Raw genomic sequence first — 72,089 nt, forward strand, 5'->3', positions numbered from 1 at the left:
CGGAAGATGTCAGGAAAAGTTTACAGTAACAGATATGCTAAGATATGAATTTTTGTCTATACACTATTTATGCAATAAATGCAGGAAAACGTGTCTAGACTTTAAGAATGATAAGCATGTAATTTCCGACAATAAATAATAAGCAAAACTTTTAACATGCAGACACGGTCGAAGTCCAGACTTACTAATGCATCCTAACAACTATCAGTTAGACACACTCATGCAAGACCTGATTCGCTAGGACCAACGCTCTGATACCAACTGTGACGATCGCTCCAAATCCATATGGACGAACACGTCATTCATTGATTTCATTGCGAGGCATTTGACCTCTATATGATACGTTTTGTAAACATTGCATTCTTTTGAAAAGGCACACCATAAATGAATATTTAAATCAAAGGTTTTCGACATCTGATGATTTCTACATATAGACAATCACCATAAATAATAGTTTACAACAGTACTTCCGTTGACAATGCAGTCAAAATAAGATACATGGTGATGATTTGGTGAATGCAACTTTTCCTTGAAAAATATGTCATGTAAGACTCCATGCACATAGCTTGTCTAACATCTAAGCAAACAGCGGAAGACTTCTAGAAAACCTGAGAATAAACATGCTAACAAGTGTCAACACAAAGGTTGGTGAGTTCATAGTTTTAATATTTCGGATAATCTGTATATAAAGGTGGATCACAAGATTTCAGTTGTTTCATCCAGAAACGTTTATCAAAATATTCTACGAAATTGAGCACCCTGGTAAATAAACTTAACGTATATATAATTTGTACCCTTTGTATAATCATCTTAAAAATGCACGCAAACCAACGTGTACGCTTCTCAAATAGCATACGTCCGTTAAAAGGCTAGTGCTCTAGCTCGGACGGGGATGTCAAGCCCTATGGATCCATATATAACTACTCGCGCCCACCAATTCTTATAACCAGCAGTTACTAGTTACCAAAGCTAAGGGATTTTCGGTTCAAACTCGGTGTAGAATTTAGTATGTACTTGTATCCATTGCGTTTAAAATAAAGTGCATGTATTCTCAGCCCAAAAATATATATTGCAAAAGCAATTAAAAAGGGAGCAAATGAAACTCACCTTAGCAGCATATAAAGTCGTTCACCAAAATGTGATCGAAACTCGGATTACCAAATAACCGTAGATCTCAACCTAGAGAACATATGTTGGTCAATAAATGTCTATCAAGCTAGGTCAGGTCATAGTGTATCACAATCCTAATGCTCGATATCCTCATACAAAAGTTATCCAATGTTGTTTCAAAAAGTCAATTTTAACAATAGTTCAACAAACGAGACGTACCTTATATAAGGATTCATTTACTCGGCTGGTAACATTTAAAAATCCATTTTATCAATCTTGTAAACAGGTTGTTTAAATCTTAATTGCAGATTCAAAACAATTTCAATTATCGTCAATCATAATTCAGTTGATAATATCTTTTAATCCGTTCATCGAAACTATTCGATATCTAAATGAAAAGTCATTGATTTTTCGCCAGCTTTCCAAAAACATGAATATTATATACTTTTTACCAGTAATATATGTATTTAATTCGTGATTCATTATAAACTGTTTAGCGACGAAATTTAGCAAACAAGCATGTATAAATATATATACTCGAGCACTAGACATGGATACACAATTAATATATAAAAGATAAAATATGAGTGCTTACGTATCAATATTGAGATTCAATATTGTAGGAAAGTACTTAGACGCAACAGAGATGATAAACACTAGTTTGACTCACGAGCAAAACCCTCGAACAATACCCATAACCTCCTTAGTAATAACCCATATTTTCCTTAGCTCTATCCCGCTTGAAAACCCATTTTGAAAGTAACATGCTCATGACCTCGTCGTAGTATTTTATATATAATACTAATTAATAATAATACTACTAATAATATTAAGATTAATAATAATATTAATCTTAATAATAATAATAATAATAATAATAATAATAATAATAATAATAATAATAATAATAATAATAATAATAATAACAATAATAATTATAATAATAATTAAATAACATAAATACGGAGTAATATATTATCAGAAGAGGAAATGTGCACAAATGAACCAAAACGTCGAAATTTATAGACTTTGGCATGTCCCCCTTAGCCATGCGATCGCATGGAAGTTGTGAGGGGAAACCATGCGATCGCATGGTCCCTTTTTACAGGTCACATTCGTTTGTTTTTATCTTCGTCGACATATTTAAATATTACGTAAATTCGAATATTAAAATTTTAAAAAGTCGTATTTATTAAATACTTCAGGGGTATTCTATGTAACTTATAATTAATAATTTCTATCATGTCGTTTTCATGTGAATAGTAAATGAATTAATTTAAATTCAACTATTTAAGCTACACGTTGTACGTTGTGCTTTACAAATTGTACATTATTAATTTAACTTCGTTTCTTAAAAAAAATTACAAAAATTATATCATAAAAATAAAATGACTTAATACGTAAAAATTTTAATTTGAAATAGCATCGTTTAATAGTAAATTTTTAATTATTTCGTATATAAATATTATTCGCATGATTCCGTATATATCGAAAACTCTTATATTTATTAAAATATGTATATAATACATGTTATGACGTTCGTGAATCGTTGGACAAACAGGGTGGTCAACCGTTATATATAAAAAAAAAATCATTTTTAAAAGTTTTAAAACTTGTCAAAATTCATTGCTTATCATGTTGAAAATATTAAATCATATAGAGAATTGGTTTAAATAAGTCGAAATTTTTCGGGTCATCACACATACTAACAATAAAAATTAGATTTATAAATCTAGGGTTAGTGTTTATACCTCAAACGATTAATTAATCACCAATACTAGATGTAGAACGACGCGTAGAACAACTTTGATGTTCAAGACTTCTTCTAATTTTGAGTTTTGAGTGTGTGTTGTGTGTGTGGAAGTCAACGGCTTCAAGAGGAGAGGGAGAGGGAAAAATTCGACTAGGTTTAGGCAAGAATGAGAGTCTGTAATCTTTAATTGCTAATTAGAACTAATTAGGGCCTCATAAAAAGAATGTTAGTAGTCCATTAAGCCCAAACTAAGTCCAAAAAGGGGGGGGGTGATGGGTGGGTTCGGCCGTGGGGACCATGGGAGGGAGTCCATGGGCTCGTTTTGCTTACTAGTGTACAAGTAATGGTCCATTTCGAGTGTCGTTAACCATACCGTGTTACCAGAAAGTTAATCGATCGTTAAAACGCAACCCACCGGGTTTAATTCATTAAATACAAAATAAATTAATTAACTTTTTATTAAAAGTAATAATTATTAAAAATAATTATTTTATCAAAAATCAAACGTTTCGCAGTCTCGTGAGACCTCAGTTGCAGTTTTCAGATTCGTATCGTAATCTCAGTATTTCAAAACATGAAATAAGTTTTTCGACTAATATAATCATATATTAATTACGTTAGTTCATTATGAACTCAAGTATGCATTTAATTCAATTAAATACACAAATCGAAAGTAATCACTGTTAAATACTTAACGGACAGCTAACAGAGATTAATGGAAAAAGCTAGGGTATTACAGTATCCCTATCTGATACTATTGGTACTATTTTCCGGCTAGCGGCTAATATATACGAGTACAATACTACAACTGCTCAGCGGGGTAGGATATGTTACCGATTGATATTTGCCCTCGAGATAAACCCCTGCAGATCCGGATCACGGACATAGATTACGTGGGGTGGCCTTATCAATCTTCCGGGACCAAATTATGAGTTGGTCCGTCTAGCGTATTACTGCTAAGCGGTTGAGTTCTAGTAAGAGAAAGTACTATGTGAGAGAGAAAGTGTATTCTCTTTCACAGTTGCTGAATTCTGTAATTTGGTGACCCAGGGGGTCTATTTATTTGCGCAGATCCTCCGTGATGTTCGGATACATGTGTAAAATGATGATTGATTGATTTGTGAGAAGCATGCATGAACAGACTTGAGCTTGATGTTGACGTGGCATATGTTGAAATGTCCCGTTCATATTGATTATAAACGTTCCATATTAATTGATTTCGTTGTGAGGTTTTGACCTCTATATGAGACGTGTAACATCCCGCCTTTTTCCGTTTACTTTTTCGTTTAACTATTTAAAGTCCGTTATATGATTATGACATCCCTCGTTAATACGCGTTTTAAAATATCTCGTTTAGGTAATTCACGCACCCGCAACCGAACTAGAGGGACCATTGTTGCCAAGAGAGCAAAGAGGTGACTAGGTCAACTAGTCAACCCTTCACTCTCATCCATTCATTAATTCTTTTTCTTTTTCCTTTTTCTCTAACACTTTCACCAAATCTCTCAAACACCACTTCAAGGATTCATTATCCAAATCAAATCGAGCAAGCATCCATCTAAACAAATTGCATATTCGGAATCCTCTCATCTCCCTCTTCGATTCCATACCGATTTCATCAAGTTTGGGTAACTTTCTAAAATCACTAGATTTTGTGTTCTTGATGTTTTTAACTTATAAAGTTATTAATTAGTGTCTATGGCTCAAGTCTAACATGAATATATGATTTATATGTTCGATTTCGTTATTTGAAGTAACTAGTTTGAATATGAACTTTGGTGTGTTTGATTTGGTGATTTGGTTGTTTGAAAGTTGTTAAAAGTGATAAATGCATGTATTAAATGTGTTCCTAGTATCACTAGCTTCAATTTGATGTGTAGGTTGTTTTAGAAAACTTCATAAACATGATTAGTGATTTTGATGTTGTTGGTTAGGGTTTGATAGAATTTAATGTGAACATTTAATGCTTTGAATGACATGAAATGTTATTTGTAAGTGTTAGGTTGTATTGTATGCTTGATCACCTTCGAAACGGCATATCATTCATGTAAATTGGTTGCCGAATCATCAAATTTCATTTATGAACTAGAATGCATTTAATGAGGAGCCTTGAATGTGATTTTGGTTGTTGTAAAAGTAAATATGATTGTTGAAATGTGTTTAGTTGTTTTCCTTGTCAAAATACCTTTCCGATGATATAAGATACATATTTTGGTTGTTTGCGGGTCATAAATGGTGATTGTTTGAAGTTAGGTTCGTGCATAAAACTTAAAAACTGCCAGATTTCTCTGTACAGGTAATGGCGCGGCGCGCCATATACCCGCGCGGCGCGTCAAAGTGGTCTGTCCAACTTTGTCAATTTTCGAATAATGTTTGCTATGCTACGCACCTCCGATTCACATGTAACTTGTTTTAACATGCTCATATATGATTAAAAACCTCAGAAAAATAGTTCGGGACCCGACCCGAACGTGTTGACTTTTTCGTTGACTTTGACCGACCAAAGTTTGACTTTTTGTCAAACTTAACCAAATGATTATGCAACATTCCTAACTTGTTTCTATACTTATATCTTGCATGAAACTTGACAAAATGATTCACATGCTACGTAATCGAGTCGTAACGAGCCATAGGACTAATTGAACATCTTTGACCAATCGTGACTATCGTTATTGATACAACCTATTTGTTTAGGTCAAGACTAGCATTGTTCTTTGCACACGTTACTTGTTGAAGTACTTATTTACTCTTCCGCTCAAGGTGAGATCATAGTCCCACTTTTACTCTTTTGCACTTGCATTTGGGATGAGAAAACATAAACGTTTCTTTTTACTAAGTGAACACAAGTACAGGAAAACAAACATTCTACATACGAGTTTGAACAAAAATCCTCAATTCGATTATCATTAGTTACACTTTCCGGGTGTAAGCGAGAACTTATGTTATATGGCCATATGGGTTTGACAAACCCTCATTCAAACGGTTCGCTACCGTTTACGAATGAAATGTATTTTCGAGAAACAGTGTATGTTCTAACACTATTGTGATGGGGTTCTATGGAAGGAATGTTAAGCATTGATAATTGGGTGCTCGTGAAACAAACTTTTGGAATGTATTACTATTATCTCATTGTTACAAATCTTGTGGTTCACTTGTACTTATTTACCCAAACCTATGATTTCACCAACGTTTTCGTTGACAGATTTCTATGTTTTTCTCAGGTCCTTGAAAGCTACTTGATACATGCTTCCGCACTCTTTTTGATACTTGCTTGGATGTCGAGTATACATGCATAGTTGGAGCGTCTTTTGACTACTTTAAATTGTGCCGCATAGGTTTCATACGTACGTTAAACATTGTAATGTAACTAGTCTTTGAACTACATTTGTAAACTTGAAACATCCTTTTTCTTATGAAATAGATGCGACATATTTTGATCAAACGTCATGTTAAAGACTTATGACCACGCAACGGGTCCGAAGTAGTCGGCGCCGTCAAACATAATTTGGTCGGGTCGCTACAGATGGTATCAGAGCGTTGGTTATAGGGATTTAGAGTTCATTGGTGTCGACCCCGAGTCATAGGGTACATTAGTGAATCTAGACTACAACCGGCATATAGACTGAGGTAGGAACTACTTGACTATTTGTGCATTATACTCGAACTCTCCTATCATATCTAACTCTTATTCGATCTTGATATCACGTTGTTAAATTTGATTGACACGCCACCTTGACTTTATGAAGTAGTGTTAAATGCACATGTGAATCAGGGTAATATAATTTCCGGGATTATATTACGGTGGTTCACATGGACGTTCCGACATTATGACATAAAGAATTTAAGGCGGGTTAAGGAAATTTTATCTTTATCCTTATTCCATATCACGGTTGGTATTATTGAGAATACTAACCAACGATATTCTTGTGTCTTGAAGGAATAATGGCTCGTCGACGCGCTCCTCCCGAAACTCCCGAACAAGCTCTACAACGAATGATAGCCACCGCCGAGGATGCGGCCATGGCCGGTCACTCTTCCAACAACAATAACAATAACAACAATCACAACAACAACAACAACAACAATGGAGCTGGTAACTCAAACGAAGGGTGCTCCTACAAATCCTTCATGGGGTGCAAACCTCACACTTTTGATGGAACCGGGGGACCAGTCGTGCTCACCTGATGGTTTGAGCAAACGGAAGCCGTCTTTAGCATAAGCGGTTGTCGGGACCAAGACAAGGTCAAATACTCCACTCACACCTTCGCCGGTGTCGCTCTTACATGGTGGAATACTTATGTACAATCGGTGGGTACCGATGAAGCTCACGCCCTCTCTTGGGCCGACTTGAGGGAAAAGATGATTGTCAAATATTTCCCTCGTGAAGAAACCCGAAGGCTCGAACAAGAGCTAAGAACTTTAAAGGCGATCGAAAACGATCTCAAGGCTTATAATCAACGATTTTCCGAACTAGCCTTGATGTGCCCAAATCTTGTGAACCCCGAAGCTTTAAGGGTTGAACTTTACATGGATGGCCTTCCAAAGAGTATCAAACACGGAGTAATGTCATCCAAACCCACTAATCATCAAGAAGCCTTGAACATGGCCCGCAAATTGATAGAAACGGTTGACGAAATCGTAGTTCCGGCACCTAAGGCCGAGGATAAATCGAGCGGCAACAAAATAAAGTGGGAACCCTCCCAATCAAGCAACAACAACTTTGCTAAGAAGCCTTACACCTCCGACGGCAAGAAGGGTTATGCCGGGAACCTACCTCTTTGCAACAAATGCAACAAACATCACTTTGGTGAATGTGGCAAGTTAATTTGCCACCGGTGCCAAGGATTTGGTCATAAGGCCAATGAGTGTAAAAGTGTTGCCTCCATCGCTCGAAAGGGGCCCAATGCACCAAAAACGGGCACTTGTTATGAATGTGGCCAAACGGGCCATTATAGAAATGCATGCCCGAAGAGGAAAGATAACACCAATACGCGCGGCCGAGCTTTCAACATCAACACCGAGGAAGCCCGAGATGATAATGAATTGGTCACGGGTACGTTTCTTCTCAACAACACTTATGTTACTTGTTTATTCGATTCGGGTGCCGATAAGATTTTTGTATCCAAGACCTTGACTCATTCTTTTAATACTCCACCACGTCCACTAGATACCACTTATACCATTGAAGTGGCCAACGGAAAACTATTGAGTGCCGACACATATTACCGGGGGTGTACGTTAAACATTTTGGGTAATGAGTTTGAAATTGACTTGATACCCATGGAACTAGGGAGCTTCGATGTAATAATCGGTATGAATTGGCTAGCCAAAACGAAATCTCACATCCTTTGTGATCTTAACGCAATCCGAATCCCTATCGGGAATGGTGAACCTTTGATCGTCTATGGCGATAAGAGTTGCACCGGACTCAACCTCGTTTCGTGTATTAAAGTTAGAAAACTACTCCGTAAGGGTTGTTTTGCGATCCTTGCTCACGTTAAGAAAGTCGAGTCCGATAAGAAGCACATCGATGATGTGCCAATTGTTAGTGACTATTCCGATGTATTTCCCGATGAATTGCCGGGTCTTCCACCTCATCGACCGGTTGAATTCCAAATCGATCTTATTTCGGGAGCCGCACCCGTAGCACGTGAGCCATATAGACTCACTCCATCCGAAATGCAAGAATTGCAAAGTCAAATCCAAGAACTACTTGATCGTGGTTTTATCCAACCTAGCCATTCACCTTGGGGCGCTCTGATTTTGTTTGTTAAAAAGAAAGACGGATCCCTACGAATGTGCATTGACTATCGTGAACTAAAAAAATTGACGGTTAAGAATTGATATCCTCTCCCTCGCATCGATGACCTCTTTGATCAATTACAAGGGTCTTGTGTATATTCAAAAATCGATCTCCGCTCGGGTTATCATCAATTGAGGGTTAAGGGGGAAGATGTCTCCAAAACCGCTTTCCGGACTCGTTATGGTAGTTATGAATTCCTTGTCATGCCATTTGGTCTCACTAACGCATCGGCGGTGTTCATGGATCTTATGAACCGCGTGTGCAAACCGTATCTCGATAAATTCGTTATTGTGTTCATCGATGACATATTGATCTATTCTAAAAATGAAGAAGAGCACGGACAACATCTCTGACTTGTGCTTGAACTCTTGAGACAAGAACGACTTTATGCCAAATTCTCCAAGTGTGAATTTTGGTTGAAGGAAGTTCAATTTCTTGGTCATGTTGTAAGTGATCAAGGTATTAAAGTCGATCCCACGAAAATCGAAGCCATTAGTAAATGGAAGACTCCTACTACTCCTACTCACATTCGTCAATTCTTGGGTCTCGCCGGGTACTATCGTAGATTCATTGAAAACTTCTCTTTGGTTGCACATCCTCTAACCGCATTAACTCACAAGGGAAAGAAATTCATTTGGGCGACCGAGCAAGAATCCGCGTTTCAAATCTTGAAGACAAAGCTAACCACCGCTCCTATCTTGTCACTTCCTGAAGGCAATGATGATTTTGTTGTATATTGCGATGCCTCGAAACATGGTTTTGGGTGTGTATTGATGCAACGGAAGAAAGTCATTGCTTATGCCTCTCGACAACTAAAAATTCATGAACGGAATTACACGACTCATGATCTCGAACTCGGAGCCGTTGTCTTTGCACTTAAAATGTGGAGACACTATCTTTATGGAACCAAGAGTACTATCTTCACCGATCATAAAAGCCTTCAACACATCTTCGATCAAAAGCAACTAAACATGAGACAACGACGGTGGATTGAAACTTTGAACGATTACGATTGCGAGCTTCGTTACCATCCCGGGAAGGCAAATGTAGTAGCCGATGCCTTAAGTCGAAAAGAAAGAGCGGTGCCTCTTCGTGTCCGAGCCTTAAACATCACCATCCACACAAACCTTAATAGCCAAATTCGGGTAGCCCAAGATGAGGCTCTCAAGGATGAAAACCTTTCACACGAGCTCTTGAACATTCTCGTCTCTCGATTCGAAATTAGGGAGACCGGACTCCGATATTACGCCGGAAGGATTTGGGTGCCTAGTTATGGGGACCTACGAAGCCTTATTTTAGATGAAGCCCATAAGTCACGATACTCGATTCACCCCGGTGCCAATAAGATGTACCACGACCTTAAACAACTATATTGGTGGCCGAACATCAAAAGGGACGTAGCTACTTATGTTTCCAAGTGTTTGACATGTTCCAAAGTTAAAGCCGAACACCAAAGACCGTCCGGACTACTTCAACAACCCGAGATTCTGCAATGGAAGTGAGAAAGGATAACGATGGATTTTATCACCAAGCTACCAAAAACGACGGGCGATTATGATACCATTTGGGTTATTGTTGACCGTCTCACCAAATCCGCACACTTCCTTGCCATGAAAGAAACGGACAAAATGGAGAAACTTTCACAACTTTACATTAAGGAGATCGTAGCCCGACACGGTGTACCTTTATCGATTATCTCCGACCGAGATGGCCGTTTCGTTTCTATATTTTGGCGTACTTTGCAAGAAGCATTGGGAACGCGTTTAGACATGAGCACCGCATATCATCCACAAACCGATGGACAAAGCGAATGCACAATTCAAACCTTGGAAGACATGCTACGAGCTTGCGTTGTCGACTTTAGAAAAGCTTGGGATAAGCACTTGCCTCTCGCCGAATTCTCCTACAACAATAGTTATCACGCGAGCATTAACGCCGCACCATTCGAAGCATTATATGGCCGAAAATGTCGTTCTCCTCTTTGTTGGGCCGAAGTAGGCGACAAACAAATCACCGGTCCTGAACTTATTCATGAAACAAACGAGAAGATCGTTCAAATCCGAGATAGGCTTCGGACGGCCCGGAGTCGTCAAAAGAGTTAAACCGACAAACGACGCAACGACCTCGAATTTCAAGTCGGTGACCGAGTAATGTTAAAAGTTGCACCTTGGAAAGGTGTAATTCGTTTTGGGAAACGCGGAAAGCTAAATCCGCGGTATATTGGTCCTTTCGAAATCTTGGAGCGTATTGGAACCGTTGCTTATCGTTTAGATCTTCCGCCTCAATTGAACTCCGTTCATCCTACCTTCCATGTATCTAACTTGAAAAAGTGTCTTGCCGAACCCGATATCGTCATCCCTCTCGAAGAACTTACTATTGATGACAAACTTCATTTTGTGGAGGAACCGGTTGAAATTGTGGACACCTCCGTCAAGACATTGAAACAAAGCCGAATCCCGATTGTCAAGGTTCGTTGGAATGCCAAAAGAGGACCCGAGTTTACTTGGAAAAGGAAAGATCAAATGCAAAAGAAATACCCTCACTTATTCCCGATTCCGTAAACGCAAAATTTCGAGGAAGAAACAACAACTACTACGCCTACTTAAATTTCGGGACGAAATTTCTTTTAAGGAGTAGGTAATGTAACATCCCGCCTTTTTCCGTTTACTTTTTCGTTTAACTATTTAAAGTCCGTTATATGATTATGACATCCCTCGTTAATACGCGTTTTAAAATATCTCGTTTAGGTAATTCACGCACCCGCAACCGAACTAGAGGGACCATTGTTGCCAAGAGAGCAAAGAGGTGACTAGGTCAACTAGTCAACCCTTCACTCTCATCCATTGATTAATTCTTTTTCTTTTTCCTTTTTCTCTAACACTTTCACCAAATCTCTCAAACACCACTTCAAGGATTCATCATCCAAATCAAATCGAGCAAGCATCCATCTAAACAAATTGCATATTCGGAATCCTCTCATCTTCCTCTTCGATTCCATACCGATTTCATCAAGTTTGGGTAACTTTCTAAAATCACTAGATTTTGTGTTCTTGATGTTTTTAACTTATAAAGTTGTTAATTAGTGTCTATGGCTCAAGTCTAACATGAATATATGATTTATATGTTCGATTTTGTTATTTGAAGTAACTAGTTTGAATATGAACTTTGGTGTGTTTGATTTGGTGATTTGGTTGTTTGAATGTTGTTAAAAGTGATAAATGCATGTATTAAATGTGTTCCTAGTATCACTAGCTTCAATTTGATGTGTAGGTTGTTTTAGAAAACTTCATAAACATGATTAGTGATTTTGATGTTGTTGGTTAGGGTTTGATAGAATTTAATGTGAAAATTTAATGCTTTGAATGACATGAAATGTTATTTGTAAGTGTTAGGTTGTATTGTATGCTTGATCACCTTCGAAACGGCATATCATTCATGTAAATTGGTTGCCGAATCATCAAATTTCATTTATGAACTAGAATGCATTTAATGAGGAGCCTTGAATGTGATTTTGGTTGTTGTAAAAGTAAATGTGATTGTTGAAATGTGTTTAGTTGTTTTCCTTGTCAAAATACCTTTCCGATGATATAAGATACATATTTTGGTTGTTTGCGGGTCATAAATGGTGATTGTTTGAAGTTTGGTTCGTGCATAAAACTTAAAAACTGCCAGATTTCTCTGTACAGGTAATGGCGCGGCGCGCCATATACCCGCGCGGCGCGTCAAAGTGGTCTGTCCAACTTTGTCAATTTTCGAATAATGTTTGCTATGCTACGCACCTCCGATTCACATGTAACTTGTTTTAACATGCTCATATATGATTAAAAACCTCAGAAAAATAGTTCGGGACCCGACCCGAACGTGTTGACTTTTTCGTTGACTTTGACCGACCAAAGTTTGACTTTTTGTCAAACTTAACCAAATGATTATGCAACATTCCTAACTTGTTTCTATACTTATATCTTGCATGAAACTTGACAAAATGATTCACATGCTACGTACTCGAGTCGTAACGAGCCATAGGACTAATTGAACATCTTTGACCAATCGTGACTATCGTTATTGATACAACCTATTTTTTTAGGTCAAGACTAGCATTGTTCTTTGCACACGTTACTTGTTGAAGTACTTATTTACTCTTCCGCTCAAGGTGAGATCATAGTCCCACTTTTACTCTTTTGCACTTACATTTGGGATGAGAAAACATAAACGTTTCTTTTTACTAAGTGAACACAAGTACAGGAAAACAAACATTCTACATACGAGTTTGAACAAAAATCCTCAATTCGATTATCATTAGTTACACTTGCCGGGTGTAAGCGAGAACTTATGTTATATGGCCATATGGGTTTGATAAACCCTCATTCAAACGGTTCGCTACCGTTTACGAATGAAATGTATTTTCGAGAAACAGTGTATGTTCTAACACTATTGTGATGGGGTTCTATGGAAGGAATGTTAAGCATTGATAATTGGGTGCTCGTGAAACAAACTTTTGGAATGTATTACTATTATCTCATTGTTGCAAATCTTGTGGTTCACTTGTACTTATTTACCCAAACCTATGATTTCACCAACGTTTTCGTTGACAGATTTCTATGTTTTTCTCAGGTCCTTGAAAGCTACTTGATACATGCTTCCGCACTCTTTTTGATACTTGCTTGGATGTCGAGTATACATGCATAGTTGGAGCGTCTTTTGACTACTTTAAATTGTGTCGCATAGGTTTCATACGTACGTTAAACATTGTAATGTAACTAGTCTTTGAACTACATTTGTAAACTTGAAACATCCTTTTTCTTATGAAATAGATGCGACATATTTTGGTCAAACGTCATGTTAAAGACTTATGACCACGCAACGGGTCCGAAGTAGTCGGCGCCGTCAAACATAATTTGGTCGGGTCGCTACAAGACATTTTTCAAAGACTGCATTCATTTTTAAAACAACCATAACCTTTATTTTATCAATAAAGGTTTCAAAAGCATTACGTAGATTATCAAATAATGATAATCTAAAATATACTGTTTACACACGACCATTACATAATGGTTTACAATAGAAATATATTACATCGACATATGTTTCTTGAATGCAGTTTTTACATAATATTATACAAACATGGACTCCAAATCTTGTCCTTATTTGAGTATGCAATAGCGGAAGCTCTTAATATTCACCTGAGAATAAACATGCTTTAAACGTCAACAAAAATGTTGGTGAGTTATAGGTTTAACCTATATATATCAAATCATAACAATAGACCACAAGATTTCATATTTCAATATACATCCCATATATAGAGATAAAAATCATTCATATGGTGAACACTTGGTAACCGACATTAACAAGATGCATATATAAGAATATCCCCATCATTCCGGGACACCCTTCGGATATGATATAAATTTTGAAGTACTAAAGCATACGGTACTTTGGATGGGGTTTGTTAGGCCCAATAGATCTATCTTTAGGATTCGCGTCAATTAGGGTGTCTGTTCCCTAATTCTTAGATTACCAGACTTAATAAAAAGGGGCATATTCGATTTCGATAATTCAACCATAGAATGTAGTTTCACGTACTTGTGTCTATTTTGTAAATCATTTATTAAACCTGCATGTATTCTCATCCCAAAAATATTAGATTTTAAAAGTGGGACTATAACTCACTTTCACAGATTTTTACTTCGTCGGGAAGTAAGACTTGGCCACTGGTCGATTCACGAACCTATAACAAATATGTACATATATATCAAAGTATGTTCAAAATATATTTACAACACTTTTAATACATTTTGATGTTTTAAGTTTATTAAGTCAGCTGTCCTCGTTAGTAACCTACAACTAGTTGTCCAACGTTAGATGTACAGAAAAAAATTGATATATATTATCTTGAATCAATCCACGACCCAGTGTATACACGTCTCAGGCTAGATCACAACTCAAAGTATATATATTTTTGGAATCAACCTCAACCCTGTATAGCTAACTCCCACATTACTGCATATAAAGTGTCTATGGTTGTTCCAAATAATATATACACATGGGTCGATATGATATGTTAAAACATTTGCATACGTGTCTATGGTATCCCAAGATTAGATAATATATTAGAATACATGTATAATACAATATAAGTTAGCTAGGATATGATTAATATAGATTTGTTAAACATTTCCCGTAGCTAAAAAGATCAAAAATATCCAATCTTGTTTTACCCATAACTTCTTCGTTTTAAATCCGTTTTGAGTGAATCCAATTGCTATGGTTTCATATTGAACTTAAGTTTATGAATCTATACAGAAAAAGTATAAGTTTATAGTCAGAATTACAGGTTACAAGTCATTTTTGTAATGGTAGTCATTTCAGTCGAAAGAACGACGTCTAGATGACCATTTTGGAAAACATACTTCCACTTTGAGTTTAACCATGATTTTTGGATATAGTTTCATGTTCATAAGAAAAATCATTTTCCCAGAAGAACAACTTTTAAATCAAAATTTATCATAGTTTTTAATTAACTAACCCAAAACAGTCCGCGATGTTACTACAACGGCGTATATCCGGTTTTACAGTGTTTTTTCGTGTTTTTCGATTTTAAATCATTAAGTTACCATATCATATAGATATAGAACATGTGTTTAGTTGATTTTAAAAGTCAAGTTAGAAGGATTAACTTTTGTTTGCGAACAAGTTTAGAATTAACTAAACTATGTTCTAGTGATTACAAGTTTAAACCTTCGAATACGATAGCTTTATATGTATGAATCGAATGATGTTATGAACATCATTACTACCTCAAGTTTTCTGGATAAAGCTACTGGAAATGAGAAAAATGGATCTAGCTTCAAAGGATCCTTGGATGGCTTGAAAGTTCTTGAAGCAGAATCATGACACGAAAACAAGTTCAAGTAAGATTTCCACTCGAAATAAGATTGTTATAGTTATAGAAATTGAATTAAAGTTTGAATATGAGTATTACCTTGTATTTGAAAGATATATTACTGTAAATAATAAAGATTTCTTGAGGTTGGATGATCACTCTACAAGATTGGAAGTAAGCTAGCAAACTTGGAAGTATTCTTGATTTTATGAAACTAGAACTTGTAGAATTTATGAAGAACACTTAGAACTTGAAGATAGAACTTGAGAGAGATTAATTAGATGAAGAAAATTGAATAATGAAAGTTTTTGTAGGTGTTTTTGGTCGTTGGTATATGGATTAGATATAAAGGAAGTGTAATTTTGTTTTCATGTAAATAAGTCATGAATGATTACTCATATTTTTGTAATTTTATGAGATATTTCATGCTAGTTGCCAAATGATGGTTCCCACATGTGTTAGGTGACTCACATGGGCTGCTAAGAGCTGATCATTGGAGTGTATATACCAATAGTACATACATCTAAAAGCTGTGTATTGTACGAGTACGAATACGGGTGCATACGAATAGAATTGTTGATGAAACTGAACGAGGATGTAATTGGAAGCATTTTTGTTAAGTAGAAGTATTTTGATAAGTGTTTTGAAGTCTTTCAAAAGTGTATGAATACATATTAAAACACTACATGTATATACATTTTAACTGAGTCGTTAAGTCATCGTTAGTCGTTACATGTAAATGTTGATTTGAAACCTTTAAGTTAACGATCATGTTAAATGTTGTTAACCCAATGTTTATTATATCTAATAAGATGTTATATTATTACATTATCATGATATTATTATATATTAATATATCTTAGTATGATATATACATTAAAATATCGTTACAACAATAATCGTTACATATAAGTCTCGTTTCGTAATTCTTGAGTTAGTAGTCTTGTTTTTACATATGTAGTTCATTGTTAACACACTTAATGATATATTTAAATACTATTTTAATATGTTAAATATAGTGTATCCATATCTTAATATGATACATATGTATTTAGTAGACGTTATCATAACGATAATCGTTATATATATATATCATTTCGAGTTTCTTAACTTAGTATTCTCATTTCTTATGTATATCACACATTGTTAATATACTTAGTGAGATACTTACTCATCATAATCTCATGTCAACCATATATATATGTCTATATATACCACAACATGTAGTTTTTACAAATTTGTAACGTTCGTGAATCGCCGGTCAACTTGGGTGATTAATTGTCTATATGAAAGTTATTTCATTTAATCAAGTCTTAACAAGTTTGATTGCTTAACATGTTAGAAACATTTAATCATGTAAATATCAATTTCGTTTAATATATAAAAACATGGAAAAGTTCGGGTCACTACAGTACCTACCCGTTAAATAAATTTCGTCCCGAAATTTTAAGCTGTTGAAAGTGTTGACGAATCTTCTGGAAATAGATGCGGGTATTTCTTCTTCATCTGATCTTCACACTCCCAGGTGAACTCGGGTCCTCTACGAGCATTCCATCGAACCTTAACAATCGGTATCTTGTTTTGTTTAAGTCTCTTAACCTTACGATCCATTATTTCGACGGGTTCTTCAATGAATTGAAGTTTTTCATTGATTTGGATTTCGTCCAACGGAATAGTGAGATCTTCTTTAGCAAAACATTTCTTCAAATTCGAGACGTGAAAAGTGTTATGTACATTCGCAAGTTGTTGAGGTAACTCAAGTCGGTAAGCTACTGGTCCGACACGATCAATAATCTTGAATGGTCCAATATACCTTGGATTTAATTTCCCCCATTTACCAAATCGAAAAACACCTTTCCAAGGTGCAACCTTAAGCATGACCATTTCTCCAATTTCAAATTCTATGTCTTTTCTTTTAATGTCGGCGTAGCTCTTTTGTAGACTTTGGGCGGTTTTCAACCGTTGTTGAATTTGGATGATCTTCTCGGTAGTTTCTTGTATTATCTCCGGACCCGTAATCTGTCTATCCCCCACTTCACTCCAAAAAATCGGAGACCTGCACTTTCTACCATAAAGTGCTTCAAACGGCGCCATCTCAATGCTTGAATGATAGCTGTTGTTGTAGGAAAATTCTGCTAACGGTAGATATCGATCCCAACTGTTTCCGAAATCAATAACACATGCTCGTAGCATGTCTTCAAGCGTTTGTATCATTATTTCGCTCTGCCCATCAGTTTGTGGATGATAGACAGTACTCATGTCTAGACGAGTTCCTAATGCTTGCTGTAATGTCTGCCAGAATCTTGAAATAAATCTGCCATCCCTATCAGAGATAATAGAAATTGGTATTCCATGTCTGGAGATGACTTCCTTCAAATACAGTCGTGCTAACTTCTCCATCTTGTCATCTTCTCTTATTGGCAGAAAGTGTGCTGACTTGGTGAGACGATCAACTATTACCCAAATAGTATCATAACCACTTGCAGTCCTTGGCAATTTAGTAATGAAATCCATGGTAATGTTTTCCCATTTCCATTCCGGGATTTCAGGTTGTTGTAGTAGACCTGATGGTTTCTGATGTTCAGCTTTGACCTTAGAACACGTCAAACATTCTCCTACATATTTAGCAATATCGGCTTTCATACCTGGCCACCAAAAATGTTTCTTAAGATCCTTGTACATCTTTCCCGTTTCAGGATGTATTGAGTATCTGGTTTTATGAGCTTCTCTAAGTACCATTTCTCTCATATCTCCAAATTTTGGTACCCAAATTCTTTCAGCCCTATACCGGGTTCCGTCTTCCCGAATATTAAGATGCTTCTCCGATCCTTTGGGTATTTCATCCTTTAAATTTCCCTCTTTTAAAACTCCTTGTTGCGCCTCCTTTATTTGAGTAGTAAGGTTAGTGTGAATCATTATATTCATAGATTTTACTCGAATGGGTTCTCTGTCCTTTCTGCTCAAGGCGTCGACTACCACATTTTCCTTCCCCGGGTGGTAACGAATCTCAAAGTCGTAATCATTCAACAATTCAATCCACCTACGCTGCCTCATATTCAGTTGTTTCTGATTAAATATGTGTTGAAGACTTTTGTGGTCGGTATATATAATACTTTTGACCCCATATAAGTAGTGCCTCCAAGTCTTTAATGCAAAAACAACCGCGCCTAATTCCAAATCATGCGTCGTATAATTTTGCTCGTGAATCTTCAATTGTCTAAACACATAAGCAATCACCTTCGTCCATTGCATTAATACACAACCGAGACCTTGCTTTGATGCGTCACAATAAATCACAAAATCATCATTCCCTTCAGGCAATGAAAATATAGGTGCCGTAGTTAGCTTTTTCTTCAATAATTGAAACTCCTTCTCTTGTTCATCCTTCCATTCAAATTTCTTCCCTTTATGCGTTAATGCAGTCAAGGGTTTTGCTATTTTGGAGAAATCTTGGATGAATCTTCTGTAGTAACCAGCCAATCCTAAAAATTGACGTATATGCTTCGGAGTTTTTGGGGTTTCCCACTTTTCAACTGTTTCGATCTTTGTCGGGTCCACCTGGATACCTTCTTTGTTCACTATGTGACCGAGGAATTGAACTTCTTCCAACCAAAATGCACACTTTGAAAACTTAGCGTACAGTTTTTCTTTCCTCAATACTTCTAGCACTTTTCTCAAATGTTCTTCGTGCTCTTGATCATTCTTTGAGTAAATAAGTATGTCATCGACGAAAACAATGACAAACTTGTCAATATATGGCCCACACACTCGGTTCATAAGGTCCATGAACATAGCTGGTGCGTTAGTCAATCCAAATGGCATAACCATAAACTCGTAATGACCATAACACGTCCTAAAAGCAGTTTTTGGAATATCATCCTCCTTTACTCGCATTTGATGATATCCAGAACGTAAATCGATCTTCGAATAAACCGACGAGCCTTGTAGTTGATCAAATAAGTCGTCAATTCTCGGTAGTGGATAAAGGTTTTTGATGGTAAGTTTGTTCAACTTTCTGTAGTCAATATACAACCTAAATGTACCATCCTTCTTCTTGACAAACAAAACAGGAGCTCCCCATGGTGATGTGCTTGGTCGAATGAAACCACATTCTAATAGTTCTTGCAGTTGGCTTTGCAGTTCTTTCATCTCGCTGGGTGCGAGTCTATAAGGAGCACGAGCTATTGGTGCAGCTCCTGGTACAAGATCTATTTGAAATTCAACAGATCGATGTGGAGGTAGTCCTGGTAATTCTTTCGGAAATACATCAGGAAATTCTTTTGTGACGGGAACATCATTGATGCTCTTTTCTTCAGTTTGTACTTTCTCGACGTGTGCTAGAATAGCATAGCAACCTTTTCTAATTAATTTTTGTGCCTTCAAATTACTAATAAGATGTAGCTTCGTGTTGCCCTTTTCTCCGTACACCATTAAGGGTTCTCCTTCTTCTCGTACAATGCGAATTGCATTTTTATAACATACGATCTCTGCTTTCACCTTCTTCAGCCAGTCCATGCCAACTATTACATCAAAACTCCCTAACTCTACGGGTATCAAATCAATCTTAAATATTTCGCTACCCAGTTTAATTTCTCGATTCTGGCATATATAATCTGCTGAAATTAATTTACCGTTTGCTAATTCGAGTAAAAATTTACTATCCAACGGCGTCAATGGACAACTTAATTTAGCACAAAAATCTCTACTCATATAGCTTCTATCCGCACCCGAATCAAATAAAATGTAAGCAGATTTATTGTCAATAAGAAACGTACCCGTAACAAGCTCCAGGTCTTCCTGTGCCTCTGCCGCATTAATATTGAAAACTCTTCCACGGCCTTGTCCATTCGTGTTCTCCTGGTTCGGGCAATTTCTAATAATGTGGCCTGGTTTTCCACATTTATAACAAACTACATTGGCATAACTTGCTCCGACACTACTTGCTCCGCCATTACTCGTTCTGACACCATTTGTTCCTTTCGTTCTGTTAACCCCTGATCCGTAGACCTCACACTTCACCGCGCTATGACCATTTCTTTTACACTTGTTGCAAAATTTGGTGCAGAACCCCGAGTGATACTTTTCACACCTTTGGCATAGCTGCTTCTGATTGTTGTTGTTGTTGCGGTTGTTATTGTTGTTGGGATGATTGTTGTAGTTGTTGTTGTTGTTGTTGTTGTTGTTGTTGTTATTGTTGTTGTTGTTGGGCCGTTTGTTGTAGTTGCGATTGATGTTGCGATTGTTGGGATAGTTGTTGTTGTTTTGGTGACTCTTATCACCGTTTTCCTCCCACTTTCTTTTGACTAACTTTACGTTGGCCTCTTCAGCCGCCTGTTCTTTAATTCTTCCCTCAATTTGGTCACTAGTTTATGAGCCATTCTACATGCCTTTTGTATGGAGGCAGGCTCGTGTGAACTTATATCTTCTTGGATTCTCTCTGGTAACCCTTTCACAAACGCGTCGATCTTCTCTTCCTCATCTTCGAACGCTCTCGGACACAATAGGCACAATTCTGTGAATCGTATTTCGTACGAAGTAATATCGAATCCCTGTGTTCGTAACCCTCTAAGTTCTGACTTGAGCTTATTAACCTCGGTTCTGGGACGGTACTTCTCGTTCATCAAGTGCTTGAATGCTGACCATGGTAGCGCGTAAGCAGTATCTTGTCCCACTTGCTCTAGATAGGTATTCCACCATGTTAACGTACTACCTGTGAAGGTATGCATAGCGTACTTCACTTTGTCTCCTTCAGCACACTTACTTATGGCAAACATCGATTCAACTTTCTCGGTCCACCGTTTCAATCCGATTGGTCCTTCGGTCCCATCAAATTCTGAAGGTTTGCAGGTAGTGAATTCCTTGTAGGAGCATCCTACATGATTTCTTGCGCCGTTAGCTGTATTGCTAGATTCAGAGTTATTGTTGGTATGTAGCGCGGCCTGTACTACGGCTATGTTTGAAGCAAGAAAGGCACAAAATTCCTCTTCGCTCATATTCAAGGTGTGTCGAGTAGTCGGTGCCATTTCCTTCAAAATAGTCAAATGAAACAATTTAATCATACAGAATATTAAGAGTAGTCAATAGTATCTCGTAGCATAATATGAACTCATTTATAAAAGCTTTTTCTTCATATTAGCGTTTTATAAGTTTAAATTCGGGTACTACCTACCCGTTAAGTTCATACTTAGTAGCTAATATACAATTCAACTACTACAATTCCATATGAAAAACTGATTTTAATAATATATCACATACAAATATTCTTCAAACTTACAACTTCGCTATATTACATATAACATGAAATATAGTACACTATGATACAGGACAGTTTTGAAGATAAATCTAGTTAATACGCAAGTTGTTCAACAAAGGAAATAAAGATACGTAATTCATAAGTCCAGAAACAAGTCATGCATTCTGGTTTTACTAAGACGACTTCCCATCCTTGGTCTTGTGAAAAATAACCGTTATGACCATTAGTTAGGCAGCATGTTGTAATGTCGTCAAAAGGACGAGGGTTTCGTAATGACCAACAGTCTCGTAATAACCTAAAAACCTCATTTTTTACCCCAATTACCGACTCCGTCACTTGTGGGAACGTTTTGTTTAATAGTTGTAGCCCGATGTTCTTGTTCTCACTTTGGTGAGAAGCGAACATTACTAACCCGTAAGCATAACATGCTTCTTTATGTTACATGTAGCCGCTTTTTCTAAATCATGAAGTCCTATATTCGGATATATTGAGTCAAAATAATTTCTTAACCCATTGCGTAAAATAGCATTTGGGTTCCCCGCAATATATGCGTCAAAGTAAACACATCGTAACTTATGGATTTCCCAATGTGATATCCCCCATCTTTCGAACGAAAGCCTTTTATAAACCAAGGCATTCTTGGAACGTTCTTCGAATGTCTTACAAACTGATCTCGCCTTAAATAGTTGTGCCGAGGAATTCTGACCGACTCTAGACAAGATTTCATTAATCATGTCTCTGGGTAGGTCTCTTAAAATATTGGGTTGTCTATCCATTTTGTGTTTTTATACTGTAAAATAGACAAGAGTTAGATTCATAAAAAAAATACTTATTAATACAAGCAATTTTTTACATATATCATAAAGCATAAGCACACTATATTACATATATTACACCAGACGAATACAACTATCTTATTTCGACTCGCTCGTTTCTTCTTCTTCGGTTTTGGTTCGTTTTGCCAAGTTTCTAGGGATATATGATGTTCCCCTAATACGAGCCGTCGTTTTCCACATTGGTTTAGAAAAACCTGGTGGTTTAGAGGTTCCCGGGTTTTTGTCACAACTTAAGAAATACGGGTGTTGACGATACATATAAAGTTCATCGAGTTTGGAATCAAATTTCTCTATTTTTATGCCCTTTCCCTTATTGTTCTCTTTTGCCTTATTAAATTGTGTTGGGGTAATTTCTATAACATCATCGAAATCCTTGTCGGGATCCGATTTATCGGAGAATTGGTAATCCTCCCAATACTTTACTTCCTTGGCGGAAACACCATTGACCATAATTAACTTTGGTCGGTTGGTTGAGGATTTTCTTCTACTTAACCGTTTTATTATTTCCCCCACTGGTTCTATTTCTTCTTCCGGTTCCGATTCTTCTTCCGGTTTTGATTCTTCTTCCGGTTCCTCTTCGGGAACTTGTGAATCAGTCCACGAATCATTCCAATTTACATTTGACTCTTCATTATTATTAGGTGAGTCAATGGGACTTGTTCTAGAGGTAGACATCTATCACATAATATCAAACACGTTAAGAGATTAATATATCACATAATATTCACATGTTAAAAATATATAGTTTCCAACAAAAATGTTAAGCAATCATTTTTAAAGAAAACACGGTCGAAGTCTAGACTCACTAATGCATCCTAACAAACTCGATAAGACACACTAATGCAAATTTTCTGGTTCTCTAAGACCAACGCTCGGATACCAGCTGAAATGTCCCGTTCATATTGATTATAAACGTTCCATATTAATTGATTTCGTTGCGAGGTTTTGACCTCTATATGAGACGTTTTTCAAAGACTACATTCATTTTTAAAACAACCATAACCTTTATTTTATCAATAAAGGTTTCAAAAGCATTACGTAGATTATCAAATAATGATAATCTAAAATATATTGTTTACACACGACCATTACATAATGGTTTACAATAGAAATATATTACATCGACATATGTTTCTTGAATGCAGTTTTTACATAATATCATACAAACATGGACTCCAAATCTTGTCCTTATTTTAGTATGCAACAGCGGAAGCTCTTAATATTCACCTGAGAATAAACATGCTTTAAACGTCAACAAAAATGTTGGTGAGTTATAGGTTTAACCTATATATATATCAAATCGTAACAATAGACTACAAGATTTCATATTTCAATATACATCCCATACATAGAGATAAAAATCATTCATATGGTGAACACCTGGTAACCGACATTAACAAGATGCATATATAAGAATATCTCCATCATTCCGGGACACCCTTCGGATATGATATAAATTTCTAAGTACTAAAGCATCCGGTACTTTGGATGGGGTTTGTTAGGCCCAATAGATTTATCTTTAGGATTCGCGTCAATTAGGGTGTCTGTTCCCTAATTCTTAGATTACCAGACTTAATAAAAAGGGGCATATTCGATTTCGATAATTCAACCATAGAATGTAGTTTCACGTACTTGTTTCTATTTTGTAAATCATTTATAAAACCTGCATGTATTCTCATCCCAAAAATATTAGATTTTAAAAGTGGGACTATAACTCACTTTCACAGATTTTTACTTTGTCGGGAAGTAAGACTTGGCCACTGGTCGATTCACGAACCTATAACAAATATGTACATATATATCAAAGTATGTTCAAAATATATTTACAACACTTTTAATACATTTTGATGTTTTAAGTTTATTAAGTCAGCTGTCCTCGTTAGTAACCTACAACTAGTTGTCCAACGTTAGATGTACAGAAAAAAAATTGATATATATTATCTTGAATCAATCCACGACCCAGTGTATACACGTCACAGGCTAGATCACAACTCAAAGTATATATATATTTTTGAAATCAACCTCAACCCTGTATAGCTAACTCCCACATTACTGCATATAGAGTGTCTATGGTTGTTCCAAATAATATATACACATGGGTCGATATGATATGTCAAAATATTTGCATACGTGTCTATGGTATCCCAAGATTACATAATATATTAGAATACATGTATAATACAATATAAGTTAGCTAGGATATGATTAATATAGATTTGTTAAACATTTCCCGTAGCTAAAAAGATCAAAAATATCCAATCTTGTTTTACCCATAACTTCTTCGTTTTAAATCCGTTTTGAGTGAATCCAATTGCTATGGTTTCATATTGAACTTAAGTTTATGAATATATACAGAAAAAGTATAAGTTTATAGTCGGAATTATAGGTTACAAGTCATTTTTGTAAAGATAGTCATTTCAGTCGAAAGAACGACGTCTAGATGACCATTTTGGAAAACATACTTCCACTTTGAGTTTAACCATGATTTTTGGATATAGTTTCATGTTCATAAGAAAAATCATTTTCCCAGAAGAACAACTTTTAAATCAAAATTTATCATAGTTTTTAATTAACTAACCCAAAACAGCCCGCGGTGTTACTACAACGGCGTATATCTGGTTTTACGATGTTTTTCGTGTTTTCCGATTTTAAACCATTAAGTTAGCATATCATATAGATATAGAACATGTGTTTAGTTGATTTTAAAAGTCAAGTTAGAAGGATTAACTTTTGTTTGCGAACAAGTTTAGAATTAACTAAACTATGTTCTAGTGATTACAAGTTTAAACCTTCGAATAAGATAGCTTTATATGTATGAATCGAATGATGTTATGAACATCATTACTACCTCAAGTTTTCTGGATAAAGCTACTGGAAATGATAAAAATGGATCTAGCTTCAAAGGATCCTTGGATGGCTTGAAAGTTCTTGAAGCAGAATCATGACACGAAAACAAGTTCAAGTAAGATTTCCACTCGAAATAAGATTGTTATAGTTATAGAAATTGAATCAAAGTTTGAATATGAGTATTACCTTGTATTAGAAAGATATCTTACTGTAAATAATAAAGATTTCTTGAGGTTGGATGATCATTCTACAAGATTGGAAGTAAGCTAGCAAACTTGGAAGTATTCTTGATTTTATGAAACTAGAACTTGTAGAATTTATGAAGAACACTTAGAACTTGAAGATAGAACTTGAGAGAGATTAATTAGATGAAGAAAATTGAATAATGAAAGTGTTTGTAGGTGTTTTTGGTCGTTGGTATATGAATTAGATATAAAGGAAGTGTAATTTTGTTTTCATGTAAATAAGTCATGAATGATTACTCATATTTTTGTAATTTTATGAGATATTTCATGCTAGTTGCCAAATGATGGTTCCCACATGTGTTAGGTGACTCACATGGGCTGCTAAGAGCTGATCATTGGAGTGTATATACCAATAGTACATACATCTAAAAGCTGTGTATTGTACGAGTACGAATACGGGTGCATACGAATAGAATTGTTGATGAAACTGAACGAGGATGTAATTGGAAGCATTTTTGTTAAGTAGAAGTATTTTGATAAGTGTTTTGAAGTCTTTCAAAAGTGTATGAATACATATTAAAACACTACATGTATATACATTTTAACTGAGTCGTTAAGTCATCGTTAGTCGTTACATGTAAATGTTGATTTGAAACCTTTAAGTTAACGATCATGTTAAATGTTGTTAACCCAATGTTTATTATATCTAATAAGATGTTATATTATTACATTATCATGATATTATTATATATTAATATATCTTAGTATGATATATACATTAAAATATCGTTACAACAATAATCGTTACATATAAGTCTCGTTTCGTAATTCTTGAGTTAGTAGTCTTGTTTTTACATATGTAGTTCATTGTTAACACACTTAATGATATATTTAAATATCATTTTATCATGTTAAATGTAGTGTATCCATATCTTAATATGATACATATGTATTTAGTAGACGTTATCATAACGATAATCGTTATATATATATATATATCATTTCGAGTTTCTTAACTTAGTATTCTCATTTCTTATGTATATCACACATTGTTAATATACTTAGTGAGATACTTACTCATCATAATCTCATGTCAACCATATATATATGTCTATATATACCACAACATGTAGTTTTTACAAATTTGTAACGTTCGTGAATCGCCGGTCAACTTGGGTGATTAATTGTCTATATGAAACTTATTTCATTTAATCAAGTCTTAACAAGTTTGATTGCTTAACATGTTGGAAACATTTAATCATGTAAATATCAATTTCATTTAATATATAAAAACATGGAAAAGTTCGGGTCACTACATATGTGCTGCTCACACTCTTATATAAGGGCTTGAGCATAGGAGCTACCCTTAGGGCTTACGCATGACACTGGGATGCCCGGTGTATCGAAAAACACTGAACAATTATATAATAAAAAATGTTGATTCTGTTATATTTATGCATTCTGAGTGTTTCTTTCATATGAAAATGATGTTTTTACGCGTGTAGCTCCTAGGATACACCATCAAGTCTTCTAATTTGATGTATTTATTTTGTAAAAATAAGCTCATTAAACTATAAAAGAAAATGAGTGCTTTTTACCTCAAGAACATGTATTCGCTATAGCCGTATGTTCTCTGAAGTGATGTGATCCCAAATGATTACTTTTGGCGGTTTATAAAGCTTCTAAAATCAACCTTAACAAGGCCTAACTTTGATTGGCTAACTTTTACCTAACTCGAATGGGTGGTATACATTTACTTGGTTTTTTTTACTCACCGGATAAATAAATGACTTTAATGTCATTTAATAATTTTTGTTAACAATAGCGTTAAACTTAAAACCCTTTGTACTATTAGGTAACTGTTATCGTAAAGTTAATAATTATACTGTCATATACAATTGTTATAACTGTAACGACATTGCTTGTCAAAATATTTCCGACATAACGCTATTAAGGGAGTTTAGTAACTTTCAAATTATGAGTTCGAGACTGGTCGTAAATAAAGAAGATGTGTGTTTGTTGTTGATAAAAATCCATATTTTTCTAGGACTATATTTCTTTATTTTATTGGGGACTTATGTTATGTATATAGAGAAACAAAATGGAATGGGCTTCTTATACACTATATCTTTGTTTACTCTATTTTATTTTATTATTCTTTTACTTAAAAAAAAAAAAAATATATATATATACCAAGTAGTATAAAATAGCATGGGTAATTCATCAATCGATGCTCACAAATATAAGGGAAGCGAAACTCGAATACTAACAAACAAACCAAACCTAATCAATAGCCGAGCACACCAAACAAAACCAAAAAACTTAACTCAAAGATCTAACACAAAGACAAACACAACAACAAACAAAATACATGAAGACTAACTACGACCCCTCACAACCCCAAAACAAAACGTACAACTGAAACAAAAAGATACACCAAAGGAAATACCTAACGAAACCGAACTGATCAAAGGTCTTCTATATTAAACATCTTCAATTCTGCCCCATGAATATTCTTAGCTTTCTTCGATTTGGATTTAGTCTTTGATTTAATCAACTTGCCTTCAACCTTAAAGGAATCCAAATTTTTCATAACTTCATCAAAAAATCGAAAGAAATACCCGCGCGTTTCTTTCCACCTCCACTATTACGCTCTTTGAGAAAACCATTGTCCAATAAAAAACTGGCTTTCGAACCACCAACCGACGCATCCTCCTCGTCATCGTCTACATCAAGATCGCGCAACCCAAACAACACACTATCTTTTTAAAAAAAAATAAACTCCCAGTGATAAATAAAAGAAATTCCACGGATAGTCTCTGTGATTTGTACCATATTACACGGTTAACCAAAGTATCAGTTTTGAGTGTGGATAGTTCCGGTGGTTTTCAAGTGGAGCAAGGATAGTCCAGTTCATTAACACTGTTATTTTTTTCGTTAAAACTAAATCATGTGCCAAGCACGTGAGGGTATTTATGTCATTGTATGTATATATATTCTTCATTAACACACTTTTATTTAATTTATTTTTCTTCCTAGATTTGAGACAAGACAACACCCGAATGAAAAATCAAACACCATTCACAAACCAATACCATAAAAACCCTTAAACTAAATCAAAAAATCCAAATTACAAATCAAAATTAAACACAAACCCAGTAGCACACCCAAAGTTTTCGGTACTACTCTGGTTAACCCGATTATCCCTAAGTTGCAAATTCGATAAACTAGTACAAATACTTAAATCAGGTATAGTACTAGTAAATGCATTAGCGTGTAACCAAACTTGACTAACTTGAGTCATTGAAGAAATAACGTTTAACTTACCAGAAATTCCTTGTCCTTCCAACTGATTGTTCAACCGCAGGTTTCTGAACCTGGGACCCACCAAAAGTTTCCGGTAATGCTCCAATAAGGTTATTATATGCTAATGACATGTTATTATACCCAAATAAAGTGAGACTTGATAAAATCGGAATGTCACCGGAGATTGAATTGCGTTGTACGGCTAGGGTTTTGATATCGTAGGGTTCAATTATGTTGTACGGAGATTGATTTGCGTTGTACGACTTGGGTTTTGATGGCTTAGGGTTCAATTGCGTTGTACGGAGATTTAATTGCGTTGTAACGACAGGTTATTATACCCACTTACTGTAATCAGTTCTGGTCTATGATATGGCTTAGGGTTCAAGTTTTCGGCGAGTTTTGACATCATGACACCGTCGTCTCCGACGGCGAATGTGCTGAGAAGAATGAAGGTTAGACATAGGAGACGAAGGTGGCGGTGGTACGCCATTGCGGAAGTGGCGGTGTTGAGACAAAGAGGTGGTTTGTTTGTGTGTTTTGAATGTGTAATAAGTGTGTGTAATTGTAATAACATGTTATGTGTTTTAGAGAAGATATGTATAAACAACCACATTTGCGATTTGCAGCTGTAAAGGGTTATGAATTTAGGGTTATGATTTGGGATTATGAATATAGTTTTGGTGAAAAAAGTTGAAGATGGAAGTAAGTAAGAGAAATACATAAAGGGAGTGTTTGGGAGAATTATCGAAAATACCCTCACATGCTTCACACATGACAAGCTTTTAACAGAATTAATTAACAGTGTTAGTGAATTAGACTATCCTTGCTCCACTTGAAACCTAAGAGACTATCCACACTCAAGACTAATACTTTGGTTAACCATGCAATATGGTACAAATCACATTGACTATCCGCGCAATTATCTTTAAATAAACCGCGCAATTTTCTCTAAATAAAATTCAAATCTCTCTCTCCTATGTGGATATAAATGTAATTTAATTATTAATATTTATTTATATTTATATCTAATATTTATTATTTATACTCATGTTTCTATTATTATATCATTATTTATATTTATATTTATATTTTATTATATTTATTTATGGAAATATATTTATAGATAACAAAACAAGTTTGTATATGATCTACTAGTATAAAAAACCAGAGAACACACAACAGTCTTCCCTCAAAACCTCATTCATCCCCTCTCAAAATCCTTATATATTTATAATTTTTTTTTTTGCAACATATACGTGAAGAATTAATTAATATGGATGTTGAATACCAGGAGGTTTGTTTTCTCATTCTCATATACATTCTTCTTCATTTGATTTGTTTCTCCATTCAAATCAAACGTTCATTCTAGGGTCTTCAGAATTTGGCACAAAAATCAAATCTTTAGCAATTAGTTCCAAAACTTTGCAACTAAAAATAAAAAAACTGAAATTTAGTAATGGGTCCAATAATTTTTCATTAATGAAAGGTGGGTAGTAGTTTAATAAGTAACTTTACAGAACAAAGTCAAATGTTTCATCACTACCTTCATATATATTCTTTTTCAAGACTTATTTTAACAAAATCATAAAATTGATGGGTTTTTACTGATTTTCATCAAAGTTTGAAGCTTGATTAACAGGTCTTAAAATTGAAATTAAAGGATGAATCTTTAATTAGTTATGGGTTTGAGTGGAATTTCAGGAGTACATCAGGAATTCAAGAGGAGTTCAGCTTTTTACATGCAAATGGCTACCTTCTTCTCCACCCAAAGCTCTTGTTTTCCTCTGTCATGGTTTTCTCTCTCTCTCTCTCTCTCTCTCTCTCTCTCTCTCTCTCACTCTCTCTCTATCTATCTATCTATCTATCTCTATCTCTCTCTCTCTATATATATATATATATATATATATATATTTGGACAGCGAATAGGATCACCCGATGGAGACTAAACGACTCGTTGCGATCATCTCCCGTTTCGACTATGCCGATGCAGCGATAATAACCCCGCCCCCATCCCTGCCCGGGAGAAAACCTTGAAACCGATCCAAGGGCACGGTCAAGTAAAACTCCCCTCCTCTTTACCCCCAAACGATATGGGAAAGGTGCCATGAGTGAATATTTCATGGCAGTGATTAAATTGTGTTTTAAATATGTAGCCAATGTGGGTCGAACTCCTGACCTCCCCTAAAGGAGGCAGGCCACCAAACGCCGGACAACATCACAACTTCACATATATTAAACAAAGTTTATACTTCTATTACATTTTTACTTTTAATTAGTTTTCAGTTCACATCTAGACTTGATTAAAGTGATACTGAAATTCGTTTCGTTAAAGAAATTGCAAAAGTGTATACCGTAAAAATTTATGTAATAAAGTTTTCAGGTCATACTAACTTTCTTTTATTATGAAAACTTAAAAAAGGTATTCAAAATCAATAGTTCAATACTATTTTGCTTGTGAATACATGGATATTAAAAATTAAAAATAAAAAAGATATATTAAATGCCCACGTTAACTTTAAGATGATAATGACATGCATTCACATTACAAAATGCAAGTATACTTGATAACTTTAGCAAAAGTAAAAGATTAACTAGATAGTTATAATTAAGCTTGCTTTTGCAGGTTATGGTATGGAATGCAGCGACTTCATGAAAGGTAATTGAACTTTTTTTATTTCTTTAATTTTTTTCTTGGTAGTTTGTAAGGTCGTCACAACAATTTAAAGATCTTAGGCGAAAACAAAAATGAGTTCGTTAAAATTTTGTACTACGTATAAATAAAGAATACTTCAATTTATCTATTTATTTACTTACATTGTATTTAACTAGTAAAAACAAGGTATTTTAACTTTAATTGATAATTTTTTATTTGATTTAATTAAATATATGGAGAAAAATATTTACATATTCAAAATTTTGGATCATTCTAAATTTTTGAACCCTAAGCGATTGCTTATCTTGCCTATACTCGAAGACACCTCTAATTTATATTTTGCATCACTTTAGGTGTTCTTTATATAATACAAGTACTCCGTATGTATTAAGGTTTTTTCCCTTTTCTCGTGAACATGTCAAATACAGGTGAACTTTACAATTAATGCTTTTTAAATCACTATGAAAAAAAAAAAAAAAAAATCCAAAACCATAACCATCAAATATCAACCACTTGCAACGTGTCCGAGATCTTTTTTATTTTTTTTAGTTTGACGTAATTCATATTATTATAGTTATATACTCCTAACCTAAGAAAATTACTCCGTACTTATGAGTTATGAGTAATGTTTTATACGTTTAAAAGTTTAAACCTAAATTTGTAGTAGTTAGTAATAAGACTATTTTAGAAAACAATATTTTATTTTATTCAGAAATTAAATCACAATCCAGATGGCCCTCTTTTTCCTAATATTTTTTGTTTTTTTTTGTTTTTTTTGTTAATACTTTTTGTGAATAAACTTATCCTTGATCATTTATTAGACAACACACAGTTATTAATTTGAGATGCCGTGTTTAAGCAAACGATATGATTTTAATTAGTTGCTTTTTTTCCCTCTATTTTATTGGTTTGAAATCAAAGGTCAATTTACATCGAATGATATATGTTTTATCGTTGGAACCATTTAGTTCTTATTTACATAAACTAGTTAATATCAATAATTAATATTAATAATTTAATAATTATCTACTGAAAATTACGTAGTAGTATAATTCAATATTAATCAATCAATATTAATCAATATTTAGTAATAAATAATACGTAGTAATAGTTAAGAGAGAGAAAATAATTAATTAAAAGATAGAGACATAATTAATAATTAAGGTTTAATTGTAATTCTAAGCAATATACAGTTTAAATTTGTGATTTGAATTCAAATCAATAGTTTAGAATAGAATGAGACAAATATGATATTATCACGCAAGTCAACGGTGAAATTATGATCAAATTAACTATTTAAACAATTGAGATTAAATACGTTTATCTAGTTATCATTTTCTTTTTATATATACTTAGATTTGTAGATACATTAGATTGTTGTATTAAGAATTTAAGACTCTTTTTAATGGTGATGGGGTGATGGGGGTTTTTGTGGGGTATAGTGCTGTTGTCACAAAGGCAGTGTTGTAAAAGTCGGCCGATTTGACCGACGCGTCGGCCGATGCGTCGTTTTTTTGGGTTCTCCGTCCCTTTTTTTGAAAACGACTCAAAAGACTGTCAAAGCTAAAAGTTCGGTCAAAGTTGGTCAAAAACGGTCAAAATCAGTCAAATTTGCGTCAAGATGTGATATGTTTTAAAATTAGGGTTTGTTTTCATTTTTTGGGCCGCTCTTTTCTCTGTATCCTTACTGATTATGTACTCGGTAACATTAATTGAGCGTGAAGTTTGATTGTATTTAAATTCAAGTTCTTATTTAAGAAATTTATGGTACAGAATCAACTATTTTATACATATATAAATATATATTCCAGAAATTATTAATAAAGTCAACGTTGATCAACGACCGATGCGTCCCCGACTCGCGACTTTTACAACCTTGGACAAAGGTGATGGGAGTGATGGAGTTTGTAATGGTAGGCGTGATGGGGGTGTGATGAGGGTTATTGGTCCCACAATTTTATTTTATTTTTCATTTTTTGTTTGAGTTTATTATTTTAATTTGTATATTTAAACATAAATATAAGTAATAAAATTTTATAAAAACACACGTAAATTATTGAAATCAAACGGATACAATTTATAAAAGTCCTAAAAAAATAAAAATTACGATAATTAAAAATTCCTAATACAATTACCTTATTAATTTCCTAAAAATTAAAACACACATTAATAAAAAAAAGATAACAATTACTACTCGTCGCTGTCGCTTGAAACTTCGATATAGTCTATGTATTTTTTTGTCATCTTTTTCTTGAACCTCAAAGCTTTCTGCCTCTTAATCGGGTCCTTAATGTCATCAACGTTCAAGTTCCATAATTTCGCGACACAATCTATCGCCGATCGACGGCGTTCCTCCTCAACGATAGCCTGCAAACAAGTCTGTCGATCTTCCATTTCCACCTCCTTTCTTGCTTCTCACTTTTCAGACAACTCATCGAATCTCGAAGAGGCCGTACCTCGTGAAGAGTTTGTACCACGTGATGAAGTAGCCGCAGCAGACGAAACGGATTTTCTCGCAGCCTTTGATCGATCTCTTCCGATTGGACGTATAATAGCATCGTCGCCAAATAGCTGACCGAGGTTGTTTAAACGATCTTCTCCGAGAATAATTGTTTGGTTTTCGGCCACTTCATCATAATCATCATCATCATCATCATCGATTCCGAGTTGTACTACATTTTTTGTTGCTTTTTTCTTACCACTGATCAATCCATAATTAATGAGTTACTTAATTAAGGATTGAGTGCAATGAGATTAAGATGGAGGATGGAATGTTTGATGATTATTTTGGGCCCTGATGATCGTCTTTCACTTTTCAATCAAGTGATCAACCACTCCGACCCGGTCTTGATTGCTAATTAGCGTGATTCACCTTAACTCGATGTAAATCTTCCTTGGGCAAAGTTACAAGTGAAAATTACAAAGGTCTGGGCAAATGGCAGAGAATCAACAACCTATAAATGAGAGGCCAAGCTCCCAGTATTCGAAATATTCGCGGTCTGCGGATTGCTTAACTATCCGCGAAAACTTAGCGAAGTGATCCGCAGTCTTTTACCAGCGCGGAAATTGGTCCGCTATCTTTACTTTCAGCGAATGATCCAAGCCTTTTGAATATACTTCGCGTAACTTCTATTTTTAGTCTTTATTAAACAAAATATACATATACAATGATATGTATATGATCAAGTCCCCCCAGTTTATTATGATACATCTTGCGGAGTAAATGTGTCATGATAAACTCTAAAAATTCGCAGTTATCTTGACCATTATTCGCATTAAAACTTTTTCGCCTTGCCTTTATTACCGTTACAACAAATAAAGTTACCGTTTTTATCCGTTGGCGAAAATATTAGCGTTTAAATTATCACAACGGATACTTAACACAATTGATTAGCACCTTTATTTCCACTATATATATATATATATATATATATATATATATATATATATATATATATATATATATATATATATATATATATATATATATATATATATATATATATATATATATATATATATATATATATATCGGCATCTATAACTACTAATTTCCCACCCGTTACTCTGAAATACCTCGCAATTTAATCACATATTCATTCCGCCTTTGCAACTTTTTTCTTTCTCGTAATTCCTTTTCATTCAAAAATGAAGATGAACGAAGTTAACAGCAAAGTTAACCCGAAAACACTAATTACGAAGCTACTAACAAGCCCAGAGTCTAAATCGACAGCGTCATCTGGAATAGAAAAGCAATCTATTCCAGTCGTCGATTTGACTTCCAAATCTCCTCTCGCCAAACCAAGTTCCATCAAACGACCATACCAGACGCCACCACCATCGCAGAGTAAAAAGCCAAAACAACACGACACCACCCTTTATGATAATCCGATCGTATCAGATTATGAAGGGGATCGACAAATGGGTAAGTTATGAGCATTATTTCATAAATACGACATTCGCTGTGTTTATCTTTCCGCAGTTAATAATTTTTAAAAAATTGCTTTGCTTTGCAGGCGGTTCAGCCTTTGACCCAGTTTATCCCAGTCCAAACACTGTTGAGCAAATAACTGAGTTGTTCCGCACTCCACCCGACTCTTACGGGGTGAGAGTTGACGGTTTATCGGGATACACGTATGCTTCTTCTTCTGCGACACTAGATCATCGCCAACAGATGAAGATGGCAATCCCAAACGAGCTTCGCCGAGAGTTCTCGAAGCTTTCTGCACTTGATGCACATAACAGTTTTGTGCAGAATTTCTACATGTCCTTCAATTCTGCATATGACATGATCTGCGCCAAGAACAATTCTTCAATGTTCTTGAGGCTGAAAAAGCGAAGTATCATACTGAGAAGGCCAAAGCTGCAGACAGCGAAAAGCGCTGTGTTGACCTCTCTTATGAACTTACCGCATTTGACGATTTGAAACAACTAGTTTCCGCTGCAGCTGAAAAAGAAAACAACCTTCAAACATCTGTTAAATCACTAACAGAGGATGTTACAAAGCTGGCCGCAGAGCGAGACAACGCTCTAACTGCTAAAGCTTCTGCGGAGCTTGAGTTTACAAAACTTCGCCAACATTTACCAGAGTTGGCGAGAAAAATTCTCAACTCGCAACCTATTTCCACTCAATTTTCCACTTATGCGGCTGCGCTACAACTGCGCGAAAGAGTGGAATTCATGGATCAAATCGCTGCCTATTGCTCCCTACCAGAGCCACTACCATCTGCAATAGACGACCGTTTATGTTCCTTAGCAGATGCTCGAGATGCGTTTGCTACTGCAAAAGAGAACATAGCGGATATTCCAATTCCAAAAATTACGGCGATAAGCGAGCAGGATGATGCTACTGCAGATGACATCATCGCGCTTGATTTATCTACGTAATGATTGTATTGTAAAAATTAGCATGCAGCTATCTCTGCGTTGTTATTAATAAAATTTTCGCCTTTTCGCATATATTTGCAAGTACTTTTATTTATATAGCGCTTTTATCAATAATATTCATAACACGGACTTGTCCTTTGCAATTTTCAATTTTTATTATCGTGCACATAATAAGTATGTACTTTTGCGAAACAATCTGTATGCGTGTATATTTGTACGTTATGAATCTTCTAAGTCCGTCAAAACGATCCTTAGGTAATCAATTAGCATCGCGAAGCATCTAAGTATGGCAAAATCAAATACTTAGGATTTTAAATTCCTTTCGCAATAATTATTTTCTGCGTAAGTGGGCAATTTCATCACTTCGCCACTTATCCTTCGCGAAACATACCAAGAATATGAAACAGAAAAAAAACTATAGAGTATTTCATAAACTTTGAGTATTTCGCAAACAAACGTTTCGCATATTCTTACAAGTGTCTACCTTTTTTATACTCTTACAAGTGTGATCAAGACTTGCAAAAATTTAAAAATAAGAACACATAGAAAAATATTAAGTATAGGCCTTGCATCTTATTTCGCGCTTTATACGCATTATTGTATTGGCCTTCACATTATTTTCGCAATGTTATGCATAATATCGCTTTAATAAAGCAGCATGCCACGCATTAGGTAAAGTTCGCCCTTCGATATCTGCGAGCTTATATGAACCTGCTACATTGATTGCTACAACTTGATAAGGACCCTCCCAATTAGGTCCTAATTTGCCAAGTTTTTCTGCTCTACTTGCATAATTATTTCTCAACACTCATTCGCCCACATCAGAAGACAAAGCACACACTCTTTTGTTGTAATACTTGGCGATTTGTTGTTTATTATTTTCCTCTCTGATAGCGGCCATTAACCTTCGCTCTTCGATGAAATTCAAATTTTCGGCCAATGCATCATCGTTTGCTTCTTCCCCAAAGTTAGCGACTCTATGCGTTGGCACAAGAATTTCAGCGGGTATTACTGCCTCAGAGCCATACACCAAACTAAAGGGTGTTTCTCCCGTGCTCTTCTTGAAAGTAGTGCGATGTGCTCACAATACATTGGGCAATTCATCGACCCAACCAGTTTGCTTCTCGCATAACCTCTTTTTAATACCGCTTACAATGTCACGGTTGGTTACTTCACATAAGCCATTAGCCTGTGGATGCGCCACTGATGTAAACTTTTGAATTATATTTAAATCAGTGCACCATGTTTTAAAAGGATCTTTCGCTATTTGAGCACCATTATCGCTAACCAATTCGCGTGGAATACCAAATCTGTAAACAATATACTCCCATACAAAATTACGCACTTGCACTCCAGTGATAGTGCGAACCGCCTTAGCTTCAACCCATTTTGTGAAATAGTCAATTGCCACAATTAGGAATTTGACATTGCCAGGACCTGCGGGAAATGGTCCTACAATATCAATAGCCCACTTGTGAAATGGCCATGGCGAATTAATAGGGATCATGTCGTGCCTTGGCATCCGATTCTGCGGAGCATGCCTTTGACAACTTTTACAATGCTTAACAATCTTTGCAACATCGCGGTATAAGGATGGCCAAAAATAACCCATCCGCATAATTTTTGCCGCAATAGTTTTATAGCCTGAATGCAATGCGCAAGTACCGTTATGCACTTCATCAATTATCATTTCTGCTTCAATTAAGCCCACACATCGCATCATTGGACCACAATATGATTTACGATACAAAATGTCATTTTGAATGATGTACATTGGTGCTCGCTCTCTGACTAAATGAGCTTCGCGCTTATCATTGCGGATATATTGCAAGATTGGTTCCATCCAATTTGGCAGTTCTTCTACAACGGACGCCACCATTAATTCGCTATCTATTGATTTGCTTGGCAATTCCTCGACCCAAACTTGTTTTTGAAAGTGCGAAAACGTTAAAGCGGCCAACTTGCTCAAAGCATCCGCCTTCTTATTTTGGCTTCTTGGCACTTGTGCGAGTTCAAAATGCTCGAACCGCACTGCCAATTCTTTCAGCAACTGCAAATATTTCTGCACTGAGGAATCATGTGCCTCAAAAGAGCCATTAAACTGATTTGCTACTAACTGCGAATATGTAAATGCTCGCAACTTGGTGATGTCCATTTTCCGCGCAATATTTAAACCAGCAAGCAACGCTTCATATTCCGCTTCATTATTTGTCACATCAAAATTAAAACGTAACGCGTACGTATGCTCTTCACCACTTGGGCTTGCTAACACCAAACCCGCACCAGCGCCTTCTGAACATGAAGCTCCATCAGTAAATAAATCCCATGTTTCGCCAGTTACTGACTTTAATTCTGCTCGCTCATTAATCACCTCCAACTCCCCAGTCATTTCGGCGGGATAATCCGCTAAAACTTGGCCCTTTACAGCATTCCGCGGAAGGTAAGAAACTTGATAAGCGCCTAACTCTACTGCCCACAACGCGAGTCTACCAGATATCTCTGGTTTTGTTAAGACTTGCTTGACCGGCATGTTAGTTAACACGTGCACTGGGTGCCCTTGAAAATATCTTCTTAACCTTCGCGATGTTAATATGAGTGCATACACGAATTTTTCAATCGGCGCATAGTTTATTTCACTTCCCGTAAGAGCTTTACTGACAAAATACACATGTTTTTGTATTTTATCCCTATCCGCAAGTAGAACTGAGCCAAAAGCTTCATTTGCTACCGATATGTAAACGTAAAGAGTTTCGCCATCAATTGGCGCTGTTAACGTAGGCAAAGTTTTTAATAACTTCTTCATTTCCTGAAACGCGATTTCAGCTTCGCTTGTCCAAACAAAGCTTTTTGTTTCAAGCAACCTTTTAAAGTTTTGAAAAACGGTAATTGCCTTTCTGCGGCTTTAGACAAGAAACGCGTTAATGCGGCTAATTTTTCTGTCAAACTTTGCACTTCCTTGACCGTCTTTGGCGCCGTCATATTTTCAATAGCCGCAATTTTCTTTGGATTAGATTGAATACCTTGCTCAGTAACAAGGTATCCCAAAAACTTTCCTTCAGTTTCGCCAAAGCTACACTTTAGCGAGATAGTTATCCTTAGGGCACGCCTTATTTAAATCCTTAAAATCAATACACATTCTCCACGAGCCATCAGCCTTTTTTTTTTTTTTTTTTTTTATTACCAAAACTGGATTCGCAATCCATGACTGATATTGAACTTCGCGTAAAATTCCAGCGTTTACCAATTTTGTTACCTCTTCACACATCCACTTAGCGCGATTTGGAGCCATGCCTCTACGCTTCTGTACTACAGGTTTTAAAGCAGGATTGACATTAAGTCTGTGTTCCGCAATATGACGCTGAACACCAGTCATATCATTTTCACACCAAGCGAAAACATCCATGTATTGAACAAGTAACTGCACAATTTGTTTCTTGGTATCCGCACTAACATTGCATCCCACTTTAATTTTTTGATCGGGATATGTAGGATTAACCACTACCATGTTGTCTGCGGCATCAGCGGTTTCTTAAACTGCACCTTTTACATTAACAGCCGCGCAAATGGGCATGATGCTTGCTGAACTTATTGTCGCAACACCTTTATGCGTTGCGAATTTGATCATGCTATGAATGGTAGATGGAACAATTCGGAGTTTACCCAAGGCAACTCTGCCTAACAACATGTTATAGCGAGATGAAGTCCGCATAACATAGAAATCTAGCCGCGCTCGCCGCACTAAACTATCATCATTTTCATCAAAAAGCTCAACATCTAAAGGCAATACGCCCATAGGTAATGAAGATTTTCCCGCAAAACCAGTCAGCGAGGCTGCGGTTGATTGTAAATTTGCTCTAATACTCTCTAGCAGTTGAACAAAACATTGCTCATAAACAATGTCAACACTGCTGCCATTATCAACATGAACTTTCATGATTGTAATTCCAGTTTCCGCGACTTTGCACGATACTACAATCGGCATTTCGGAGAAATCATCGCTTTGCATTTTTGGAAAACTTATCGGCGCAGATTGCCAATTTTGATACATTTTTGCTGACTTTCGCCTTCTTCCCTTTTTTTGGGTATTTGCTTGCATAGCGGCAACAATGCCGTGATCATTTCCCTTATCGGTCATTGCTTCAACTGAACAAGTAATTAACCACAAATTATGAATGTATGCACCTGTGAATCATCAAATTAACACACGATCAGAATTAAACAAGCCAATTAATTGTTTGATAGCACAAAACAAAAAACTTCAAGTTTAATTTTAAAACGTGTCCTACGGATGGCGCCAATTGATCAATCCATAATTAATGAGTTACTTAATTAAGGATTGAGCGCAATGAGATTAAGATGGAGGATGGAATGTTTGATGATTATTTTGGGCCCTGATGATCGTCTTTCACTTTTCAATCAAGTGATCAACTACCCCGGCCCGATCTTGATTGCTAATTAGCGTGATTCACCTTAACTCGATGTAAATCTTCCTTGGGCAAAGTCACAAGTGAAAATTAGAAAGGTCTGGACAAATGGCAGAGAATCAACAACCTATAAATGAGAGGCCAAGCTCCCTATTTATAGTATTCGAAATATTCGCGGTCTGCGGATTGCTTAACTATCCGCGAAAACTTAGCGAAGTGACCCGCAGTCTTTTACCAGCGCGGAAATTGGTCCGCTATCTTTACTTTCAGCGAATGATCCAAGCCTTTTGAATATACTTCACGTAACTTCTATTTTTAGCCTTTATTAAACAAAATATACATATACAATGCTATGTGTATGATCAACCACTACCACTAATCGAAGGTGGAGAATACCACTTCGGCCTTTTCTTCAAAAATTCCCAAACATCCTTGTAAGCCCACGGCTCCGATGCCTGATTAACATATCTTTGCACCGATACGTTATATATGTCTTCCTCGTTGCGACCGCTACGCCTTGGGTTACGTTCTTCTTCATTATATATGTCCGTGAAATCTTTGCACGCCTTATCCAAATGACGCCATTTCCCACTTAATTGATCATCATTTCGACAATAACCAAAATCGTTATTGTTGTACTTATTTCGAACTCTAACCCAAAATGCGTCATGTTTTTTAGAGTTACCATGAACTCCGTCTTCCGAGCAATCAATCCAACACGTACCCAACCAAATTTCTTCTTGTGGAGTCCACAATTTTTTAATTTGTGGTTCTTTTGGAACGCCTTTTCCCTTTCGTTTATGACTAGGTCGAACGCGTACTTTTGGTTGGCTCGGCTCACCACGAATTTCTGCTACTTCTTCGGTATTTAAAGGAGTAAATGTCGGTTGTGATTGTTGCCATGATTGAGTATTTGGGAGTTGAAAAGGTATAACACCGGGTCGTGCAAAATTAGAAAATTGTTGATACGGGTTTGGAAATTGTTGTTGTTGATATGGATTTGGATATTGTTGTTGCTGTGGAATTTGTTGTTGTAATTGTTGTTGTAGAAATTGAGAAAATAGTAGCGGATTATTAAATTCATGTTGAAGATTTTGTGACGGGACGTTGCCAAATGGCCGATTACCCAGAACATTCTGAGGAGAATTTGAGCTCGATCCGGGCATATTAGGTGACCCGAAATTGTAGATGTTACCGGAACCGAACTCATTTTGATCGGGGTTTCGAGACATGGTTTTGAATTGGTAAATATAAATTATAAGAGTGTATAAAAATGAGAGAAATGAGTGTGTTTTGTGGTATAAAAATGGAATGAAATGAGGTGTATTTATAGAGTATATATAAATTATTTACATAAATTATTTAATTTTATTATTATTACCGTTTGAAAACGGCTATAAACACAAAAATCGAACCCCACAACTCGACCATTACTCCCCTCCTCCAATCAAATTCGTTTGAGGTCTGTTTCACGCCAGGTGATCGAGTCATCGCGCCGGAGGAAAATTGCCACCATCACGCCCCACTACGGCGCGATGGTGGCACGATGGGGTGATTTTTCATGCCACCACGCCGGGTTATTTGTAGTCTAAGGAGTACTATGTAATGCATTCATTAATTTTTGAAGTAAACTCATTATGTTCTCATTAATTTTGAAATCGGTGATAATATATCCATGACTTTATATTCATTAGATTATATTATCACCTATTTCAAAATTAATGAGAACATAATGAGTTTACTTCAAAAATTAGTGAATGCATTAAATAGTACTCCTTAATACAACAAACTAATGTATCTACAAATCTAAGTATATATAAAAAGAAAATGATAACTAGATAAACGTATTTAATCTCAATTGTTTAAATAGTTAATTTTATCATAATTTCAACGTATTTAATCTCAATTGTTTAAATAGTTAATTTGATCATAATTTAAGATGCTACTAATATTACAACATTTAAAGGACCTCACTTTTTAATTAGAAAGTTAATTAATTGCATCTTCATTAAGTTAAAGAAGAATAAATGGAGTTATGTATGGGTGGTTAAAGTAGGTGATCAAACAAGTATGTACAGACTAAAGAGTAATTGCTAGAGGTAGAAAATTATGTAAGAATAGCCCCACATATATTATTACACTTTTAGTGTGGTTACCAAACTCATCTATAATGTTTTCACCCACCAGGCCACCACATTATATTTTGTTCAATATTCTTGACTATGTAAACAAGTTCACTAGTAGTTGAATGTGTGTAAACTACTCATCTTCAATTTTATATCACAACAACAATAATTAATACTAACTCCATAACCTAGGTTGCTCCGAAACAATTCAATCGACTACGATGTTGAAAAAAGACATGAAACCTCGATTACATTAGGGTTTTGCCGGTCAATCAAAGCAGAATATAAATTAGGAACGGAGAACAAGAGATGATGGAATACAATTTATCGTTGTCTTAGTGTTTGTCTCTAGATCCGATATCGATTGGTGATCGAAAAATTGATAAGTCGATTGAGTTGCAAAGGGTTATGGTCACTCGAAGGCTTTAATACCTGTGGCGGTAGCTGAAGTTTTTTTTTTTTTTGAAAAGGGTAGCTGAAGATTTAAAGCGGTTGAGATCGAGCGTTGTGGATACACGTACAACTGCAAGATGATCAATTTTCGAATAAAGAAACAACTCATCCGATTTTAAAGTTAAGGTAACGATTTTGATGTTTAGACATCCATGCAAGATGATCATCTCAAATCACTACCACCTGTGTTTTTTATCCCGTTTTTTGGCGATTGCATATTTCATCTAAGGTTCGTTGTTTTTTATTTTTATTTTTTTCCCCGTTTCTTCATTGTTGTCGTTAATCGGTAGTAGATCTGGTGTCTTATTTATGTGGCGAGATTTTAAAAACTTGCGGGCTAGCAAAATGGTTTCCTTTTGTTGCACACAAACTGTTTGTTAAAATGCCTCAATGATCTCTAAACCTTTCATCTTCTCCGGCATCTAAATCTGTCTCCACCTTCATCCGATCAAACTGTAATCGATCTCTCTTTAATCTTGAATCATGTTTCCAATCCCCACTTCCCCTTTCACTCCATGTCACACCAGATCCAATCGTCCTCCTAGCACCTTCAGATACATTAACCTAAATAAATCCAAACACAAACAACCGCCTCCAAACCCTACGAATATACCTGCTAACGAAAGTGAAGAAGGAGTTTGGGTCCAGGTGGAAAGAAAACACAAATCGTCGCCTAACAAACAGCAATTTCGTGATCTCATCAAAAAATATGGTAATCCAGGTTTTAGATCTTCATCTCCTATTTTTAACAAACCTGCTTTTCATCACAATGGGCCTGCCACTTTTCCAAATAATATCCCCCTTCATCATTCGATTCACACGACCCATAACCCTACTATTTCCATAATGTTCTTTAATTTTCCTGAACATTGGAGATTCAATGATCTCCTGTTCTTTTTTAAGAGGTATGGGGAGGTAGCAGACCTATATATCCCTATCACGAAAACCTTGAGGAATGGAAAACGTTATGGCTTTGTACGTTATGCAAATGTTCTTGACATAGATTTCCTTCTCAAACGCCTCAACTCAATCAATCTCAATGGAAATTGGCTGAGAGCCTATCGTGCCCATGAAAGAAACCGTAGCCAAGATGGTAATAAACACCAAGAAAATACTCAGAAAAGATCTGTTCCTGTTACCAGACCCACCTCTACCCATACCCAACCCAAACCCACTTATGTGCCTAAAACCTCTACAAATGCACCTGCAACCGATAAAACTAATAGTGAAAACGTCCTTCCCAACAATGTACACTCTAATCCCACCTCTGAATCTTTACCTTGGAACAAACCGCGAACAATCACCCTGGAACCTGTTGAAGCCAACAAAAAAATCCTTCAGAATGCCATTATTGGTGAAATTATAGACATCGACCTCATTGAGGATTTTCCATCTTTATGTACCGCCGAAGGACTATCTAAGTTTAATATCAAATACCTCGGTGGCCTCGAAATTTGCCTAACCTTCGAAGATGGCATGACCGTTGACAATGTATTGAATGATGAAAATCATATTCTCAGAAGTTGGCTCAAGAATATACGTAGAGGTAATGGTAAATGTTTTAAAACAGCAAGGCTTTCTTGGTTGACTATCAAAGGCGTCCCCATCACCTGTTGGTCGGAAAAGAATTTTAGGAAAATTGCAGGTTGGTTCGGGTCTATTCACGATGTCCATAATTGTGATTTTAACGGTAATCAAAACCTTATAACCGGTAAGGTACTCGTCAAATTATGGGGCGATGCACTAATCAACACCACTGTCGAAGCTAAGGTTGATGATGGTAGCACCTACTACGTACAGGTAATTGAAGACGTGAAAGGTATTGTGGAAATTGAAATGGAGGAAAGTGATCCAAATTATAATACGTCTGATACCTCTAGCAATCATGATGATGAAATTGACTCCAATGATAATCTTTCTGCAAAAGTCGATGAAGAAGTTGAGGATTGGCCACCGGAACCTACCAACCCCGCCTATGATTTGGATAGTCCAAAAGTTTTTGCCTCATCAGCTAGCTTTAATGACGACATTAATTGCAATGGGTCTAGTAACGATGGCCTTGACAACCCACAAGTCCATGACGATTCACATTCTGTAAACGAAAACCCTAAAAATTTCTCATCTACCGAGAAATGCATGGATACCGACGCACCTTCTTCCACCAATTCGATAGATGATACTCTTAACCCAAGTCCAATAACCGTTAACTCTTCACCCATTAGTCCTCAAACTCACTCCCCCCAAGCCCACCCCCTTACGGATACCTCTACCCCTGATGGTGAAAATTGCCCTGACAACCGAAGCCCACTTGAGCAATTGGGCCTGGCGAATAATTGCTTCAATATCAATAATAAAAATTCAAGCCCGATCATCAGTGATATTCCGATACCCTCCATATCTGTCCAAGACATTCACCTTAATGCCACTTCTGGTGTCATTTTCAAGGCGGTAAATAACATTCCCAATAAAAAAAGGAAAACATCCTCAAATGAGTCAGTGTGGACCAATATTCGAAGATGGAACACAACTTCCAGAATCCTAAAAGCTAAGTCTCAAGCAAGAAACCCGAATCGGAAAAGACTGAAATTTAAATCTTGCTCATCCTTGTCTTCGTCAGTCAGTAAAGGTAATAGCTCTCACTCGCTTTCTGAAAGTTCGATGCATTGTGAGGACATTGGTAAACTTCTCGGGCTAACAAGAAAATCTGTTCAATCTACATGTTGAGGTACTTTCTGTACTCTTCCTTTTTTGTCGAGATTTTTTTAAACCGTTTAATAATGAAGATTTTATCACTAAATATTAGAGGCTTAGGTCTAGATGACAAAAACAAATTCAATTGGTTCAAACGTGTGTGTTTCCTTCAAAACCCTAATGTCATTGCTCTTCAGGAAACTAAAGCCGATAGGATTTCAGAACGTTGGGTGGAATCGGTTTGGGGTAACAACAACTATAAATACGCTTTCAAAAAATCAAAAGGTAATTCGGGCGGGATTATCACGATTTGGGACCCAAATATTTTTATTACTAACCGTGTTGTTGAGCGTGACTCCTTTATTGCGATAAAAGGATTTTGGAAAGATGTAGGTACGGAACTCATTCTCGTGAACACATATGGGCCTCAAACCGATCCGGAAAAAAAGAAAATGTGGAACGATCTTAATGATATTTTGAATTATGACGGTGCAATGTGGGCCATTTTTGGTGATTTCAATGAAGTCAGATTCTCCTCTGAAAGAAAGAACACGGAATTTTGTGAAAGAAGAGCAAAACTTTTCAACGATTTTATTAAAGATAACTCCTTGCTTGACTTGCCACTGGGAGGAAGAACTTATACTCGAATTAGTGATAACGGAAGAAAATTCAGCAAACTTGATAGATTTCTTGTTTCTGAAAATCTCTTATCTCAATGGCCGAATATTAATGTTTTGGTTTTGGATAAAAAGCATACGGATCATTGCCCTCTTATTTTACAAGATGGTAATGCTGATTTTGGTCCTAAACCGGTTAAGGTTTTTGATGAATGGTTAAATCATGAAGAATCCTACGACATCATCAAATCTACTTGGGAGAAAACCGTCAACAGTACTAAACCTGACTGCATTTTTCGTGATAAACTCAAGTTAGTCAAACAAGAACTTCGAAAATGGTATTCTACCTCACATGGAAAATTGAAAACTGAAATAGAGGAATTGTCCCGTGTCGTGAATGATTGGGAAAGGAAAGCCGAGTTAACCGACCTTAGCGTGGATGATTACACCAAATGGATGAAAGACAAGGAATCTCTTCTTAGTAAAGATAAGTCTCATGTTGAAATGCTCAAACAAAAGTCTAGATTTAAGTGGGCTTTAGAAGGGGATGAGAACAGTAAATTCTTTCACTCCTACATACGCCGAAGAAATCAGAAAAATAATATTCATGGCATCAACATCGGTGGGGTATGGAATTCTAACCCGTTACTTATAAAAAATGAAGCTTTTAATTTTTTTCAGGGTCTCTTCAAGAAAAACACCTCGGATGCTTGGATGTTAAATAGTTGGGAAGGGCCAAAAATTGACCCTGCTTCTACCGTAGCTTTAGAATCTATGTTCAGTGAATCAGAAGTATTAGATGCGATCAAAGGTTGTGGTAGAAACAAAGCACCGGGCCCGGACGGTTTTAACATAGCGTTTTACATCAAATTCTGGGGCATAATCAAAGGTGACCTCCTTAATGCTATAAACGGATTCTGGGATTCGGGAACCATTTCTAATGGATGCAACGCCTCCTTCATCACACTTATCCCAAAGGTCAATGATCCTCTCAACTTTTCTAATTATAGACCTATTAGTCTCATCGGTAGTTATTATAAAATTCTTTCAAAATTACTTGCAAACCGAATCAGGAAAATTATCCCGAGACTAATAGGTGATGAACAAAGTGCATTTATTTCTAATAGATACATTCTTGATGGAGTTTTAATCACACTTGAGTCCATTGATGACCTCAAATCCACAAAACAAAAAAGTTTTATTTTTAAAGTTGACTTTGAAAAGGCTTTCGATTGTTTAGATTGGGATTTCCTTAGTTCAATTATGAATGCAATGGGTTTCGGGGCTAAATGGGTCAAATGGATTATGTCTTGCCTCAACTCGACATCGATCTCGGTCTTAATTAATGGTTCTCCCACCGACCAATTCTTCCCTAAAAGGGGTGTAAGACAAGGAGATCCATTATCTCCCTTTCTTTTCATCCTAGCCGGGGAAGGTTTAAACCAATTTTTAAAACTTGCAACAAACAAAAAATTCATTAATGGTGTTGAGATTGGTAGCGATAAGGTTGTTGTGTCGCATCTTCAATATGCGGATGACACCATTATTTTTGGGAAATGGAACAAATCTGAGGTTAGAAATATTTTGAAAATACTTAAGTGTTTTGAGGAGCTTTCCGGTCTTAAAATTAATCTTAATAAAAGCAGTGTTTATGGTATTGGAACCTCTAACTCCGAACTAAAAAGCTTGGCTACTTGGTTTTGTTGTAAAGAAGGTTCGTTTCCATTTAATTATCTTGGACTTCCAATCGGGGCAAACCTAAACTCACATAATAATTGGTCCCCCATTTTTGAAAAATTTAAAAAACGACTCTCGGATTGGAAAGCAAAAACCATTTCTTACGGTGGTAGACTCACTCTCATTAAAGCGGTCCTAACAAGCCTACCTCTATATTACTTCTCACTTTTTAAAGCACCGGTAAGTGTAATCAAAGAACTTGAAGGTCTTCGCCGTGATTTTTTTTGGGGGGGTTCTCATGATGAAAAGAAAATGGCTTGGGTTAAATGGGACCAAATCATTTTACCTTATGAATTCGGTGGCCTAAATGTGTGCTCTTTAAAATTTAAAAATCTTTCTCTCCTCGCCAAATGGTGGTGGAGATTTCTTTCGGGTGACAATGTTTTGTGGATTCGTATTATTAAAAGCATTTATGGTAACGGGGGGGGTTTGGGTTTCACTTCTCCTTTACCCGACAGCAAAATGAAAAAACTATCGGGTCGTACGTGGTTTAACATTATCAAAATTGAAAACACCCTAACCAAGTTAGGGTGTAATCTTTCTAATGCGTTTGTTAAAGATGTAGGTAAAGGTGCCGATACGAGATTCTGGCTAGATAAATGGCTTGGCGACGTTCCTCTTAAAGACGCTTTCCCTCGACTTTTTAGGATTGAATCTTCCAAAGACGTCCTGATTCCATATCGGATTCATTTCTCTGATTCTTCGCTAGATTTCACTTGGGCTTGGAACATTGAGCCTAGATGGAGGACGGCGGATGAATTAGATAGACTTATTGCCGAAATCAGATGCCATCATTTCTCGAATAGCACTTCTTCTTCTTGGTCCTGGAAACACAACGGTAACGGAGTGTTCACTACCTGCTCGATCGTTCAGTTGCTTAACATCGTAGCAGCTGGAAATCTCTTCACCTCTATGCTGCCCCCCCAACCTACCGATATCAACCCTTTTATCCCGCAAAAGATTGGCATCTTTATTTGGAGAATGAAACAAGACAAACTCCCGGTTAGGGCTGCCCTCGATAAAAAGGGTATTGATCTTCACTCTCTAAGATGCCCGGTTTGTGACGACGATATTGAGACTTTGCAGCACACGCTAATTTCTTGCTCCTTCGCCAAAGACATTTGGGAAAGAATCCGAAAATGGTGGAAATTCGATCTTTTAATTTTTTCCAACACTTCAGAAATAGCTAAAAGCACTTCTCCTTTTATTTCCTCGAATCTTGGTTTCACAATTTGGCAAGCCGTGGTTTGGGTCACTGCTTATCATATTTGGACTCATAGAAATTCCCGCACCTTTGGTAATTCTCACCTCAGCCCCCCAAATATTATCGCGGATATCCAAAGTAAATGCTTCGAGTGGATAAATTGTCGCTGGAAAAAAGGATCGTTGAATTGGCTAACATGGATTACGAATCCCAAACTTTTCGATGCCTCGAATTCTCGAGTAGGTGTTGGTTAACGTAGGTTTTTTATGCCGGATTCCGCCGAATTATTATTTAGTGGGGTCTAAGTGGTGCTAGGCTCGATTGCTTTGTCGCTGCTTGATCAGCACTGTTTTTCGAGTCTAGTCCGGCTTGTCTTTTCAAGTTGATCCTCCTAAGTAGTGACCGGTGGATGAAGGCTTTTTCCTACCATCATTTTAACCAACCCTATTGTCCATTTCTTCGTGTTAATCTTTAGTTTTTAGCATACCTTTTCGAGTTTACATGTAGATATTTACGTCTTATTCGATTGTAATTATGTCCCCTGGACATCCCGATTGTACTCTTTTCTTTATTTTAATAATATTGTTTGGCTTTTCAAAAAAAAATTAATACTAACATTAATATTAAAAATACTATTAATAATAATATTGAAAATGAAAATAATACTCATTCCGTCCCAGAAAAATGTCATGCATGATTTCTTATTTGATTTAAGATAGGTACGAAAAATATCAAATTACCCTTATATTTAAGGTAAGTGAAGTGTATTGAATTAATTTAAAATATGGATTATTTAGAGTAATAGATGAGAGTAAATTTGAGAGTTAAATGATATTGAGTAACTAATACTTAAATTTATTTAATATAATTCAACAATTATTTTCAAAGATATAAATAATAAAGTTTACACTTGTTTTGGAACAACAGGGAGCAATGCTTTTAGCTTATAATAGCAAGTAGTGTTATTCAATAGCTTTGGAAAGTCCATATGCAAGTGAAAACCATATCATAAACTTAGTTAAACACTTTGCTTCTAAATATGGCTTTTTTAAAGAAAATTTTAATATAATTTAATTTAGTTCCAAGATTCAAGACATACAGAGTATCTTGAACCCCGACATCTTTGTAACTCACACTTGTCGTACCCAAAATTGCCACGAATTCTCATACATCATTTATCTTGGAAGAAATTGTCTAATTTACACATATATTTTTTGTAATCTAATGCAATATAATTAATGTAATATGTACTATTAATAAGTGAGGAATGCTATTAATGAAATAAGTTCACAGATAAGTTAAGGGGCACATAAGGTGTATCAAACTATTAAGACTTAAGAGATTCATTAATTTGATGATTTGGTTATACAATATATCTAGGTTGTGGCACAAAGCTCGCGAGCTATGGATATGCGGTGTTTGGTATAGACTATGAAGGGCATGGGCGATCGATGGGTGCACGTTGTTACATCAAGAAATTTGATCATATTGTTAATGATTGCTCCAATTACTTCAAGTACATTTCTGGTAATCTTTTATCATCACAATACTAAATGCTCACGAAATGGACCACATATAACTTAATGCAAGTCTTGAACCATGATCAGGTCAAGAAGAGTATATGAACAAGAGACGGTTCTTGTATGGTGAGTCTATGGGTGGTGCAGTCTCTCTTCTTATACATAGAAAAGACCCAAGTTTTTGGCATGGTGCCATTTTAGTCGCTCCCATGTGTAAGGTAAACCATATATAGTAGTAATGTCAAAATATAATAAAGGTTGTGTTTGATTATCATGTTAATGTCGTTCAGTATCAAGTTCAACCATAACATCCGAATCATTTAAATTTTGAACCAGACAACATTTTGATCATTTTGTTTTATCAAACGCAGTCTAAGAAAAAAAATTATAATTTCCTTTGAGCATCAACTGAAATAACTGTTGGGTGCAACTGTATCTATTGGCTTTAGAGGTGTTAAGTCACGTCTACACCGTTTGGTTTGGGTTATGAATTATCCGTAACGATATGATTGCTAAGCGAAAAGCTTGGAAAGAAATGCATGGAACATGTTAAAAGTAGAGGAAAATGTATTCTGCATTTTTTAAGAAAGATGTCGCATTATTAATCACTATTTTTATCTTAAAAGGCAAACCTACAACATTAACTTACAACAATCACGAATATTTAGATCTCACTGACTCAAGTGAGGCTTGAACTCACAACCTCTTCAGCAACTCACAACCTGAAGGGTCTTCTCATACCGCTAGACTATTAGCCCTACAATAACATATATTTTGTAGTTATAATTAGCACATTTATCGTTTCTGAAGTTCTTGAGACGAGGGAAAAGTGTTTATGGGTCAACCCAACCAATTTAAACATGAGTGGTGCTAAAAGGGTGTATGCTTTGACCACAACTTGTTTTGATTTGTTACCCAACCCGCCCATTTCGCCACCTTTAACTAACCATTGTGTAGATCTAACACTACTTTCTAACTCAAGTTCTTGACACATAGTTGCTCCAAAGTTTAAGTTATTCAACCTTTTAATGTTGCAACAGATATCTGAGAAGGTGAAGCCTCATCCAATGGTAATAACCATGCTAACACAGGTGGAAGATGTGATACCTAGATGGAAGATTGTGCCTGCAAAAGATGTTATAGATGCGGCATTTAAGGACCCAATCAAACGAGAAGAAGTAAGATCGTTTCATCTTGCAAATTTGTTGTTAAACAAGGGTCATGGATATGTAATTTTTTCCATGGTTTGAACCTGTGTGCAGATACGTTCAAACAAGTTAATATATCAACAAAAACCAAGGCTTAAAACGGCTCTTGAAATGCTTAGGACCAGCATGGGTCTTGAGGATAACTTAAACAAGGTTAATTTATATTTAATTACTTCCCTTCTTGAGTCGATTTTATTATTTTACTTTCCTTATGCAAGAATTCGTCGACCATAACAAGAACTAAAGTCTTGTTGGCAATGGCGAATCCAGGATCAAAATTTAAAGGGGCCCCGATTTTTTTTTTTCAAAACTAATTATATTTGAAGGGTACTTTAGAGAATGTTTAACTCTAGAAAACTATTAATTCCAAAAATATAGGGTCTTATAGTTAAATTTAGTGGTGTCACGTGGCCCCACCCGTTACTACATACGATCTCCCTTGCTTGTTGGCGGTGGGCGATCTTAAAGATGCCAAAAAGCATACAAAAAGAGCAAATATTTTACAAAGTTATTTTTGCTGATGTATTCTTTCATGCTTTACTAGTAAGGATATTTCAAAAACTCTGTTTTTCATATTGCACATACTGAGCCCATATGGGTCACAACTGTTTATGTTTTTTTCGGGCAAAAGCCTGGATCTTTTCAAATAATGAGCCGGGCCCGGGTTGTTAAAATGTGTTATGGGCCACTCATATTAAAAAGTTAGTGATTTATGGGCAGGTAACATTGCCATTTTTCGTGCTACATGGAGAAGCAGATACAGTAACAGATCCAGAAGTGAGTCGGGCTTTATACGATCAAGCAAGCAGCAAAGACAAGACCATAAAGCTCTACCCTGGTATGTGGCACGGGTTAACTTCCGGTGAGCCTGATCACAACATTGACATTGTATTTGGCGACATAATTTCGTGGCTCGATAAACGATCCGATGATGATTATGTTATTGACATGAGATATGAGGACAATGTTGATAGTGTTGTCCATGATGATGCTGAGGTGGCGTCCCCTGTGGTAGAAATGAGTGAAAGTAAGCAACGGCGGAATAGGACTCCTGGCAGTTATCTTTGTGGGTGGAAGGGACGGCGGATGCACCATCACTCCGCCATGTAGCCACCGCACTTGAAATGTATTTGTCATTTGGTCTACATGAACTGCAGTATATGATTTATTTACTATGTAGCACAATGTAATGGAACATATACTTGTGAATTTTGTGCTTCATAAGTCATATTCTCACACATCCTACACAGTTGCTATATAACTATACAGATATAAATATACAATATATATTTCTGAACCACTAAATTGTGAATTTATAATTATAATCTGGAACCAGGATCATATATGGGGCATAAGGCTATATTATTGAACCAAGGGCGAATCTAGTAGTTACTCTGAAGGGTTCCGTGACACCACTAGTTTTGAAACTTTTTTTACAAAATATGATTCGAAATTGCATAGGACACCACTAAATAAAATTGTAGGACCTCATATATTTTTAAATTTTATAATCCTACAATTTCAACCAAAATGGACCATTAAGATATTTGTAATTAGCCCACTTAATTTAATTTTATAGTTAAGCTGAAATGCCCCGTTCATATCGATTATAAACATTACATAATAATTGATTTCATTGCGAGGTATTTGACCTCTATATGATACATTTTACAAATATTGCATTCGTTTTTAAAAGACAAACTTTCATTACATCGAAAGTTGACAGGCGTGCATACCATTTCCTAATATATCAAACTATCAATGACTTAATAATAATCTTGTTGAACTCAACGAATCGAATGCAACGTCTTTTGAAATATGCCATGAATGACTCCAAGTAATATCTCTAAAATGAGCAAATGCACAGCGGAAGATTTCTTTCAAACATGAGAATAAACATTCTTTCAAAAGTCAACCAAAAGGTTGGTGAGTTCATTAGTTTATCATAAACAATCATTTCCATTAATTTAATAGACCACAAGATTTTCATTTTCATTTCTCATAAACATCATGCATCTGCATAAAAATCATTCATATGGATTGAACCCCTGGTAACCGACATTAACAAAATGCATCTAGAATATCCCCAAAACAGAACCACTCGTCTGTAGAGAAAAATCGAAGTACTAAAGCAGTTCAAAATCTCTGACTGGGACGTGTCAAAGCCCGTAGATCTACCTTTAGGATTCGCGCCAATTAGTGGCAATTATAATAAACATTAATTCATGGGCTACCAAGTTCAACAAGGGCGATATCCGGTATAAAAATTCAACCATAGAATGTAATTTCTATTACTTGTGTCTATTTCGTCAAACATTTATAAAAGTGCATGTATTCTCAGTCCCAAAAATATATATTGCAAAAACATTTAAAAAGGGAGCAAATGAAACTCACAATACTTTATTTTGTAGTAAAAATACATATGACGGCATTGAACATGTGTAGGGTTGGCCTCGGATTCACGAACCTATATTAAGTATATATATTTATATGTTGGTCAATATCTGTCTAACAATTTAGGTCAAGTCGTAGTGTATCACAATCCTAATGCTCGAGACCGATATGCAAAAGTCAACAAAAGTTAACTTGACCCAAAATGACTTCCAAAATCTATACATGTTTATTATATAACTTAAGTATAGTCGTTTTATATATTTAAATATATTTATCAGATATTATTAGAGTAAATAATACAAGTACTTTTATTAATAAATAAATATTTATATTAAATTTATATATGATAAAAATATACTTTTATATATCTTAAATAATAAAATTTATAAAGTTCACTTAATATATATAGTGGTATGTATTATTAATGTAATAAAAATATCTTTGTATCACATATTTATTTGATAAAATAATATTGATAATAATAATAATAATAATGAGTAAAAATTGTATTATTTTGTAATAATAATAATAATAATTATTATTATTATTCTACTAATCATAATAATAACAATATTTATTTACTAATGATGATATTAATTATAATAAAATAATAATTTTTAATAATAATAATACTAAAATGATAATAATAATGATATTTTATAATAAAAATGATATTTCTATTAAAAATGATAATTTTAATAAAAATGATAGTTTTAATATTGATGATACTTTTAATAATAATAATAATTATAAAAAATAATGAAAACGGTATTTTCATCTAAATCAATATCTTACAATATTTTAATTTTATTATGATACTTATACTTATTATTTCCTAAATCGATTTGTTTAATAGCTTTTAGTCCTCTTTTATATCACATTCATAATAATGATAATAATAGTAATCATGATAGTTAGATGATACTAATATTAGTTTTAATGATAATGATACTAATAATAATAAATATTATAATATTATTAATAATAATAATAATAATAATAATAATAATAATAATAATAATAATAATATTAATAATAATAATAATATTAATAATAACCTTAATAATAATAAAGATAGTAATAATAATAACAATAACAATTTTTAATGATAATACTTATATTAATAACGATAATGATAATAATAATAATAATAATAATAATAATAATAATAATAATAATAATAATAATAATAATAATAATAATAATAATAATAATAATAATAATATTTTTTAGATAATAATAATAACGACGATAGTAATAATAATATTCATTTTAATAATAATACAAAATGATATTTCAGTTGACTATATCTTTTAACCCGTTCATCGAAACCATACGCTTTCTAAATGAAAAGTTATTAATTTTTCGCCAGCTTTCCAACGACATGCATATCATATACCTTATCTCAGTAGCATATGTATTAAATTCATGATTTATCATAAACTATTAATCGACGAACTAAACATACAAACATGCATAATCATATATACTCGAGCACTAGTCAGGGATACACTATTAATATATAAAAGATAAGATATGAATGCTCACGTATCAATATTGTGATTCAGTATTGCAAGAAAGTACGTAGACGCAACGAAAATGATAAACGTTAGGTTGACCTCACGAGCAATACCCTCGAACAATACCCATAACCTCCATAGCTATAACCCATAATTTCCTTAGCTCTATCCCGTTTGAAAACTTATTTTGAAATCACCTAAACATAACTCAGTCGTAGTATTTTATGTATACTGATAATATCTTGAAATAATACTGAGTAAATATATATATGTAAATCGATTGAGAGAGTTTAGAGAAATATATTTTCAAGTTTCTGTGAAATAATGAAACCTATTGAATTCTATTTATAATAGATTTTTGAATTATTAAAGTGAATTATTAAAATATGAATTATTAAAGTGAATTATTAAAGTATGAATTATTAAAGTGAATTATTAAAGTATGAATTATTAAAGTGAATTATTAAAGTTAAAGTAAAGTAAAAGTAAAGTTAAAGTATAGTAAAAGTATAAAACTATGTACGTATAATACGCGTATAAATATATATAATATTAATTTAAATCGTTATATATATTTAATAAAATAAAATATAAATATCGCTATCTTTATTATACTGGTTAAGAAATGAGTTGTCAAAAGTGGTTCTAGATATTTATAAAAGTTATATACGTTTTAATAATAAAGTTCTTTTTAAACTGAAAACATTTTTGTACGTTTGAAACTAAATCAAATAAATATGATAATTTTGTTTTCCAAAACAAAATATATTTGTGACGCCCCGTACTAAATCAACATGTACGGACCATCAACAACAGGATCATTACAAGGTCAAACACTATATGCGTTTTCAAAACAAGTTTGCATTCATGATAAAAGGTGACGTCATAACTAACGTCGAATGTTTTACATCAAAAGTATGCTTCTATGAATAGAAGCAAAGATAATAGTGTGTGACCCTTAGGTCGTTACAAATCATTGTTTCAAAAGTATTAAAGTTTGAATGCAAGATAAAGTGTTTCATGTGGTGACATCTCTAGTAAAGCACAGTGGAAGTCTACAAGGCATGACTAGTACAACAGCGGAATCAACCTTAAGCACCTGAGAAAAACATGCTTAAAAACGTCAACACAAAGGTTGGTGAGCTATAGTTTAAGTATAACAGTAATGTAAGGTAGGCCACGAGATTTTAGTGCTACAAAGAGCGTTTCAAAACAGTATGTAAAGTATATGTTTAACCGTGGGCACTTGGTAACTAACTTAACGTTTATAACCCCCTGAAAGTACACTTGGCGAGTGCGTATGTTTACGAAGTATTAAACACCCGTTAAATGCTAGCGCTACTAGCCCGAGTGGGGATATCAAACCCTATGGATCCATATCTAAGATTCGCGTTCACCGGTTCAAAGACCAATGACTAAACGTTACCGAGCTAAGGGGAAAGTTTATGCCGTTGTATAACCCACACATATAATAAGTTTAAGTACTCGTGCCTAGTATGTAAAACGTAAAACGTGCATGTATTCTCAGTTCCCAAAATAGTTAAGGTAAAAAGGGATGCTATAACTCATAGTGGTAAAGTAGTAGTAAAGTTGAGTCGGGAAGTAAGCAAGTATGTAGGTCCGAAAAGTCCTCAATCTAAGTCAAATATTACTAAGTCAGTAAATCATTCCAATAGGTTTAAATGTATGTAAATTAGGTCTTAAGTATCATCATCATTCATCATTAAGTCAAAAGGGTAAAGTAAGTTTTCAATCAAGTAAAGAGTTTAAAACAAAGGATGACTTCGATCAGTCACCACGGCCTCTATACCTACTGAAATAAGGTGAGACCAGTGCCCATGGCTCTGTATATGAGTCCTTTAGTTGTGTTAAAAATTCCAGAAGCAAAATCGTCTTTGTTTGACCGTGGCTACGGTTTAAGTGCGAGTAGGTCAGAATTTTCAGCACAACGTTAAAAGGACATAGTGACGTTCGGAGGGCCATAGATACTAAACCGTAACTCGGATTAAGACGAGTCTTGAACGAAAAATTATCTACTCGAACAGAGCTAACTGAAAATAAACTTTACAGTAGCCCAGGTATTCTGATCAGTTCCAGAAAACAGTAAACAATGTTATCCGGTGGGTTCTTGGTGCTTGACGTTCATCACGGTTCTCATCCTTGATGCATATAGCTTCAAGTGTACAACTCGTTGATGTGTTTACATCATCTTTACCAAGTTTTGACCATCACAACACAAGTGTAAGTCTAAGATAAGTAGCACAACTCAATTAAGTGTTTCAAGTAGTTTGATGAACCAAAGTTACATCAAGATCTTAGATCCGACACATACATGAACTCTAAAAGTAATATTAAGCTACAAACTTGAAAGTAAACTAAATAATCAAGATCTTAAGTTGTAGAACATAGTTCTTAGTTAGATCTTGAAGATCCAAGACCCAAAAGTCTAGATCTAAAGTTACTAAGTTAAATCCTAAGTTATAACACTTGAATCTCTACTTTCATGAAACCATAAGTTATGAAACTTAGATTTTCATTTTGTAAAGTGTATGTAAGCTCATAAGCTCTTGATTATGACAAAATAAGTAGACCATAAGCTATAGAAACTTAAATCTTTCTTGAGTATATGAAGTTGTAACTAGAAAGTTATACTTCCATGTTCTTGAACTTATAAAGTTAACTTTTAGTTTCAAGAAGTATGAGATCAAGATTAACTTGTAATACTTGACCATTAAACCAAAATCACGAAATTAAACATGTTCAAAATGAAGAAATAAACTAAATAAACAAGTGACATGTCCATGGTTGTTCATACTTTAAAGATTCAAGCTAAGGCTTTGATCTTTAAGAAAGTAAACTTTAAGTTTACCACATGAACTTCAAATATGATTATAAACACATGAACCTTCAATCTTTCAAAACATTAAATGTAGAACATAAACTAGAAAGTTTATGTTCTTGTATGTTCTTGTATGAACAAGATAAAGTGAAGAACAAACTAGAGAGTTTGATTCTTAATAACTAGTAAGTAAACAACAACAATGTAACATCCCGCGTTTTTCCGTTAAATTTAATTTTAACACCGTCTTTTTTTTAAAACATAATCTTTCGTATTTAAATTCGTAGTTTCCGTTGACTAACGTTCATAATAATTCCGTCATTTAATTATAACATCTCTCGTTAACTTGCGTTTTAAAAATATTCGATCGGTTAAATCCCGCACCCGCTTTGAAACTCGAGGGACCGGAGTTGCCAAATGGGCAAACTAGTTGACTAGGTCAACTAGTCAACCCATTTCACCACCATTCAATCACCTCCATCTCTCTCTCTTTCTTTCTTTTTTTCTCTCAAGAACACAAACATAATTCATCATCTAAATTCGGATCGGGAAGCAAACTTCAAAACAAATTACATATTCGTGATCCTCTCATCATCCTCTTCGATTTGGTACCAATTTCATCCATTTTGGGTAACATTTCTAAAACACTAAATTTCTCTAAATTCGTGTTTTTGACTTGAAATTGTGTTAGTTAGTGTCTATGGCTCGTGTATAACATGAATATATGATTTGTTTGCTTGATTTGTTGATTTTGGTGTGACTAGCTTGAAAATGAAAATCGTATGCTTAATCTTTGATTTTGGATGATTAAATGTTGTTAGATTGTTAAAGTTCAAGTTTTAATTGTGTTACTAGTATCACTAGCTTCGTTTTGATGCATAGGTTGATTAAGGAAACTTCAAAAACATGAATATTGATTTTTGCGGATTTTGGTTAGGGTTTGATAGACTTAAAACGAGCTTTTGATGTTTCGAATGCCATGAAATGTTATTAGTAAGTGTTTAGTTGTAATGTATGCTTCATTACCTTCAAAACGGCATATCATATGTGTGAATTGGATTCCCGAAACTTAAAATGCAATTGATGAACTTGAAACTTTGAAAATGGACTTTTAATGATCACTTGACGAGAAATCGGTTATGGAAAATGTTGTTTTTGTTTGATGATACATGTTTAGTTGTGTTCCTTGTCAAAAGAGCTTTCCAACGGTATAAGATACGCCTTCTAGTTGTTTACGGTTTGCGTTTTATGGTTGTTTGAAGTTTTGACCAAGACTTGAACATTTGAAACTGACCAGGTACCAGGCCACGCCTAATGTCGCGGCGCGACACCTCTGGCCGCGGCGCGGCATATGCCGTGGTCAGATTCTGACCTACTTTGTCAAATTTCGAAAAATGTTTGCTATGCTACGCACCTCCGATTAACATGTAACTTGGCCAACATGCTCATATATGACTTCTAAGCTTAGAAAAATAGTTCGGGACCCGACCCGAACGTGTTGACTTTTCGTTGACTTTGACCAAGTTTGACTTTTAGTCAAACTTAACCAAACTTTTATACAATCGTTCTAACATGCTTTTATACTTGATTCTTGCATGAAACTTGACAACGTGATTCACATGCTATACTATTCGAGTCGTAACGAGCCATAGGACTAATTGAACACATTTCACCCGACCTTGTGTCGTAACCGGTTAATTGATATAACTTACTTGTTTAGGTCAAGGCTAAGCAACTTTCATGCACACGTTTACTTGTTGAAGTACTTTTATACTCGTGCACTCGAGGTGAGATCATAGTCCCACCCTTTTCAACAACTTTTATTCTTTTAAATCGTGGGCTGAGAAACATATACATTACATACTTATATACATTTCACATGTATATATACTTTTCATACTTTTATACTTTGAACACAAATACGAATACAAGGATACAGGCGAGTTAGAACAAAAGTCCTCAATCCAATTATCATTAGTTCCACTTGCAGGGTGTAAGTGTAAGCGAGTGATTATGTTGTGTGGCCATACGGGTTTAACGAACCCTCATTCAGACGGTTCGCTACCGTTAGTGGATGAAATATAATTTCAACGTGCATAGTGTATGTTCTAACACTATATTCAAAATTCAGAGGGAAGATTCAGTTAAGCTTTGGTAATTGGGTGCTCGCAATGCAAACTACATTCTTCGGAATAAATACGATTTGGATAATCATCTATACAAACTATTGTGGTTCAAAATATACTTTTACAAATACATTTATGATCTCACCAACATTTTTCGTTGACAGTTTTCTACATGTTTTCTCAGGTTCATACTTGGCTATTTGACATATGCTTCCGCGTACACTCATACTTGCTTGGAGTCGAGCATACATGCATACACTCTGATTTCTTGCTTGGGGTCAAGCATACATACATACATACGCTAGGGATAGCACTTTTTGGATTCAAACCTTGGTCTACATATTTACGCTATTTATAGCAACTGTGATTTAAACTAATTATGTCGCTAAATATTTCATTCGTACTTTATAACTTTTGTAAACTTAAACTTGTTGTCGATCCGCTTGTTAAACTAAACTTTGCAAGTCTTGTACTTTTCAAATGAATGCGACATAATTTTGGTCAAACGAGTCTCATATAGGGACTACGACCACGCAACGGGACCTAAGTTAACGGCGCCGTCAATAACGGTTTTGGTCGGGTCGTTACAAACAACAACAACAACAACAACAACAAGAAGTAAGTAATTAAACAACAAAGAACAAGTAAACAACAAGCAAATGATGATGATATTGTAGGTTTATGCTACGGTTTTTAAGCAAGAAAAGAAGAAGAAGAAAAAGCTTGGTTACTTACAATATTTGAGAGAATAAGAAATGAGATAAAGTTTGAGAGAAAATGGTGTATGTGTGTGTGAAGAAATGGGATGGAATACAAGTAACTAAGTGAACAAAATTTGAAAACAAAACACTTCCCCATGTACTATGGCCGACGGTTTTCAAAGAGGATGGGGAAGGGAAATGTTCACTAGTTACTTCATGTATTTAGCTCAAAAATGGTAATAAGGTTGCATGGTGTTGGAACAAGGTGTAAGTGTGTAGTAACTAGATTCCATATGCACTAATTAATCTAGTTAAGTCCAAATGTAATACTTACATGAAAAATGGGCTAATCAGTCCATTAAGATTAGTAAGGTGGGCTTCTAAGTCCATTAACATTAATAAAAGCCCAAGTTCAAGTAATTAACAAGTTAATCTAACAAAGCCCAAGTAATTAACTAGTAACCTTAGTTAATTAAAAATGATTAATAAAACTTAATCATGAATGTAAATAATATCCGAAATATTATTCGTGAAAAGTTCTTGTGTCACAAAGACGTGTCGAGCAATTAAAAGTCATGTACCGTAACAAGTAAATGTAATAAAATACATTCATTAACACGCAAGCATTAATAATAAACATTATTAATTAAAGGTTGGAAAATCCAGGGTCGTTACAATACCCACCTGTTAAAGAAAATTTCGTCCCGAAATTTTAAGCTGAGGTAGATGGAGGAGTTGGGAAAAGGTGAGGATACTTCTGTATCATTTGATCCTCTCGCTCCCAGGTAAACTCAGGTCCTCGTTTGGCATTCCATCGTACTCGGACGATTGGAATCTTGTTGCGTTTCAAAGTTTTGACCTCACGGTCCATAATTTCAACAGGCTCTTCCACGAAGTGGAGTTTGTCATCAATCGTAAGTTCCTCCAAAGGTATGACTTGTTCTGGTTCAGCAAGACACTTCTTCAAATTCGATACATGAAAGTTAGGATGAACGGAGCTCAATTGAGTTAGAAGATCCAGACGGTAAGCAACGGGTCCAACACGCTCCAAGATTTCAAAAGGACCAATGTATCGTGGGTTTAACTTTTCACGTTTTCCAAAATGGATCACACCTTTCCAAGGTGCAACCTTCAACATTACACGGTCACCCACGTTGAATTCAAAGTCTTTACGTTTAAGATCGGCATAACTCTTCTGACGATCACGGGCCGTCTTAAGTCTAGCTTGAATTTGAGCAATCTTCTCCGTTGTTTCATGGACTACCTCGGGTCCGGTGATTTGCTTTTCGCCTACTTCGGCCCAACAAATAGGAGATCGGAACTTGCGGCCATACAATGCTTCAAAAGGTGCGACATTAATACTCGAGTGATAACTGTTGTTGTAAGAAAATTCGGCGAGTGGCAAATGCCTTTCCCAGGCCTTTCCGAAATCAATAACACATGCACACAACATGTCTTCCAAGGTCTGAATCATTCATTCACTTTGCCCGTCGGTCTGTGGGTGATAAGCAGTACTCATGTCAAGACGAGTTCCCATGGCTTCTTGCAAAGAACGCCAAAATCTAGAAGAAAAACGGGGATCGCGATCTAAGATGATCGATAAAGGTACACCATGCCGAGATACAACCTCTTTGATGTATAGTTCAGCAAGTCTCTCCATCGTATCCATTTCCTTCATCGCTAAGAAGTGTACAGATTTGGTAAGACGGTCAACGATAACCCAGATGGTATCGTATCCGCCCACCGTCTTTGGTAGCTTGGTGATGAAATCCATTGTGATCCTTTCCCACTTCCATTGTGATCCTTTCCCACTTCCATTGTGGGATTTCCGGTTGTTGAAGTAATCCAGAGGGCCTCTGATGTTCGGCCTTAACTTTCGAACAAGTCAAACACTTACCAACATAAGTTGCAACGTCCTTCTTAAGATTGGGCCACCAATACTGTTCCTTAAAATCGTGGTACATTTTGCCCACTCCAGGATGAATCGAATATCTCGACTTGTGGGCTTCATCTAGTATAAGGTTCCGTAGATCTCCATAAAGAGGTACCCAAATTCTTCCGGCATAGCATCGGGGTCTAGTCTCCTTAACCTTGAATCGAGAGACGAGAATGTTCAAATATTCATGAGATATATTCTCCTCCTTGAGAGCCTCATTTTGGGCTATTCTGATCTGGCTGTTGAGATTCGAATGAATGGTGATGTTCAGTGCCCGAACACGAAGAGGTGCCATCCTCTCCTTTCGTCTCAAGGCATCAGCTACAACATATGCCTTACCAGGATGATAACGAAGTTCACAATCATAGTCGTTCAGCGTCTCAATCCATCAACGCTATCTCATATTCAGTTGTTTCTGATCAAAGATGTGCTGGAGGCTTTTGTGGTCGGTGAAGATAGTGCTCTTAGTTCCATAAAGATAGTGTCTCCACAATTTGAGTGCAAAGACAACGGCTCCAAGTTCGAGATCGTGAGTAGTGTAGTTCCGTTCGTGAATCTTCAGTTGACGAGAAGCATAGGCAATAACCTTTGATCTTTGCATCAGTACACAACCAAAACCACTTTTTGAAGCATCGCAATAAACGACGAAATCATCACTGCCTTCAGGAAGAGATAAGATAGGTGCGGTGGTCAACTTCTTCTTCAAGGTTTGAAATGCTGATTCGTGTGCGGGTTCCCAAATGAACTTCTTCCCTTTGTGAGTCAACGCTGTCAAAGGACGCGCAATTAGAGAGAAACCTTCAATAAATCTTCGGTAGTAACCGGCGAGACCTAGAAATTGGCGGATGTGAGTTGGAGTAGTGGGGGTTTCCCACTTGCTGATAGCTTCAATCTTGGCGGGATCAACTTTGATACCCTGGTCGCTCACAACATGACCTAGAAATTGGACTTCCTTCAATCAAAATTCACACTTGGAGAATTTGGCGTAAAGTTGTTCTTGTCTAAGAGTTCAAGTACTAATCGAAGATGTTGCTCATGCTCTTCTTTGCTCTTAGAGTAGATGAGGATATCATCTATGAATATGATAACGAACTTATCCAAGTAAGGCTTGCAGACACGATTCATGAGGTCCATGAACACGGCAGGTGCGTTGGTTAATCCGAATGGCATCACGAGAAACTCATAATGACCATAACGGGTTCTGAATGCAATTTTCATCACGTCACTTTCCTTCACCCTCAACTGGTGATAACCGGATCGCAAATCGATCTTTGAGTAAACGCTCGATCCTTGTAGTTGATCAAAAAGATCGTCAATACGGGGAAGAGGATACCGATTCTTGATCGTCAATTTGTTGAGTTCACGGTAGTCGATACAAATGCGGAAGGATCCGTCCTTCTTCTTCACAAACAAAACAGGTGCGTCCCAAGGCGAGAAACTGGGTTGGATAAATCCACGGTCTAGCAGTTCTTGTAATTGGCTCTGCAGCTCCTGCATTTCGGAAGGTGCGAGTCGATAGGGTGCGCGAGCTACACGTGCAGCTCCTGATACTAAATCGATCTGAAACTCTACTGCTCTTGGTGGCGACAATCCAGGCAATTCCTCTGGAAAGACATCGGAAAACTCGTTCACAATTCGAACATCGTTCACACTCTTCATCTCGATTTCTAACGTTTTCACATGTGCTAGCACAGCAAGACGTCCTTTCTTCATGATCTTTTGCGCTTTCACGCAACTAATGAGGTTTAGCTTCGAGGTACATCTCTCTCCGTAAATGATCAGTGGCTCACCATCTCCGTGTGGTATACGGAGAGCTTTATCTCCACAGATAATGTCTGCTCTTACTTTGGCCAACCAATCCATACCGACGATCACGTCAAAACTTCCCAATTTAATGGGTATCAAGTCAATCTCGAAATCTACACCAGCTATGCTGATAATGGCTCCTCGGCTAATATGGTCAACTTTCTCAAGTTTTCCATTGGCTACCTCTACAAGCATACTCTCCTTTAAAGGAACTAGTGACCAGTTTATCTTAGAGAAAAAATTTCTACACACATAACTTCTATCGGCACCAGTATCAAATAGGACCGAAGCTAAAAGATTGTTGATAGTGAATATACCTGTCACCAAGTCGGGGTTCTCACGGGCGTCCCTTGCATTAACGTTGAAAGCTCTGCCACGCGGTGGTCCGCCGTCCTTTCGCTTGTTGGGACACTCATTTCTGAGGAGACCCGTTTGTCCGCATTCATAACACTTTCTCGGTCCATTGGGGTTCGGCTTCCCAGTCATGGTGGTGATATTGCAGTCCCTGCTAATATGCCTGGTCTTTTTGCATTTTTCACAAACAACATTACAGTACCCGGTATGGTGCTTGTAGCACCTCTTGTATTGCGGTAGGGTACCCTTGTAGTTGGGGTTTGAGTTGGTGTTCGGAGTGGGGTTCCTTCCATCGTTGTGCCTCTTGGCGGGGGTTTGATCATAGGTTCTCCCCTTGCTGTTATCCCAGTTACGCTTGTCACTACTACCCGCTTCAGACTTAGCCTTTTTCGGTTCATCGATGATAATTTGATTCATTAAAGTATGCACCATGCGCATTGCCTCCGGGACATTAGGTGGCTTAGACGAGGTGACATTTCCCTTAATGGACTTAGGAAGTCCCCACAAGTATCTCTCCATACGCTTGAATTCCGGGGTGACCATGGTAGGACACATCAGGGCTAGTTCCAAATACCTACGATTGCACCCATCGAGATCGTTCCCTACAACCTTCAACTGCATAAACTCAATCTCCATCTTCTGTATCTCAGTTCTCAGACAATACTCTTCAATCATGGCCGCTTTGAATTCTTCCCATGGCGTGGCATACACCTCATCAATACCCTTGGCTTGAGCCAACGTGTTCCACCATGTTAGTGTGCCGTCAGACAGCGTGCATGATGCAAACTTGGTTTTATTCGCCTCTGAGTAGTTACTAACTCGAAACATAGATTCTAATTTCTCAAACCACCTAGTGAAACCAACTGGCCCCTCCGTTCCACTAAAGTTGTGGGGTTTGCAGCTTTGAAACTCTTTGTATGTGCATCCATTACGAATGGGCTGGATAACCGGTGGTGGTGGAGCTTGGAGGTTCCTTTTTGCTAAAGCTGCGGTGACCCGTTCATTGATCATCTCCTCGATTTGGGCTGCGGTAGGTGTTGATCGTCCGTTGGCCATGGTGTTTTAAACAAAAATTTTGACTCAAGTTAAAATCCAGTATTCAAATAGTAATAATACAGTATATGGTAACCAACATGGAATCAACACATCACATGTTTATTAAGTAATGCAACCAGGTACAAATACCACAGAATCATACAGTAACGTAAATAGAACATCGTGCAAGAATTTAATAACGCAAAGTTCTATTCATTAATAATAAGTTGCATGCATCTGTATAGGTTCGTACAATACATAAGTGAAACATAGAACTACAACTAGATTACATAATGAAATCTACTACAAAGGTCTTATGGTAAAGGTGGGTGTAGGATGTCCAATACATGAGACATCTGGTCCTCGAGCTCAGCTACCCGAGCACGGAGGATCTCCACCTCCCTTGTCAGTTCCTCGACAGTGGGAGATGGTAGGGAAGGCGGCGCAGGTGGTGCCGATGGTGCAGACGGTCCGGCTCTAGAAGTAGAGGCTGCAAAGCGGTAAGGCTTACGCACAAAAGGATCAGCAGGGTACGACACAAGCCGCTTACGGGTGGTAACCCTACGACGCTGACCATATACGTCAGTGAATGCTCAACCTCCGTTAATCCCTGGAATGATGGTGCCATCTAAACGGTACCGCTTCTTCGACGGGGTGGAGGGTGGCTGTACAGGTGCATCATCAGGGTCCTCATCAGAATCATCGTCACTGGAGTCGTCTGAGGACGTGTCGTCGGATAAAGAGTCAGCGGAGGATGGGTCGTCTGAATCATGTGGAGGTGGCTGCACGGGTGGCTGTACTGGCTCTCCTCGGGCGGCCATCATCTGTAGGTATCTTGCGGGTCCGATCGGCACGAGACGTCCATCAGGAGCGCATCGGCACCAATGGTTATGCTCATTACGGACTGGACCTTCCCCAAGATCCGCGGGAATCACAGCACCACCGGGATGGTGCTGTGGCTCCGAGGGTCCGGGGGCAAGTGGAGCTGGAATCTCCTGGAGGTCCTCGGCTCCGTCAGAGGTAACCACTGGGGCAGGTGCATGACTACTGGAACCAGAGGATGAAGCGCCAGGGTCACTGGTGGGTGTCGACGACGGCATCTGGGAATCGGCAACAACGGTCAGTGAAGTGGCGGACGAGTCTGAGTCACTGTCCAAAATGATGACAGGTGGAATATCCGACATCTGAACAAGGAAAAATAAATTTTCCATGTCAGTAAGTCATAAAGCAAGCATGTATTAGGCAAAGTAACTACGAAAGTCTAAATCATGTATAACAGTAAATAGCATGGCAATAATAACGAATCGTACAGGAGTAGCATGCAATCGAAAGTAAATAGTAGCATGCAGTAGTGAAAACATGTAGTAGCATACGGCATATAGCAGTAAAAATAAGCAGCAACATGCAGTAAGTTCAGCGGAAACAAGTAAACTAGCAAGTTGTAGATTAGTCCTATTAGTGAATCCTACTCGGGTCGGTCTTAGACTCACTAATGAAACCTAATTCCCTACAACCAATGCTCTGATACCAAATGTGACGCCCCGTACTAAATCAACATGTACGGACCATCAACAACAGGATCATTACAGGGTCAAACACTATATGCGTTTTCAAAACAATTTTGTATTCATGATAAAAGGTGACGTCATAACTAACGTCGAATATTTTACATCAAAAGTATGCTTCTATGAATAGAAGCAAAGATAATAGTGCGTGACCCTTAGGTCGTTACAAATTATTGTTTCAAAAGTATTAAAATTTGAATGCAAGATAAAGTGTTTCATGCGGTGACATCTCTAGTAAAGTACAGCGAAAGTCTACAAGGCATGACTAGTACAACAGCGGAAGCAACCTTAAGCACCTAAGAAAAACATGCTTAAAAATGTCTACACAAAGGTTGGTGAGCTATAGTTTAAATATAACAGTAATGTAAGGTAGGCCACGAGATTTCAGTGCTACAAAGAGCGTTTCAAAACAGTATGTAAAGTATATGTTTAACCGTGGGCACTTGGTAACTAACTTAACGTTTATAACCCCCTGAAAGTACACTTGGCGAGTGCGTATGTTTACGAAGTACTAAACACCCATTAAATGCTAGCGCTACTAGCCCGAGTGGGGATGTCAAACCCTATGGATCCATATCTAAGATTCGCGTTCACCGGTTCAAAGACCAATGACTAAACGTTACCGAGCTAAGGGGAAAGTTTATGCCGTTGTATAACCCACACATATAATAAGTTTAAGTACTCGTGCCTAGTATGTAAAACGTAAAACGCGCATGTATTCTCAGTTCCCAAAATAGTTAAGGTAAAAAGGGATGCTATAACTCACAGTGGTAAAGTAGTAGTAAAGTTGAGTCGGGAAGTAAGCAAGTATGTAGGTCCGGAAATTCCTCAACCTAAGTCAAATATTACTAAGTCAGTAAATCGTTCCAATAGGTTTAAATGTATGTAAATTAGGTCTTAAGTATCATCATCATTCACCATTAAATCAAAAGGGTAAAGTAAGTTTCCAATCAAGTAAAGAGTTTAAAACAAAGGATGACTTCGATCAGTCACCACGGCCTCTATACCTACTGAAATAAGGTGAGACCAGTGGCCATGGCTTCAATATGAGTCCTTTAGTTGTGGTAAAAATTCCAGAAGCAAACTCTTCTTTGTTTGACCGTGGTGACGGTTTAAGTGTTAGTAGGTCAGAATTTTCAGCACAACGTTAAAAGGACATAGTGACGTTCGGAGGGCCATAGATCCTAAACCGTAACTCGGATTAAGACGAGTCTTGAACGAAAAATTATCTACGCGAACAGAGCTAACTGAAAATCAACTTTACAGTAGCCCAGGTATTCTGATCAGTTCCATAAAACAGTAAACAGTGTGTTCCGGTGGGTTCTTGGTGCTTGACGTTCATCACGGTTCTCATCCTTGATGCATATAGCTTCAAGTGTACAACTCGTTGATGTGTTTACACCATCTTTACCAAGTTTTGACCATCATAACACAAGTGTAAGTCTAAGATAAGTAGCACAACTCAATTAAGTGTTGCAAGTAGTTTGATGAACCAAAGTTACATCAAGATCTTAGATCCGACACATACATGAACTCTAAAAGTAATATTAAGCTACAAACTTGAAAGTAAACTAAATAATCAAGATCTTAAGTTGTAGAACATAGTTCTTAGTTAGATCTTGAAGATCCAAGACCCAAAAGTCTAGATCTAAAGTTACTAAGTTAAATCCTAAGTTATAACACTTGAATCTTTACTTTCATGAAACCATAAGTTATGAAACTTAGATTTTCATCTTGTGAAGTGTATGTAAGCTCATAAGCTCTTGATTATGACAAAATAAGTAGATCATAAGCTATAGAAACTTAGATCTTTCATGAGTATATGAAGTTGTAACTAGAAAGTTATACTTCCATGTTCTTGAACTTATAAAGTTAACTTTTAGTTTCAAGAAGTATGAGATCAAGATTAACTTGTAATACTTGACCATTAAACCAAAATCACGAAATTAAACATGTTCAAAATGAAGAAATAAACTAAATAAACAAGTGACATGTCCATGGTTGTTCATACTTTAAAGATTCAAGCCAAGGCTTTGATCTTTAAGAAAGTAAACTTTAAGTTTACCACATGAACTTCAAGTATGATTATAAACACACGAACCTTCAATCTTTCAAAACATTAAATGTAGAACATAAACTAGAAAGTTTATGTTCTTGTATGTTCTTGTATGAACAAGATAAAGTGAAGAACAAACTAGAGAGTTTGATTCTTAATAACTAGTAAGTAAACAACAACAACAACAAGTAAGTAATTAAACAACAAAGAACAAGTAAACAACAAGCAAATGATGATGATATTGTAGGTTTATGCTACGGTTTTTAAGCAAGAAAAGAAGAAGAAGAAAAAGCTTGGTTACTTACAATATTTGAGAGGATAAGAAATGAGAGAAAGCTTGAGAGAAAATGGTGTATGTGTGTGTGAAGAAATGGGATGGAATACAAGTAAGTAAGTGAACAAAATTTGAAAGCAAAACACTTCCCCATATACTATGGCCGACGGTTTTCAAAGAGGAGGGGGAAGGGAAATGTTCACTAGTTACTTCATATATTTGGCTCAAAAAATGGTAATAAGGTTGCATGGTGTTGGAACAAGGTGTAAGTGTGTAGTAACTAGATTCCATATGCACTAATTAATCTAGTTAAGTCCAAATGTAATACTTACATGAAAGATGGGCTAATTAGTCCATTAAGATTAGTAAGGTGGGCTTCTAAGTCCATTAACATTAATAAAAGCCCAAGTTCAAGTAATTAACAAGTTAATCCAACAAAGCCCAAGTAATTAACTAGTAACCTTAGTTAATTAAAAATGATTAATAAAACTTAATCATGAATGTAAATAATATCCGAAATATTATTCGTGAAAAGTTCGTGTGTCACAAAGACGTGTCGGGCAATTAAAAGTCATGTACGGTAACAAATAAATGTAATAAAATACATTCATTAACACGCAAGCATTAATAATAAACATTATTAATTAAAGGTTGGAAAATCCAGGGTCGTTACAATATTTAAGAATCATTTTGTTAAAAGGTTAAAATAATGAAAATCGTTATATCATAAACGTTTTAGAAAAGTAGAATTATATATATTCATAATAGGTTTCAAGTTTTAAATTACAGTCCGTTGGTGAAGCATGGGATAAAGTCCAAAGGTTAAATAAACGTATGAAATCATCTTAATGAAAAATGTCGAGTTACTTAACTTGTCGATATCCAACATCTAAGTTATTTACACTCGACGTTCTTACTTTCACATTAAATAAAATGAAAGTTAACATAGTTATCTTATCAAGGTCACGAGGAAAATATTATAAAACA

At 35.9% G+C, this 72,089-nt stretch overlaps 1 protein-coding gene across 4 annotated transcripts; it reads left to right on the forward strand.

The window, feature by feature from the left end:
* The first annotated feature begins 30,137 nt into the window (after positions 1-30,137).
* Positions 30,138-53,790, forward strand: LOC139886625 (caffeoylshikimate esterase-like). 4 transcript variants are annotated; one of them, XM_071870545.1, is made up of 8 exons: positions 30,138-30,270; positions 30,678-30,768; positions 31,600-31,632; positions 51,149-51,295; positions 51,376-51,506; positions 52,329-52,466; positions 52,551-52,649; positions 53,217-53,790. In XM_071870545.1, exons 1-8 carry the CDS (start codon positions 30,250-30,252, stop codon positions 53,604-53,606), a joined length of 1,050 nt encoding a protein of 349 aa, XP_071726646.1. In that variant the 5' UTR covers positions 30,138-30,249; the 3' UTR covers positions 53,607-53,790. The 4 variants fall into 4 exon arrangements, with proteins under 4 accessions (XP_071726646.1, XP_071726647.1, XP_071726649.1 ...); XM_071870546.1 differs by lacking the exon at positions 30,678-30,768 and having other exon boundaries at positions 30,165-30,270; XM_071870548.1 differs by lacking the exon at positions 30,678-30,768 and having other exon boundaries at positions 30,213-30,270; positions 51,149-51,284.
* The last annotated feature ends 18,299 nt before the right edge of the window (positions 53,791-72,089 follow it).

Source organism: Rutidosis leptorrhynchoides, chromosome 1, assembly GCF_046630445.1.
Source record: "Rutidosis leptorrhynchoides isolate AG116_Rl617_1_P2 chromosome 1, CSIRO_AGI_Rlap_v1, whole genome shotgun sequence".
Lineage (NCBI taxonomy): Eukaryota > Viridiplantae > Streptophyta > Magnoliopsida > Asterales > Asteraceae > Rutidosis > Rutidosis leptorrhynchoides.

Bases quoted from the DNA above. Each gene is read 5' to 3' on its own strand.
- LOC139886625 (XM_071870545.1), top strand. From the start codon at position 30,250: ATGGATGTTGAATACCAGGAG. The intron at 31,633-51,148 runs GTAATTGAACTT...CAATATATCTAG, and splicing joins ATGCAGCGACTTCATGAAAG to GTTGTGGCACAAAGCTCGCG. The intron at 51,507-52,328 runs GTAAACCATATA...ATGTTGCAACAG, and splicing joins TAGTCGCTCCCATGTGTAAG to ATATCTGAGAAGGTGAAGCC.